This window comes from Molothrus ater, chromosome 1, assembly GCF_012460135.2.
Source record: "Molothrus ater isolate BHLD 08-10-18 breed brown headed cowbird chromosome 1, BPBGC_Mater_1.1, whole genome shotgun sequence".
Taxonomy (NCBI): domain Eukaryota; kingdom Metazoa; phylum Chordata; class Aves; order Passeriformes; family Icteridae; genus Molothrus; species Molothrus ater.
The window spans coordinates 122016747-122088835 of record NC_050478.2 but is presented as its reverse complement, the minus strand read 5'-3'; positions in this window follow the sequence as shown (position 1 = coordinate 122088835).

The following is a 72089-nucleotide window of genomic DNA, read 5'->3' as shown; positions in this document are numbered from 1 at the left end:
TCCTGTAAATAATTTTTTCACTGACACTGGAAGTAGGCAGTGGAATGACACTCACATATATAGCCAGACAGGAAGTATGCACTGATTTTTTCAATTTCAGATGTGCTCTACTGATTGCTGAAAAGAAAGAAGGCTTTAAAAATATTGTGAGTCCATTCTTTTTATTGCATTAATCCTTGTGGCTCATATGAAGCAATCTCCTGAGTCCCCTAGGATCTAAGATCAGTCTTTCTGTTAATAGCTGCCAGAGCTACCAGGATCAACAGGAGAGCAGCAGCAGCCTTGTCAGCTTCTCACAAAAAAATGAAGAAAATTATCCATCCTAGCTGCAAAGAATTATGGAAGATTGGATACATTTTCTGTCATAGCTTGTTTTTTGAGGCATTTGGTTTGGTTTGGTTTAGTTTGGTTTGGTTTGGTTTGGTTTGGTTTGGTTTGGTTTTTTCCATGGGAATGAAACAACATCTTTATTTGGATACTTCTACATTTGGGTACTTCCTCATGAGGAGAAGTGGAGGGGCAGGCCCTAATGTCCTCTCTGGTGACCAGTGACAGGGTCTGAGGGAAGGGCCTGAAGCTGTGTCAGGAGGGGTTTAGATTAGATATTAGATAAAAGTTCTTCCCCCGGAGCGTGGTCGGGCACTGGAACAGGGTCTCCAGGGAAGTGGCCACAGCACCAGCCTGACAGAGTTCGAGAAATGTTTGGGCAGTGCTCTTGGGCACATGGTATGACTCTTGGGAATGGTCCTGGGCAAGGCCAGGAATTGGACTCGATGATCTTTGTGGGTCCCCTTCAATACAGGATATTCTGTGATTCTACATATCAGGTTGACACAATGTACTACATAATCTTACCTTTTTTCATCACTGTTGTTTGTATTGGCTAGTGTCTTTCCCTGTCTGTTAGAATTTTTGACATCATGTTGCAGTCTTGGGTAGAAGGGCCAAATGTTCTAGCAGCCAGTTTAACGTTGTGTGTTATTGAGATACAGTGAGGGTTGGCAGGAATGCAGTTCCTAGATTCCCTTCTAATTTTTTCAGTGTAAATTCCCAGTGCAGATTGGAAAACAGGGCAGGCCTAACCAGCCAATAACATCATAAAAATTAATTTAAAGAGAAACTGTTTTTTCATACATGAAAATCAGTGAAACCTCTGAAAGATAAGGTAATTCATTAGTTTGACTTATGACTAAGCACTCAGTGCTGTAGTTTTCCTTTCTTACATGCCTCTATCCTTCAGTCTATTGCTAGCTATATGTATTGCACACCTCTTGACAGTGAAGACTGCTTTCATTACAAAGATATTTAATATTTTCCAGGGTTCTTGGAGACAATTTAAACTCCTCTTTAAATTTGTTTTCATAGGTATAGCGTTGCTTTAGAAAGTGACATCTCCTTAAATTTTATTAATTTAAACTTAGGATATAGAATTGACTGTTTCTAACAAAATCTCCATTAACAACAGAAAAAAAAATAAAATTAAAAAATTCTTTCTTTTAACAAGAGCCTCCATCTAAACGTGCAGGTTTACAGTTCTAGTCTTGCATTTTCCTTTAGGTATGAAAACTTTTGTGTGAGTAGTTTTTTCAGTCTCCTGTTCCCCTCCCAGAACAGGCACCTGGTGCTGGTCCTGCTGCTCCATATAAAAAGGCCATTACACCTCCATGACCTCATTCTAACTTCTTACTGTTTCTTCCTCTGTGCCTCATGGCTAGGCTATTGTCAAGAACTACAGCCAAGAACCTCTTAATATTCAGTTGCAACATCCGTCCTCTTAGCTTATAGATTTCCTTTCACTGCCAAAAGTTCTCCCAAATACACAATTGTTCAAAATTCCGTATGTTCCCTTAATTTTGAGCATATGAGTAAAGTCACTGGATTCAAGTTCTATTACTTGTGGCAGTTGAGAAGGGTGATTTAAAGAAAACCAGCACTGTGGACTCTTTGTACCCTTTTTGCCCAGTTCCAGCCATTCTGAGATCCCAAGGATCAAGTTTTTCCTCATTCAATATTTTCCAGAAAATAAGGAGAAAATTAATTTTTTCATAATTTTATGTGTTTGTGCATTCATTGTCAGCACAGATGTCAGTTTCTTAAAATACTGTACTACTTTTTGTATCAATTAAACTATAAAGCAAAAAGGTTTTAGTTACTTGATGGAGCTTGGAAGCATATGGAGAAAAAGTGAACCTCTTTTCAGTGAAGAAAAAATAGTAATTTATGCTGCAGTAACTTTTTTTTTCCAGTAATAACTTCGGGTAAATGCAGTAACTTGTTTTCTGTTATTCTTTACTTTGTGTTAATTTTCTATTTAAAAAAATTATTTGGAAACAAGTTAAATAAACACATTCATCAGCCAGGAAGGTTTCAGTGTTCCTGCTGACACTGGCACAGAGAAGAAAAATGGAAAAATGAAATAAGGTTTGACTCCTACCAAAGCAGCACAAAATAGTAAAAGTTTTCTCCAGTGCAGTGTTTGACATACACACAAATTACAGAATCACAGAACAGTCTGAGTCAGAAGGGACCCAGAAAGGTCCTAAGTGAATGGCCCATACAGGGATTGAACCTATGTCCTTGGTTATCAGCACCATGTTCTGACAAACTGAGCTGGGAAGAACAATAATGTCACCTGTACATGCTGTGGAGAACCATAATTTCAGCTGCAGACATTGTTTTTACGTAGAAAGAGGACAGCCAAGAGTTAGTGGAAATAAATATTTTATTCTCTAATGTTTTACTTCTTTTCATTTGTCTCAAAGTGGGAACAGGATTTGCTCTGTATATTGTTCTAGAAAACAAGTTATTACAATAGCACTTCAGTCTCACCCACTAGACCACATTTACAAGACAAAGCCAAAATCATGGTGGCTTCATTTGTGATAAAGTAAATGCCTTCACTGATGAACAGATTGTCACAAACAATCTTATTCCACTTTGGAACAAAGTGAATCACATCAGCAGTGCCCACAGCTGCTCTTACCTCCCTGAGGACTTTGGGCTCTGCACATTCCTTTCAACTCAGCCTTCATACCTTTCCATCTTCTGATCTGGTTTCACGTCTTTTCATTGCAAAATAGTTAGGTCTTGAGCTTGACATAGTTGTTAGTGAAAACATTTCCTCATTCAAAGTTGTTTACTTTAAGCTGTCAGACAATACTTAATACCATGGTTAGTCTGTAAGCTGTTTGGAACAGCGATTCCTCCGATTGCAGCATGCCAGAAGTTCATAATAGGATATTGTATCTTTGAAAACTGTGTCTCTGACTTTTTGAAATAGAGGGAAGCCACACACCTCCCCGAAAAAAAGCTTTTTTTCTCTTTCCAAGTTATTAATATGCTATATGAAAATTTCATGTCTTTCAGAAATATATTCATGTATTAGGGCATGTCCATTATCTCTTTTTGACCAAGGTTCCTGCACTTTGCCACAGACCCTAAGAGCTCTTTCTAAACAGCTCTCCATCACTGCAGGGTTTTCAGGTTCATGCCATGACAGTGTTACATAAATATACAAATATATTAGTACCCTTCTCCTGTACACTCCACAAAACAACCAAAAACTAATAAACATATATTACTATTGACTTTTGCAATCAAACTTTCCCCATGCTCTTTCCCTTTACCATCATCAGATTGCATGGGTGGATTGGTGTGTTTCGCCTTTCTTTGAAAGGATCTGTTCTTAAAAGTTGTTGTGCAGCAGACACACATGAGCTGAAAAGACTATTAACAACCTTGTTCTTGACGAATTATTATACAATTTCAAGAAACTCATTCTCCCATCAGGTATGCACTTATTTTTCAGCATGCTGAAAAATATCCTGAGGGATATCCTGGGGGATTCTCTGCCTGTAATTGTATGAGTTCTTGTTTATCTTGTTAGCCAAAATGTATTTTAAATCTGTACTAAGTCAATTTGTCAGAGTTGTAGAGATTTCAATGGTATCAAAGGGTTTGAGTGAGTTGTCAAGGCATAGACACCTAGTAACACTTACCAAAGTACTTGCATTATCTGCATGAGTTTGACAGATATGCATCAAGACCTAAAAAATCTTGCAGCCCTTTTATTTAATAAGGCAGCTGATGTCCATTTGATGTAGAAAATAACACTCAATACCTGTGTATGGGCAATTTATTCAAGTCCTGCATGCTCACAGATAAATGTGGAAGCTTGGGCACAGTGCACACATAGATATTTTTCTGTAAGCATCTGAGGTTTCTTAACCTTGAAGTGAATCCCCTACAAAATTTGTATAAGTTTTACAAAAGCATTTTGTTGCTGAGAGGTCAGGCTAAAGCTTCACCTCTACCCAGACTGGGGTGCAGAGAACAAATATAGCAAATCATCCACCGTCCTATGTGGATTATCTGCTAGATCATATAATAATAAAATCATAAATCATGGAATCATACAGTCACTTGGGTTGAAAAGTACCTTAGGGCATGAAAGGATCATCAAGTTCCAGCCCCCGTGCTGTGGGCAGGGACACCTTCCACTGGACCAGGTTGCTCACTGATGTTTGTCAGGAGTCTGAGCCATTGATCACTACCCTCTGGATGCAACCATCCAACCAATTCCTTACCCACCTAACAGTACACCCATTTAAACCATCACTCTCCACTTTAGAGAGAGGGATGTTATGGCAGAGGAGACTTCACAGCAGTCCAGAAAAACATCTATCGCCCTTTCATAAGTCACTAATGTTGTCACTCTGTTGTAGAAAGCCACTAGGTTTTTCAGGCAGAACTTGCCCTTGGTGAAACCATGCTGGCTGTCCCAAATCACCTCACTTTGTTCCTTGTGCCTTAGCACAGCCTCTGTGTGGATCTGTTCCATGATCTTGCCAGTCACAGAGGTGAGGCTGACAGGTTGGGTGTTCCCAGGGTCCTCCTTCCTACCCTTTCTAAAGATGGGTACAATATTTCCCCATTTCCAGTCACCTGGGACTCTACCTGACTACCATGATTTTTCAAATATCACGGAGAGTGACTTGGCAACTACATCAGCCAATCCCTAAGGACTCTGGGATGCATCTCTTTAGGTCTCATAGACTTGCATATGTTCATAAGTTCAAGTGGGAAGCATTTTGCTCCCACAGTCCCCAACCTGTTTTTCACCCATTTGAGAGGTGTGGGAAGAGAGTTTTCTAATACAACCTTAACTGTAAAACTCGAACTGTAACTATATAATACTATATATAACTCTAGACTATATATAGTATAAAACTAAAAGCTGTAACTATATAGTACTTAAGTAGGGATTTAAGTTACAGATACAGCCTTAATATGACACATTAAACAAACCAATTAATCATAACTTCTCTAGAGCCCTGTCCTCCTTAGCCTGTTTTTCATAACACTAGTAGCAACTCATTGATCCCAAATGAGAAAGTCCAAAATGTATTAAAAAATATATTTATGTCAATTCAGAGCCCAACTTGTTATTTCAGTCTGAGTACTTAATTTCTAGGCTTAAGTGTTTGCAGGGAGTATGGAATTAGTGACCTCACAAAGTCTTTTGTAGGTTAGATGTCTGTAGTTCTTCACTTTGGCTGCTATGATCATCAAACCCATTTTATTCCACTCTTCCTGAACGGAGGATATTACAAGAAAATATTTTGACGGTGTTTTCCTCTGCTGTCCTATCCTTATTTCCTTCCTTTTCCCCTTTCAGAACTGCTTTCAGACTACTGGAGTAATTGCAGATTTTTTTATTATTATCACCCAGCCTCCCTTCACAAAGATGGCTCATCTTCATTTTATGTCACAATTTGAAAAGTCTGCATCTTGGCAGTGAATATGTTTGTCTGTATGAAATTATTTCACTTCACACTTTAAGTCACTGTGACTTAAAAATGTGGAACACTAAGAATATGTATAATGACAGTTCTGCATGTGCTATTTGCTTTAGTCTTTCAAGACAGTTTGAATGATTTTAACATGCACACAGGTAGTGCATTTTCTAACAAATTTAAGACTTGTAAAATCCATTTATATTTCTAGCCATAATTCCAAAACTCTATCCAGGTTAAGTTTTGGCTCTCAAAGCATTCTGAGTAGCCAGAGGGTGGCTGGGGAACCATATTACAATATTTGAAGTTTGATACTGTGATCCAAGGGAGCAAAATCACATTTAAGTGCTAGTTGAGATAATCTAGCAAAACAACAGGACACTGTTTCACCAACTTCCTCTTTCAATTACTGAAGATAAATGGTTCATTATTATAAAGAAAAGTTGCCATTCAGAGCAAAAAGGGATTTTCAAGTTCTCCATCTCTGCCAGGTTTTTTATTGGGCAGTGAATCAAAAGTATAATTTAATCCTTACCCACTCAGCGTTACTGAGAAGAAGCTTGGGGATTTTTTTTGAAGCTTCAGGTTCAGATAACAGCCAAAAAATTTATGAATCTCCTTAACTATTTCCCCATCTATGTTCCTGAGTTTGTAATTCCCTCACTGAGAAACTGTAGGCAATGCAAATTAGATTCTTTTTATATGTGTTTACTGCTTGTTCTTTAAATGCTTATTAGTAGCTGTTTGTTACTCAAAGGTAAGGCTGATTTTACCCTGTTTTTATCTCTCTTCCTTTTCACAGCAGATTTTAATAATGATCCTCTTTAACTCTTTTCAATAATTTGTTTCCACAATTCCCCATATCAAAAGTGGTGACTTCACATTTTCATTCTTATGTTACACTTTCATAAATGCTCCTTGCACATTCAGGAACTGAAGGCACATATTTTGTTTGGATAAAATACTGGGACCTTGCAGAGCCCTCATCAAGCAACAGGGAAAGAAAGGAAAGGGGAGGGTGGGGCAGGGTGGGACAGAGTGGGACAGGAAAGTTTTTCTCTTGTATTCACAGGTTCATCCTTCACGATTTGCTGTTCATGATGTCTTTCAAGTTGAGCTGATCCTCAAAACTAAACTTCCTTTTTTTAACTTCTTACCCTTTGGTACTGTGTTATAAAAATATGTTTCAATTGGTTAAACGGTAAAAAAATTGGTTTTATTAAGTTAATTAAACAAATATATACAGTAAAGAAAAATTATCCTTGCCCACAACATCTACCAGAATTGCATGCATTTAAAGCAACGCTGTGTTCCTGACAGCTCAGCCAAGGCAACATAAAGTATACTAAGTCCACACTTCAGAAAAAAAGTTTCTTTCTTTCAAGTTTTTCTGTGGAAAATGGATTTATAAAATATTTTTGAATCCCTGTGTTGAGGCTGGGGACAGATGAATAGGTCGCTGACCAGACCCTGGCCTAAAGCTAAACCAGCTGAGCAGGATGTGAGAAGCTACTGGGCATGACATGAGAAAACTGCTGTGTGTAAAAATCAACAGTTGTGAGGCAATAAAAGAGTTACTTATCATAAAGAATAGATGGATTGTGCAGGTTGTTAAGGGGAGTTATGTGAGGTACAGAGAAACTTTATAGAGGTTTGAAGGCGAATATCAGGGACTTTTCAGGGAGGAGCTATGGGGAAAATACCAGAAATGCAGAATAGCTGTCCCAAAACAAGAACCAATGGAGAAAAAAAAATCAGTTGGGGTGGATGCTTCTTTAGGAAAGAATGAGTGTGTTAAAAAAGGAAACTCTCAATAATAAGAGAATATAAGAGGTGACAAATCAAATCATGGGGCTATTTGGGAGTCTGGGTTTGACAGCCCTGCATTTTGGAACAAAGAAATAAACGCACTGTTTCTACTATGCTCAAGTATGACTTGCTTTTGCAGACAGAAGGGAACTGGTGTCATTCCCACATCAACAAAAATCCACAGCAGCTTTCATCCTCCAGCTATTGGGGAAAAACTGGAGGTGCTATCTGACATCTTCCCCCTTCCACAGCCTTCTTTTTCATCACAGACTTCCTCTTAACACTTATGGTTCCTTGAAATTCCTTAAATCATAGCTTTTGAATTGTTTACACTTATCAGTAGATTCTTTGTAATTACTCTTCCTTCAATCCAGAGATTGCTTCTGCCTGTTCCTTGCTCAGCTTTGAAGCAAAAAGAGGGAGAGGTGAGCCAGTGGCTATGACTGTGTAAGGCAAAACTTGAGCATTAAGCCCAGTTGCTATTTAGCCTAGGGTATTCCAAGGTCTCTGTCGATTTTGAAATCAAACTGGAAGTCTCTCACTTGGGAGGAATGATATTACCATTTTTCATTGTGTGAAAACAAAACTATTTTTGATAGGAAATTTCATTATGCAACAAATAGCCACAAATGAGGTCAGAATAAGGAGATATACTCAAACCATTTATTTGCCTAGGAAATAACTCATTTTGGCTGTTTGTTTTGCTTGAGGACTTTATTAGATACCTACAGCTGTGGGGAGTTGTGCTCACAAAGTGAAGCCAGTTGATGGCTGTCCAGAGTAGAGCCATTTAAACTTCTGAGGAGCCATTTTTTACAAGTTAAGTTAAAGCATAACAGTTTTAATGTAGGATATTTCTGAAAGAACTGCAGATGTTGAAACTAAATTTAAACCTGTTAGAAAACAGCATGAAGTTTTTTCTCCATTCTGTTCTTCTTGTAGACTAATGGTTTAGAGGAAGGCTAAGAGGGCTAATGAACACATGGTGGGACTTTATATAGGCTATCAAAGCTGGTGGGACCTGCACACTTCTACCTCTAACACTGTAACTCAGATCAGAAAAAAAGTATTTGATACTATCTGGTTCGATTGCCATGACCTTAAAACTTGGAAGTGTCAATGAAAGTCAGTGTACCAATGAAAGTCACAATTCTGCTGTCTGAAAGAAGCTGTCTTTTAGAACAGCACCTGGAATTGTCAGACTATCAGTGGGAAATGCACATCCCACTAGTCAGTGGAAATATGGAATATCACTTGGTTCTTTGCACCATTAGATTGTAACAACCTGCCCCACAGCAGGCAGTAGTAAGCTTGGTGAAAGACTGAGGTGTTGTGAATGCTAAAACTGAAGTGGATTTGCAAACTTTCAGCAGTCAGTGGGGTATACCTACAGTTGTCATACAATGCTAGTGGCAGCATTCTTCTCTCATAGAGGAAAGTTGGTCCTTATCACATTTGCACTGTTTTCTAAACTAACAGGTTTGTACCTGCAGGATCTTAGAACAAGTTTTGGCAGTTGAATGGACCAAAGAAATGACATATTGAGAAATGTCATTCTGAGGTGTTCACAGGGGTATGGCTGAGGCTCTTGCTTGTGATATCAGCAGGTTAGTGTTACTCACAGCTATTACTGGCTCATCCAAAGTCCTGTACACAACCTTTCACAAAGCAATCATTTTAGTCACTGAATGAGATGGCTTTGCCTGAATGAGGGTCTGGTAACCTGAAGAGAAAAGAGTTGAGAAAGAGATCTCAATTTCTTTCAGGTGCACCTCCACAAAAGATTCACAGAATGGGCCAGGTTGGAAGGGACCACAGAGGGCCATCTGGTCCAACCTCCCTGATAAAGCAGGGTCATCCCAGAGCACATGGCACAAGATTGCATCAAGGTAGTTCTTGAATATCTCCAGTGAGGGAGACTCTACAGCTTCTCTGGGCAACCTGAGAGCAGTGCCTGGTCACCTGCACAGTATAGAAGTTCTTCCTCACATTCAGGTGGAACTCCCTGTGCAACAATTTCTGCCCATTACCTCTTCTCCCATTGCCTGGCACCACTGAGCCTGGATCCATCTTCTTGGCACCCTTCCTTCAGATATTCATAGAGATTGATGAGGGCCCCTCTCAGTCATCTCTTCTCAAGGCTGAACAGGCCCAGCTCTCGCAGCCTTTGCTCATCAGAAAGATGCTCCAGCCCCTTAATTGTATTTGTTGCTGTCCACCGGACCCACTCCATGAGCTCCATATCTCTCCTGAGTTGAGGAGCCTAGAACTGGACAAAATACTCCAGATGTGTCACTAATAAAGAGTTGTTCCTTCTCTGAAACTTCAGCATTCTTTCAAGGGATATGTTGTGTCCTCTCTCTACCAAACATATATTGCTATATAAACACTCTATCCATCATTTATTCTGAATATTGATGTGACTCAGGGATGGCTTCTTTGAGAAGGCTACAGGACTGAATCCTTGAACCTTGCAATTTTTCTTTCTTTCTTTTTTTTGAATACAATGAATAGATTTTTTTTTTTTTAGTTTAGACATTATTCTGTAATGTGTTTTCATGACCTCATATATAAACTTCCTGCTGCCAAAATATGAGTCTTTTTTTTTAAACCATCTTGTGGTCTCAGAAATTGCCAAAATACATCTCTGTTTTGCTGAGATCTGAGTATCTCTCCAACCCATGCTGCTCTGAAAGCTATAAAAAATTCATTATCAAAATCAGTTAAAATTCATGTTGTGTGCAAGAACAAAAATATTGTGCAAGTATTGGTGGCATATTGTGGAATTGTGTTCCTATCTAGTTCTGGATGGAGGAAATTTGTGTTGGACTCAATGATCTTGAAGGTCTCTTCCAACCTAGTGATTCTATAATACAATGTGGCTCAGACAGAGAAGCTTTATCAAGGTACAGGAGCTTTCATAAGAAGCTATTGCATCTGCACAATTCCAGAGCCAGCATTGGAGCTGTTACCATGAAAACGTTGTTATCTGGAATTGCAGTTGACTTCTAACTCCCAGGTGTGATGACCTATGGGCAAAGGACCACTTAACAGTGTCTTTCAGTAGATCATGGTCTTGCCTTGTATGTTGCCTTACGTAGGTGGCAAAAAACCTTTCAGTGTTTATGCCATAAGACTGGATTCAGAAACACCGAAAATTCCTGCCTTCACTGTAGGGACTCTGCAGGTTGCATTAGGTAGAGTGAGAATAGCGTTTCCTTACCTCTCTGGGGTCTTGACAGAGCAATAAAAATGGTTGTGAAATACCAAGAACAGATGGGTACAGATGAAGAACACACTGTTAAAGCAAGTTTTATAATTGACTTGACTGCTCTTAGTGGTGTTATAGTCACAAGCTTATTGGCTCCTCCATGATTTCAGCCTAACTTGGGAACTACTTTTCATCCATACTGAACCTTCAGTTACATATTTTAGGTTTTGACAACTCACCATGTAGCAATACTTGCACCTTGAATAGCTCACTCTCAAATCCTGAGTTTGTTGTATTATTTTATAAGAATCTATTTATAAAAAATAATTATTTCTATGTTCACGTGGTAAAATTGCTACAATTGTGTATGTTGCTTTGCATAAGCTTTGTAGAATTTAATTATGATTCCCACAGCAGCTTAAATTCTGGTTTTTATGTCTGTCCCCACAGGGTCAACTTCTGTTCCTCAGTTTCAGGTGCATGTGAAATGCTAAAACTGCCTGAAAATTAATAGTATTAAGCTTTCTGTCTTTTGTTTTGTCTTAAAACCCTGAGCCTCTCTTTTCTTCAGCTGTGTTCCGGATTTCATTTTCTTAGCAAGAAGGCAAAGGAAAAGTGTTTGATAATTGTGCAAACTTTGGTGCAGAGAATGGAAGTTGGTAAGTTATTATTATTTTAAGACAAAACTCTCATTCTGGCATGACCAGCAGTAGTGCTTGATTAATTTTGCTCAGGTATAATGTAGGGTATTCTGCTAAATACAAGTATTTGTAGAATGCTTGTGGGATATATGAAAATCCCCATGCTGTCATGTAAACAAACATTTATTTCTAGCACAGGCACTGTACATTAAGAAAGTGTGCTTTACACTGGGAACATTCATGTTTTTAACTCCAGCATTAATGAGGAAACAGTAACATGAGCTGCAAGCAGCAAGCCCAGCTGAAGGGACTCCTGAAACTGGCTGCTTTGCACAGATGAGGAAGGAACTAGATTTATGAGTCAAGATAAAAGGACCTTTTTCCCCTCCATTAACATCACTTAATTCAACTGTTCAGCTTCTTTCCCAATCTGTCAGATCAGGTCTGCACATTGTATGTACTCAGATCCCTGCTGATAGCAAGAGAAAGAGCATCTGCTTGCTCAGGAGAAACTTTCAGAACCAAAGGCTGAAATATTAGCCTCTTCCTCTCCCCACCTCAAACTCATTCTCCTCTTCCCACACAAACATACATATTATTTCCTGTCATTTATCTTTACTGATTCCTGTTTTCACTCTTCTACACCCTCCTACATTCCTTTTTACATACATATATATATTTACACACACATGAATTTATTTGAACATATATAAAACCTGCAGTGGATTGGCCCTTCTCCATATAGCTGACAGGACACTTTCAAAAAGTCCCACTTCCTAACAGATATATTTTCTTTCAGTGGTAATTGGGCTCAAGAGAAAAAAGAAAGCCTAGAATTGAATATATAACAATATAAGTGATATAAATGTGAATTCCTAAGGTGATGGTTGAATGGAAGAGTGTATACCAAAATTAAATTCCAATTTATAATAGAGAAGCCTCTATGGAGCAAAGTACTTACAAAGAGTAATATGAAGCCAAAAACATAAAGGGAAAAAAAGAAAATAACTCAGTTTTTAACAAGTTATTTAAAACTCTTCAAGGGAAAATCTTAATCTTTTTCTCTTGAATAAATAATGCAATATGGCAAGGACACCTGAAAGCTGAAATGGAAGTCTAGGTAAGCAGAAAACATATCCTTTACCACGAAAGGTACCCACCCACAGACAGAAGTAGTAACAACCAATAAAATAGAGCTGGGGCTTATAAAACACATAATTTCAGTCATAATTAATTATAAAAGTTGAAACAGAAGAGTTGCTTGCAGCCTAGTGAAAAGAATTTTCATTCCTTCTCAAACATATTTGCTGTAAAGACTTCCCACACACTAATTAAATGCAGTATTTTTTGCGGTTATTTTCCACACAGGAGTTAATTTTTCTGTAGTCTTGGAAAGAAACTTTGCTCAGCTTTTAGTTCAGCAATAAAAAGAATAAACCACTGCACTAGTTATACTTTCTCTTCCACAGTACTCTGTCACTTTGATGCAATTTTATATTTTCATGTCAGCTGGCTAACAACCAAAATGGCGTAGCAGAGCATAAAACATCTGCTTCAGCTTCCAGAAAAAAAAAAGGTACAAGAAACCTGGAGGTTTCTATTTTGTGTGAGAGAAGCACAGTCAAATAGCAGAGCAAGTCAAGAAGCTTAACTCTAGGAGAGCAGACTTGGGAAGAAAACAGAGCTTGTGAGTGTAGTGGTGAGGTTTCAACAGTGACAGTCAAATCCAAATGACAGTACAAGCCTCCCAAAGGATTAGTGATAGATTATTCTAAAAATATAGGTAATAGGCCAATTCCAAATGCCAGTGTTATTGAATAGGGCAGAATGTAGCTGCCAGTAAAGTCTGCTGCAGCTCCATTGTCTCAGTTCCAACAAGCAACAAGGCCACTCAAAGACAGCACACGTATACATCCCTTATATGCATTTACACAGCAAGGTACACGGAGAGAGCACTGAGAAACACAGAGCATTTATGGCCTCATTCTCCTCCCCTCTCTGCCCGAGTGGGATCAAGGTCTACTTTTGTCTATATGTTTGTGCATAAATCCCTCCATCAGCTTGGCTTAGATCCAGCCTACCCAGTCACTCCCACTACTCCTCTCTCCCTACTCATCTTGATGGGTTCCACGCCTGTACAATGGGGCTGAACCTCTTCCACGACACATCTGGGAGGGTCTCAGGTAGGATGTTACTTCCTATGAGGTCTTAATTTTGGTTCTCTGCCTGCTACAACAATGCCCCTGTTCTCATCTGGGTTTGTGGAGATGGGCCTGTGAAATGTTGGCTCATGCGACTCCACCATCCAGGGCAGGGGATTGTTTGAGCTCACAGATGTTATTGTGTGTCCATGCTTCTTTGTGGGTGTGCAGATGAGTTTTTATGACATAACTCAAAAATTGAGAATTAATAAATAATACAAACAAAAACCCCCCAGAACAAAAACAAAAAGCCAAACAAACAAAAAAAACCACAAAACAACAAGATTCCGGGGGCTAGGAATCCATTCCTAGGAACAGGAAGTGTAAAGGCCAGGAACTGAAAAAGCATGTGTTGTGTAATAAGATGTTTGTCAGTAAATTAAGGCTATCCCTTTATAACAATTGATTTCTGGAACCAAACCCCAAAATGTAATTAAGCACTGGACTCCTGGGAATGTGCAACAGTCCTGTAGTCCCAAGAAAGTCAGTCCAGTCAGCAGTTATAATATATGGACAGAGTCTGCTTAAGCAGGTCTGGATTTTTGCAGACTGGTCTTCTGAAGGTGTGTAAATACTCAGAGATTATTTTTTATTGAATCTTACTTGAAGAATTCCAGACCACCATAAAGATTAATTATGTGCTCTGTCTTAATCAGGGTAGTCTATCCTGTTCAGTGTCTTGCAGACTTTATCATCCCTCTATTTAATTCTTGATCATAGCCTTTAATGTCTAGAGTTACTATATTGTAAACTTTTACTTTCAGGACTTGTTTTGAGTGCTTTTGATGGATGAAAGCCTATATATATCTTGATATATGCATCCTACTATAATTCTTTCCTTGGGAATTAAAAATATGAAAATGCAGCTCACTATTATTTTAACCATTGGAAAAAAAATTTAACCAGTTAGCATTGATTTTCAGAAACATGTTTGATCTGTGCCTATCTGACTATTTTAAAGGCTCATTAGGATCAAAGATAGCAAGACATATAACAAACAAGGATTTTTTAATATTTATTTTAAATTCTGCTATTTCTTCTTTGGTGTTCCATTTCTAATTTGCATAAAATCTAGATTTTCATTGTATTTAAATGTTAGAATTTTCTTGCCTTTTCTAGAGCTAGCAGGATGAAGTGATAGATTCCCAGAAATTTGAGCCAGTTGTTATAATCTAAATACTTGTAGTAGAATAAAAAACTGCATCAAATTTGCTTTTAATTCCGTCTAAATGGTTCCTTAAAATTTTGATGTTGGGAGTACTGTCTAAGCTGATGCTAGTTCTCTGAATGTCAACAGATATTTGAGTTTTCTCATCAGTAAACAAGGAGTCACAATATACATTGTAAAACAATGGTGATATTTATTCAAATGGACAAAAAATATTTATTTGAAACTGCAGGAGTAGCCATGTGAAGACCTTCCTTTCTCAATGCATGGTGCACAGCAATTTAAGAAATGCCTAGTCCTGTATTTTGTCTCTGACGACATCTTTAGACAGATGATCAAGAGGAGGACACAAAGAAAACCTTCAGTGCAAAATTATAGAATGATTTGCTTATGGGAGGAATGTTTATTACACCCCATTAGGTCTTGTCTTATGTACTTTACCATAGAGATTTATATTTTATTTGATAAAACAGGGATTATCTGAAAGGACTGAGAAAGAGAGAGAGGTTGTGACCTCCTTGTGCTCCTGACTAATGCTGCAAAGCACAGACTTTGTATTCATATAGATGCAAAAGGTCATGAGGATGACATGTTTCAGCAAAAAGAAGGAATAAGTTGGTTCTGCAATTTAGAAGTTTACTGTAAAAATTGTGGTGCTTCACAGTCATAATTTTATTTGAAGAATTTCCCATTGCAATAAATGATGCTTACAATGCATATAGTATCACAATGCAGATGTATGCCTTTATTAAATACTACATGGAATTATAAACAAATGTGTAATCAGCCCATTGATATTCCAAAAAAGTTTTTTTCAGGATTATATTTTGCCCCTTCCCTATAGTCCTTATGTTAAAGACATCCAACAGAAACCTAAATTTCTCTAAAAGGAAGACCCTTCACTGAAGAAATTTAACATCAGCTCGTGTGCAAAGAACATGATCCTCTGAAAGAAATTTCAGTGGCATTTCTGCAGATATTACTGCTAAGAAGTATGCTTTCATAACATGTAAATACTGATCAAGCTGCTTGAAAAATTCAGCCAAATTAAAAAAAACCAACAAAATAAAAAAAACAAACCAGTTAGTTTCATTGACTAAAGAGAGTTTATTCCAAGATCATTTGCTGTGTAAAGTCATCTATCTTAAAAAAATTATAGAAGTGGTTCTTCTGTAATTTATAGCTCTCACGTGAACAATGCAAGGAGAAAAAAACCAAAGATTGACAGTATTCTTAAATTATAAAATGCTCATTTTGAAGCATTCAGGATTCCAAACTAAAGTGCCTTTAATTTGAGAAGACAGATGCTGTGCAAAGGAACATATGGCAGACTTTACTCAAGACAGTGGAGTTCTTTGTTTTCATTTTGTTTTTCTAAGAATCTAAACAATGCTTATGTCTGTGAATTTTTTTTCTTATATTTGATAAGAAAATGATATTAATGTTTTTCCACATGCTGAAGGTTAAGTAATGAAAAGAAATTTTAAAAAGATAAAACACTGGACTTCAATTTACCCAAATATCCCTTTTTTTAGTGTACAAAAATAACCCATTTTTTTCCAATTACTGGAAAACTCATAGATTTCTGATGTTCTGAATGGGCTTTATTTACCCAGTGTGTCAGACATTTTTATTCTGGATTAATGACCAAGTGTTGTTACAATCTGACAGGTGTTAAAACAATGAAATTAAAAAGCTTGTTTCATACCAGTATTGTATTCACAGCATGAAAATGGCAAAAAATTTGAAGTTCCAAGATTCAGTTCAAAAAGTTGTTTGAACTGAATCAGTTCCCTAATACCCCAATAAATATCTTTTTACTTGATCTTTCCTTAATATGCACAGAACCATATTATTTTGTCAGAAGGAAACCAAATGGAAGCCTAATTTCTAACAGTGTAAAACTGCCTATCTCTTTCTGTGTAGCCAATGCACATGTTTTGGTCTAAAGAATCCAATCTCATAAAAAATTTGAGAAGCAAATGAGAGATGAAGGAAATACTAGTTCACTGGAACCGCTTTCCAGCTGATATCTAATGTCTGTTAAGGGATTGTTTGTTTTTTTTTCTTTAAAGTTTCTATTTACACATGTGCTTTGGAACATTGCCTAAACAATATTTTATCCTTTGACAGGGATGAGCAGCTACATTAAATATTACATTGAGATAAAGTAATTAAAGGCTTGATTAATTTGCTTAAATGTCTTGCCAGTGCCACGTGAGATGTTGCAGGATGCCATGGCTTCTAGTTAGTGCTTCAGAATAGTATAGTATACCCTGCAAATGCCAAGATGGAAGTAAAAATTTCTTTGTTTGAATGGTTTTTAACTTCTGAGCAGTTTAAATGGAAAGAAAATACCCACCATGCCATAAAAGATAACAAAGAATCTTCAGTGCAATTTCAAATAAGGAAAAGCCTTATCTAGGGAGAATTTTAATGCTCAATTTTTTTAGAATTTATTGCAGCTTCTACAGAAGAAATTCTCATCAATTGTCTTCTGAAATCCTTCTGTTCTTATACCAGAAGCCATTTGAAAATAGTTCAGTGGAGTTTGAGAAGGGATACTGCAGCACATTACCCAGTCTGATGCTAGGGAGTCACAGTGTGCAAAGATACAAAGATATTCTCATTCACTGGCTGAAGTACGATTTAGTTATCCATGTGACAAAACGGCTGCATATGCAAAACTGCATAACACTAATGAAGGAATAAGTAATGCAATTTATCTGATGACCTGTGTCATTACAGGTTTTGATTATTAGTCATGAGTTTGAAGAGTCTTAGAGTCCTAAAATCATTGCACCATTAATGTTGGAAAAGACCTCAAAAGAAAAAAAAAAAGTGGACCCACTTTGCATTATTGAACCTCTTATCTTTGTCCTTAGCCTATCAATCCAGCCTGTCCAGATCCTTCTGCAGAGCCTTCCTACCCTCCAGCAGATCAACACTCCTGTCCAACTTTGTCATCTGCAAAGCTCGCTAAGAGTGCTCTCAATCTTGTGGTCCAGATAATTAAGAAAGATACTAAGCAGGACTGACTTAATAATTAACCACCACTCCCTGGGCCCAGCATCCTGCCAGTCCTGAACCCAGTGAAGAGTGCCCCTGTCCAAGCTGTGGGCTGCCAGTTTTGGACAATGCTGTGGGAGACTGTATCAAAGGCTTTACTGAAGGTAGACAGCATCCACAGCCTTTCCTTCATCCCCCAAGCAGGTCTCCTGGTCATAAATAAAGATCAGGTTAGTCAGACAGGACCTGCCTTTCCTAAATTCACTCTGGCTAGGTGTGATTCTGTGGCTTTTGCTCTTCATGATGTGTGATTGCATTCAAGATAATCTGTTACGTAACCTTCCCAGTATCGAGATCAGGCTGAGAGGTCTGCAATTCCCTGGATCATCCTTTTGACCCTGGGTGACACACTGGCCAACCTCCAGCTATCTGTGATCTCCATGGTTAATCAGGACTGATGATAAATGATTGAGAGTGGTTTGATGAGTTCTTCCGCCAGCTTCCTCCGTATGTTTTCGGACATACATCAATTGGAATTGATGAGATTGATTCAGGAAGTCTAAAGTTTCATAAGGGCTAGGTGAATCCAATGAATGTTCTATGTATGTGAGTCTGCATCTTGCCCTTTCTAGTACAGAGTGCTGAGTTTGCAATACTTTGTAAATCAGGAAATAAAAACACCTGGTTACAATTTAGCACCATTTTCTTTGGCTGGACTAAAGGGCTAGTCTTGTGATCTTTTATTGCTCTTGAATTCCCTCATTAACTCTTTCAAGCATACTTTTTATTGCATTTTTTAAAATCCATGACAATATAAGATGTCTGATACTATCACTGATTTATAAGAGCAGTCTTTATTGTAAAGGACCAGACACCTCAGCTTTCCCATGACACTATTTTAACTTGTAGTAATATTCCCAGTAAATTAGGCCCAAGCTGAGCAGTGTTCAGCACTGCATCTTAAGGCCACCAAGAGGTCACATACAACGAGGCTGTATACTTATCTTTGCTCCTGCATGCATTGCTGGGCTTGCAAATTCTTGATTGAAGAGGAAAATCTCCCCTACTATTGCTGTCCTGCTTAGCTGACCAGAAAGTCTAGTCATTGCAGTATCACTTACCAGCATACTATTTCAAACTTAACCTTCCAAACCTAACACTTGCAGTATTCTCATAAAAATGAATGGATATGCACTTCATTTAATTCCCACAGTGCAATATTATAGCTCTGATTCAGAGCAATGCTATGAGAGCTTTGCACTGTGTGGGCAGTTCATTTGAATGGAGCTTGGGCCATCTTGGAAGCTCTGATATTGTTAAAATTTCACAACAGTACATAGGCAGGGTCTGGTCCTCTTTATTATACAGAGAATGAAGTTAGCCCAATGTAATTTTTTTCTCACTTAGATTTTAATTGCTTTATACAAATAAAGTCTCTAAGCTTACATTCTTTGTGTGATAATTCCATTTCCTAAACCAATAAAGTACAAGGCTGGTGCTGTGTGTGGTGGCAGAAAAGGGTGGAGATTCTTAGACTTGCAAAGACTAGGTATGTTCTTGTGGTTACAACAGGGTCTTTAATAGAGTTGAGAAATATTGATATGATGTGGTCACAAACTGTTGTGGGGAAATTGTGTTAGGTCTGCTGCATGTTTATACATGTATAGTTAGAAATGAAGTCACAGTCTGTCTTTCAAACACACTTTTATGCACATTTTTTACTGATGTGCCTGACTTGATGGCACATCAGTGTCATATTTTCTGTTCTCTCATGTAATTCTTGAATAAATTAAGTACCATTTTATTCAACAATTTAATTTATTATCCTGTGTTTCCCTTTGTGCTTCTACTGTTTTTTAGATATCAATATCAGAAATGAAAACAATTTCATATGAAACCTTTGACATGGCATCATCTGTTGCTCTGTGCATTAACTTAGGAATTTTACTCCAGGATTATACGTAAAGACACAGAGGGAGTAAACTAATTAAAACAATAGGTTGTTACTGTGAATTATTCTACTGATCTAAAAGGATTCTAAATTACAGAAGGTATGCTTACGTGTCTCTTCACTCAGATTCTTAAATTGCAGTGAACAAATGCAATGTATTATTTTTATGATCTTGCTGTCTTTTCACTTCTACACTCGTTCATAATTTTTTCTCATGGGTGACAAAAGAATGTGCTTTCCAATGAAAAAACTGGCAACAGTTTATCAACATATACTTACAATTAAATATTCAGCAGGAATTGAAAGCACATTAAGGCCATCCTGCATTTGTTGACTCTCTGGGGAACTCTTCAATTCCATGTTAGTTTGGTGTATGTCTCCATGGAAGTTTTCACTCTCACTTTTGAGTCAATCTTATAATTACTTCAGTATCATTTCAAGGCCTGTGAGCTCCTCATTAAAGAGATGGAGAGTTCTACTACCAGTAATGATCCTCTGAGTGAGTTATCTGCAACATCATTAATGGAAAAAAATGGCTTTATTTTACAGAAATAATTGGAAACATTGGCCACATGTGATAAAGTTACATTTTATAATTATTTTGCCACATATGATGTATGTCCTTTATTTCTATTATGCTTGTGGAGACATACTTTCCTATATTTTATGAAGGTTGTTTCAGAGAGTCCCTAATTTCTATTTAACAAATGTTTTTTTCTGAGTCTAATTCATTTTTGTCAATAGGTCTCCTGTTTAATATTGCTTAACTCTCTGTAATGCTCACTTGATTTTAACAAGTTGAATTTACTCTGGATTTATAAAAAGGTCATAATTCACAGCTATAGTTCCCTTGACAGAACTCCATAAAAATCGCCCCTAATTGTAGAAGTCAGGTCTGTCCACTGCTTTTTCTCCATTGTTCTGCCCAAAACACTGCAATCCCAAACTGCTGAGTTTTTTTAACTCCTACATCCACTAAGAAAATTAGTTCCTTTGTTTTAAGTTCAGTCACTTGCACACAAGCAAACCTTGCCCTTTCTGGTATTAATGCCCACGAAAAAATTGCATCCATATTAAAAGGAGAGTGATTTTCTTTTTCTGTATGTACCTGAAATCAGGAATAGAATACATATATTCTCTTTTGTGTTGCTTAACTTTATTTGTTTCATTGCTGAATGGAGGTATAATCATATTTTAATAAAAGTAGCACAGAGGATGAGCAAATAGAGAGCTTGCTTACCAATATTCAAGAAATTTAACAAGAGGCACAAACCAAGACTTTCTGCTGAACTTCAGTAAGAAGGATCCTTCAGTAAGAAAATAATCCTGTGATCCCAAACCCACAAAGGCTAAACAGCTGAAGGAACAGGCCAATCACTTCACTCATTCTGATCCCTCCCAGTAGCTGGTTTTTGGGACACATCCCGTTCCCTCCCCAGTGGGTAGAGCTTTAAGACCCCACCCATTTCAGTCTCTGGTACTGAGACCTCCCCAGTCTCACTCCAGCAGCTGACACCACAGAGCAGGGGTGCCTACACCGCAGTGTCACTCCAGCTGTCACTCACACACACACACACGTATGGATCTCACACAGTTTCACAGAACATATATCTACAGGAGAGAAAGTAACACTCTGCAGAGAGGTAGTTAGGAAAGAATTTAATAAAAGATTGGATAGACTATGGCCATCAGACAAAGACCCCTTCTTTTACATGCAACTATCCCCTTTTATAAACCTTTCTGTCTCTTCTCCGTCTATGTCTCTCCATCCTTGTGCCCTGCACAATTCCTCTTCATTCTCCATATTTCTCATTCCAGCATCCTGGATGCTTAGGCTTACATCCTTATCAGTAACAGAATCCAGGTTTGCCTGCAGTTCTTGATAGTTCATCAGTTAGTGACTGACAAGGCTTATTTCTTGACTTTGTCTCCCTTATGTTTTTTTAAGTTTGTGTCTGTTTTCTCTATGACTTCCTGCCTTTCCTTATCACACCAATTGATAAGGTCCTTACACTCTATTTGATGAGGTTCTTGAACATATAACCTTAATGAAATAAACATTCCCACATTCCGACACTCATCAATTAAGTGTGACAGTTTTGCTCTCATAATTGCCCCCTTGATCTGATGACCAGGTTTGGGAGCCTTCTCTTCTCCAGGCTGAACACTACCAGCTCTCTCAGCCTTTCTTCATAGGAGAGATGCTTTTGTCCCTTAATGATATCAGGGGCCCTTCACAGAATTCTCTCTAGTATGTCTACATCTCTCTGGTACTCGGGAACAGAGTCCCAGACCCAGCAGTCCAGGTGTGTTCTCATCAGGGCTTAGTAAGTGTGAGAATCACCCCCTTGACCTGCTGGTAGCTCTCCTCCTGATGCAGCCCAGGACACCACTTGTGTTCAGTGTGGTCCACCAGGACCCTCAGGCTCCCTTTTGCAGAGCTGCTTTCCAGCTGAACAGTTCCCAGCATATCCTGCCCATTGTTTGCATCGCAGCAAAATGAACAAAATCAGTGTAAATGGTGAGAATATGTTTGGATGAAAGGGTTTTGAAGAAAATAATACAGTGAATTCAGGAAAATTAAACTATTGTATATGTGGAACTAAGGCCATTTATTAGATTTTAATCTACTACAAATAAGGATTGATATAATCCAGTGATGACTAATCATACTGATAATTCTCTTAGCATTAGAATTCAGATGTCTGAGAACTGATTCTTTTGAACAGAATTTTTTTCTTATCTTAGCAGCCTGGAGAAATTAACTGGAAATAGCCTCTCTGTGTAAAAAGCCCTTTGCAAAAAAAGAGAGTGACACCTTTTTTACCAGAATGTGTAGGCCTATTGTTTTAGGCTAGACAGACAAGCAGACTTACTGTTGCAAAAATTGATTTTGCAATTATTCTCTGGAATATGAGGACTATGACAGCAATTTGGTTTGTGTAGCATTGTGATTTCATGTTAGTTCTGGGAAAACTAACTTTCTTCATCAGTGAATGTCTATTCCAGCAATCACTTTCATGATCTGATTATAAGTATCCAGAGAAAGGTAAAAGGGTGATCAAATCTAGCTAGTTAAACTCCCATTAAAGGTATACAAAGGAGGTTATGAGTCTGGCAGTGGTTATATTAAGTGCATATGTTGCAACAAGAGTTATAACATTTTTAAAGTTAAAATGTATTTTTCCTTAGTTAAAAGGGTGATTGTATTTACCACTCACTATGCAACCACTTTGCAAAGAAATGAGCTGCAACAGCTGTGAGTAAAAGAGGAGCACATATAGCCCATATCCTCATTATGCACACCCTTAACTGCTTCAAACCTGGTTGAAAGATATGCTTCTGCAGCTCTTTCTTTCCCTTGTTAGCTCCTTCTCCACATTCTAGTTTCCAAGAGAAGGTCATCCAGGTGACTGTGCTGGAAATGAGACTGAATAAATTCCAACCCTGCTCCAAGCTGGGTTGCTCTGGTACTAGGACTATTACTGACTTTTACCCCATCAAGCAAACTTGGATCCATCAGTGAGCTTATTAGGACAATATCCATGGTGACACTGAGATCCAGGAATCTTAGATTTTATCTGGTTCTGAAATGTGTTTCTCATGGCATGCCCATTTGGATGTCCATGGCTAAGAGCTGTCTGCAAGGATAGTCTCTGTGAGACCAGGCTGGGGCTGCTCTGTGCTGAACTCAGGGGTTTTCAGCAGACTCACTGCAGGATGTAGTTGAGCCCATCGGTCAAACTGATGGCATATTTGGGACAAAAATTTAATTAAGACAGGAAAAAACCACCACATAACTTTATGAAGAGCAAGGAGAAAAACCTGTGAGAAACAAGCCCAACAACACCAAGGCTGCAGGATGGAAGGAAGGGCTCCAGGCATTAATACTGGTATTTCCCCACAGCCTGAGTAAGATACTACGGTAGAGCAGAGGTTCTCCTCCAGCCTGTAAAGAGGACCAGGCTGGAGCAAATATCCACCCCATGGGCAGTAGAGGACCCAGGACTGAAGGAGGTGAACATTCTTTGAAGGTACTGAAGTCTTTGGAAATCCCACAATGGAGCAGGTTTATCTGGAAGGACAGAAGCCCATGGAGAGGGCCTATGGAGAGGGCCCATGAGGAGGAGAGAAATGTGAGGAGAAATGAGTGCCAAGAAGGGACTGTTAGGGATAGACCAGTACACCCAATTTCTCACACACACTGCTGTGGAGAGCGGCAGGGAGGAGGTGGAGGAGGCATGAATGAAACAGTGAAGTTAATCCTGGTTAGAAAGGGTGAGGGAAAGGTGTTGCTTTAATTTTTATTTTCTTCTGATTATCTAATCATATTTTAATTTGCAATAAATTAAATTATTATTCCCCAGTTTGAGTCTGTTTTGCCTATTACATTCATTGGTTAGTCATTCCCTGGCACTATCTTGACCCACAAGCTTTTTCATCCTATTTTCTTCCCAAATCCTGTTGATGAGAGAGCAGCTGCGTGGGCATATGGAAGCCAGCTAAGGTCACTCCACCACAGAATACTTCTACCAATATCTTTCTGAAAGTATTTCTTTAGTACTTTTGTACTTCAGTACTGCTTTTAAATAAATATTTCTTTAGTATGATCTAGTGAAAGGTGACCCTGCTCATGGAATTGGGATTGGAACCAGTTGATCTTTAATATCCCTTCCAACTCAAGCCATTCTATGATTCTGATATGACATTGTAAGCAAAAATTTTCTTCTGTCCCAAATATGGCCTCCTTGACTAGCCAGCAATTCCATTTCTACTCTCTACGCTGTTTTTCTGGCAGGAGTCTTAGTTAGTCCTGGTTTAATTCTTTTCTTCCTTTCCGTGTCACACAAATAATTCTCCCTTTCTTCCCTCAGGACCTCTGAATCCCAATCCTTAGCATCTTTTCTACACCGTACAACAAATCTCTGTGCCTTGAGTCTGGCTCTTTTTTATACTGCAGTTATTTCAAACATCTCATCACTGCTGCACTGGTCTCTGCACAAACTTCCCAGTCAGCTACTCCCAGTCTCCTGTTCTCAGTTTTTCTCAGTAATGTCTAATCTGTCTGTGTACTTCCCTAACTTGAAGTCTCAGTTTTTGAGGTCTCCTCCACACTTGTGTTGACTCAGTGCAATCATGGCTGTTACCCTTGTGCTTTTGGGGTTTGAATTCTGCAGTGTCTTCTTCCTCCATATGACAACTGCAGTCTCAGAAGAGTTATCCAAAATCATTCTTGGCAGAACTTTGCAGAGCTCCTATTTTAGGGAGAACCTGGTTGATTCCCTAGTGAGGAGAACCTAGCAGGGTTTGAACTGCTTAAACAAACTATAAAATGAGCCTGCATGGACTGCAATTTTGCACATGCTCATAACATGTCACCATGTAGCTGGATTTTCAAGCCAATGGCAAACAGATTAAACATTCCCCTCATTGCCAGAATTATACAGGTTAAAGCCCAGAATCCTGATTAGCAATTCCAGACCAAATATTTAAAGTCTGGCAAAACTGTAAACAACTGAAAAAAGTTGTGCAATGCAACCAACAGGCAAACCAACAGTAGGTGGATTTACCAGCCCTGCTTGTATGAGAACATTTTAAAGGCAAAATTGTCAGCTGGTAGAAATCAAAAAAAACAACAATGAGTGACTTACAGTACCTCTGATTCATAGCAGGTGTATATTTAGCTGGTAAAATAAAAAAAAATTAATTCTATGTTTAGATCCTATGTGAGAAAGCATCCTTTATTGTTGTATTTTAAGTGTATCCACTCCCAAGCAGGGCTTATGGTCTTTGCTCTTCCCTCTAAAAATCTTTGTGCTCAACAGAGATAAGATGAAGCTGTGCATGTAAAATATGAAAATAAAAGATTAACTGGTTGAGGGAGAGTCTTTGTAAGGAGAATATCCATACTAATGCATTCTTTATTATTCACATTTCAAAGACATTTCTCAATAATTGTGGATGAATGCCATAAAACTACAGAGGGAAAAAAAGCATTTCGATTAGAGGTCAAAACCGGAACTTGGTATTTAATATCACAGAAAGACCTGTGTAGCTGAGAATTGCTTCCTGGAAATTAGTTTATCTTTGCCTTTCTTTTGTTTTGTCTGTTAAACACTGATTGCTTCCCTGTGAAATCCTCTGCTCATTGATTTTATCTTCCAAATTGTGAGCTGACATTCTGATAATCCCATATTTTAAGCCTTTCATTAGCAAATTTTCTTTTATTTGTATTTTTGTTGGCTACTATTCTCTCGTGTTAAGTATTAAAGTGCAACAAAAATGTCATGGTCACTGTTCAGAATTGTATTTCTAGAGAACACTTAACCTGGATTTGTACATAGAGAAAAAGATAAATTAAAATTATCCATTCTTGTCTCACAAAAAATAGGCATATTTGTATTGAAAAGAGATTTTTACAACTTCATTTTTGAAATATTGGAGTGCAAAACATTTTTCTCAGAAGTTCTTTGTTCTTCTAACAGCCACAAACCAATGTGTATGAGCTTCTTTCTTTCATTGTAAGTGCAGCCATATTACCCATATTACCCATATTTCCTGGCATAGCCAGGCTCCTGGAGTGCTTGAAAAGAATGCCAGAAAAAGTCTCACTCCAGTTCATGAAAAATTAAGCATGAGAACTTATGGAAGGGGAGGAGAAAATTATTTATAAGATTTACAAGATTTTTACTGATTCAAATCACCAAGATTTTTCCCACTTGCAGTCCTTTTTTCATATTATTCATGGCCTCTCATACACATATATGCTCACCAGGACCAGGGTGCCATGAGCTCAGTGATCTGGCCAGGATCATTTGTACAAGGAGGTGCCAAAGGACTCTGACTATCAAAGCCTCACCACAACCCTGGGGTCTTTCTGATGAACAATGGCAAACCAATTTTTTGCCTTAATGGGCTGGTCCTCAAAAGGTTGCAAATTTCAGCCTTTAAAAAGCCTTTAAAAATCTTGATTAATTTTGCTGCTTTGTTTTTCTTTGGAATCTGTTTGATGTTGCTGTCTCTTTTCTCTGGGGAGCTAAGAGGGAAAGAATTGCTGTGTGTGATATGTTGCACTCTTGCTGCCATGCTCCTGGTGTATGGAGGCAGAACTTCACCAATCAGTCATCCATTTCTTATTTGGATGCAGGCCTTTCGGTCTTCAGGTGAGCAACACATTCCTCAATTTTACTGCTGGGAAGATCACCCTGGAAGCAATGACCTGGGGATAGTGTTTTCTGTGACAAATGGCAGACATTTCTTTTAACCCTTTTCTCCTGCTCTGGTGTTAAAGCACACAGGCATTTCTGTTCTTATTTCATTCGTAACAATCTTGGTGTTCCCCTTTAAAATTTCTGCAAGAGAAGAACAGAGTTTCTCTTCCACAGGGAAAAGGCCCATTAGGTGTTAAGATATAAATCTAGTGGTCTATGTAGCACTCCCTGATATATTACTCTGGATGTCTCATAACTTGACATCCCTTTGTAATATTGTCAGTAAGAATGGACTTGCAAATATGCAACCCATCTCTCTTTTTTGTGCATCATACTAATTGTTACCATATTCCAATTAGTGCATTTACCTATTGGAAACCTTCAAACTCATCTGACTCTCTATAGATTGCTTTCAATTGTCAGATTGGAACTGGAGTAGCAGTTGTTTCCTTTCTGTAACTACTGCTCTTCATATGAATTATGAACACAGAAATAAAAGTCCATGAATTGATATCTTAGGTGCAATTTTCTTTCAAAATATATATTATAATAATAATTTTCAAAGACGCATCTATTTTTAATGCTGCCTTCTCTTTCTCTCCTCTTTTGTTAATTCCAATTTTCTATTCACTTTCTGGGAACTTTCATGCAAATCATGTTATTATGATATAAAATTAAAACTTTTCTTTCAAGAGTACCTCCATCAACAACCTAAATAGAAGAACAACAATCAGAAAACAATCAGAAAACAAATATCCATATCCTCACATATCTATTACTTAACCATAAGGCAATTTGAACAACTTTTGTTGGTACTTTTGCTCATGTTAAGACATTTAATGATAAGTGTCTACAGACTTTTGAGACAGATTTCTGCCAATAATTTGTGAGCACAATTTTATTTACTATACTGACTGAAATGAGTTTGAGGTATTCAAAACTTTTTCTCACAGTAGTTTTTATTTTGTTTATTTACTTGTACCCCAATATGAAAAGTGATGCAATCTAAGTCAAAACTACATTAAATTGAATTGTTTTTCCAAACGTTTATAAGTGAAAATTGAAATTTTATCCTAGAAGACTCTGTTGCCATGGAAAGTATGTCTATGTAAAAGCCAACTGCATCGGGAAGCTTCTAGGGATTCATTTATCCTTAGTGAGATTTTATTCCATCCCTTTTCCAGAACAGTTTCCACTGATAACTGATACACTGTAAGGAAATGTACAGAGGCATTGATTCCCCATGAGCTCCACCTAATGCTTAGAAAGAAAATTCCTCCTCCTCATCTTCAAACTGCTGCCTGGACTGTTTTCCTGATTCATCATTGCCCCTCCAAGGTGTAAACCACATCTGCAAAGGTGAAGGCAGACTGATTAAGTTTCTTTCACAGTTGTCACAAAATAATATAACTTGAATTTTAAAATCCAAAGATAAAATGTAATGCCTCAATGGAAAACAGCCTGTGCATCTTGAGAAAGACAACCTGGTTTTAAACATTATGGTTTGTGCTCATGGTTATTATGCAAGAGGTCAAAGGTCAAAATGTAGAAAAAATATAGACTGCTCATTGGCTCTAGAACATGAAGAATTTATGAATATAACATCTGATGTCTCACTTAAACTACATTTTCATCAGCTCCTGCACCAAAACTTTGGTTTTTAATAACATCAATTTTTATTCATTCTTGGTGAACTTATCCTTATATCTGGTGCTTTTTCTGTAAAATATGTGCTGCTAACCTCTTGGGTCTTTAGTGTTCTCCTGTAAGCCAAAACCTGCTGACCTTAAATATGCTTTCAACTGTCTTGAATTTTTTGTCAGTTTCTCTCCATTGTTCCCAAAGGTCTGAATGTTAGACCAAAATACGTTTCCATACAACAAAACTGAGATAATTTAAATATTGTACGATGGCTTCTATTTTTTGATACTCAGCATTTCCCTGTTTACAGACTACTAAACTTCCAAATTTCCGACTGGAAGCTGATGTTAAAACAATTTAACAAATGTACTTCCACTACTTTTCAAAACTAAAATACATTATATTCCCTACAGGACTTTACAAGAGACTTACTTTCTTCTTGCAAGTTCCATCTTATTTTTACAAATATGAATGTTGTCAGTACCACTTTAGTCTCTTTCTTTGTATGCAACTAGGAGCAAACCAGGTACCTTGGTGTACAAACCATTTCAGGATCCTGGGCACTGGTAACTACGCACTGAAAGTTTGTTTATATAAAAAGTGTTCTAACATATGAAGAATCAGAGAGAAAAAATAGCTTGGCGTCAACTTTTATGCAGCATACAGAGCAGAAATATGAGAAATGCAAGTGATATATCACACTAAAATGTCCTGATAGCCCTATACAGGGCTACATCCTTCCCTGCAGCTCTATTTTATCCTTCTTATTGTTGTAAATGTTCCTGAGTTTTTTTCAATTTTTTTCAAATTTTACATATATATGCCTGTATTGATGGAGCTCTCACCTAATTAAATAATGCATGTTTCTCTAACTCACTTGTAACAGCACATGATATAGCAAAAACTAGGATAAGATACATGAGGAAGTCCACTAGCAACAGTCCTCATATGATGGTGATTTATTATTGAAAATTATTTTTTGAAATTGACCAGCTAACCAGATTTAACCCATTTAATTTTTTGCTCAATTGATTTTGTATTGTAGATTTTATGTCTTGTACAAGTGTAAATATATTATCAGTTACATTATCAATCACATTCATTGTCTTGCATATGCTGTGTCCACAAGGTATTTTTCCTTTAGAGAACTCTGGTCAGAGTTCCACTGCAATCATTACACTTCTGTAAACGCTTCAGTAATCCATTTGAGTTGTTTGAATTGAGATTTTATGACTTTGTGAAACTTGATCATTTTGAATTTCTGAATTCCAAGTTCATTCATCTGCATGGATAAATCTCTATCAAGACAGATTGAAAGAGCTCTGATTTTAATTGGTTTGTCAGAATGGTGAGTGAGGCTTTTCAATGTTTTTTGCAGAATGACACTCCAAGAGGAGATGTAGGATCTTCTTGAGTCAATCAATCTTGCTGCTTACAGAATTGAATTGAGTTAGATCTTAGGAGATGTTGAAAGGACTAGGAATCTAGACAGTTGCTGTAGAGGCTGAGGAGTGTATGCTGACACTGGAGAACTGCTCGGAGATATCCAAGGTTTTGTGCTGAAAGCAGTATTGTCATGGTAGCACAGATTTCCACCTGAATTAATTTCCTAATAAAAGGAGATTCTTTACTCTCTTCTGCACTGTGAAATACACACTCTTAATCTTTTTTCACTTGTTTTCTTGTTGTTTGAAGAAGAAAATTCTTAGTGAGTTGTCAAGCTGGGAAAGGATAGAGTTCACCTTATTTTTTACAAGCCAGTAAAATAGACTCAGCTTAGTTAAATAATCATTTAACCTAAATAATTTTACTTGGTCATTTATTTAACATTTTCAACACATTCATTTTCAAATGATAATATTTTACAAAATAAGCTGCTCAGAGGATGAGACAAAAGTAAAGATTCACGAATGGTGCTCCACATATGACAGGACTTAATTTCTTTATTGTTCTTTAAATTTAGTACGTAAAATATTCTTCTTCATAGACTAAATACAAAAACTAAGTCTGTACTTCTAGAAAGTATAGTTTGCTATCAAGTCTTGTGCACCAGAAGACTTTTCTTTTCTAAATGCTCTATTTTCTAAACAATATTGAATACATTGAATAGTATATTTGAACAACATTTCTAATTCTTCCTCTGATTAAAATCTACTCTGTTTGAGATCCTTGAAACAGTAGAGCTGTCAGCACCTTTTAGAACTTCATAATGGAATTTGCATATATTAAATAAAAAAGAAATTAGTTCAACCAAGTTCTCAATTGTACCAGTACAAACCATTTGAAAAGTATATTTTAAGAAGATGAATACAAGGAAAAAATTGGTCATGGTATTTATCTGCCCACCTCTCTTTGAAAACTTACCTATAATTAACAGCCCAAATTGGAATGAGAAGTGTTGCCAGTATGAAAATATAACTTTTTCCAAAAAAGCAATGTGAAGTTTTAAATCTTCTCTAACACTTGAAAACTTTCTCCAGTTGTATCATAAATTAATGCAAAACATGAAAGATATGGAAAAATTGCACATGCTTGTCATATTGCATTGCCCTTCCTAGAAAAAAATCCCTGTTTATAAAGCCAATTCACTCTATTTAAAATGTTTAGAGCTATCAAAACCTTTCACTGAGTGACCACTACTTCTCTATTTTTCTTCTGAAAACTTGTTCCTTGCTTAATCAAGCATTTAACCATAGGTCCAGGAACTTGACTTCAGAGACAGCATTAAGAGATTGTTAAAATATTGTAGTTACTCTGCACATTATTATAACATTTATAAAAAATAAAATGTCACAGAATACTACAAGTATACTATTACAATACTTGTTAAAAGACCAGAAAATGTAATTTCTTGTTTACAAAAAAGCCTCCAAATCCAGTTGAAAACATAACACTGTATTTGTTTATTAAAGCTTTGTTTATTATTATTCTAAAAATGTTTTTATTGTCTACAATATTGTGTTATATCAACGTCAGCTCTATCCTGAACACTTGGATGTGGCCACAGGGAAGTTTCTGTTCTGAAGTAAGAGTAGCTTGACAGTTAAAATTAAAGAAAAACAAAACAAACAAACACCCAGAAAAAGCAAAACAACAACCCCTAAACAAACAAACAGAAAATAAACCCAAACAAAAAAAAAACAAACAACAAACCAACCAATTTGTGGGTATTTTTAAGTCTGTCTTTGAGATTTCACCTTTGGTCAGGTTTGGCAATAATGTGTTTTTCATTCTTCTAGCACTGTGCTATCTGGAGCCTATTTACATGAACTGAAATAATTTTCTGAAAGCCAAAAGTGGGCAAAACATTAATTTAATTTCATGCTGTTTTAACATCTGCTTTGCAGAAATGATGAAGTCAGGAAAAAAGATAGCCTCAAATCCATGAGAGAGGCCCCTTAAACTACATTTGTTTGCATACTTTGGCTTTGTGAGAGTAAGTTTTAAAACAAGATTTACGGAACAAAAGCAACCTGAGCTGCAGTTAAACAAGATACATGGGGCTGCAGATGATGTTTTCTTGTGCAAGGCATTTAATTCTCACATAGTAGGTGTTGTTGATGGATATGTCATAGATCAGCACTTCTTGGATATTTGAGTGGCTGGAGAAGTTTAGAAGTATTGAAATTGGAACATTCCTGTGTTTCTCATGCCAAATCTGGTGTTATATTTAGAGATGGCATCATGTGCAAGAAAAAAATTGCAAAAGCTTCTGGAATTAATGATCTTGCCTGTTAACCCCCTGCAATGTTATAGCTATCTGGAATAAATATAGGATACTTAGAATAAGCACTGATCATCTACTTCACATCAGATTTCTGCTTGTGAGGGCTGACCACAAGCCAAACAACATACAAGCAGTGGATTCTGGCACTCAGGAGCAGGAAGTGTAACTGGCATTAGGATTGACAGGTCATGCTGAAAGAATTAGAGAAGGTTATTTTCAAGAAGCACAAAAAACTATTTCTATATAGTGACATGTAATATTTTTAACATAAATTTTGTGGGTACACCAGTTTATGCTTTGTTGCTGAATACAAATGCTGAAAACCTCCAATCCTCCAGTGTTGCCTTTGGGCAGGGGTTAGAAACAACCCTGTGGATTTAGCAAATCACCTTCAATGCCTTCTAGAATATAGGGAATTCACAGAGTTCAGATTTATGGGCACATATTTACCTCCTCAGCATGTGTTGGAATCAAGTTCTAAGTGTAGCTAAGGCAGAGATTCTTCACATAACAATAATTTTTCAGAGAACTGGGAAAGAGGACACTAAACACTAAGGTAACCAGCAAACATTCTTGATTGCTCTGAGTCTGTACTACACAATCCATGCATTACAAAAACTGTCCCACCAAAAAGTGGGACTTCATTATATTTGGATGAGTTGCTTGGAAGGAAAAAATCTCTTCCCTCAATCTTCCAAAATTTTTGTGCTGCTTAACACCTTATAATGCCCTCAATGCTCAGCTGAGTGTTTCAAGGTCCTTGTGGGTAGATAATCTGTGTCTACTTTTCCAATTCAAAATGTTCTACTTTCTCAAAGGAATGCCAAAATGCACTGAAAATTACATTTCTCAAATAAAACATGCATATCTCACACATAATAAACATCATAATTAAGGTTCCTATGTACCTTGAAATCATGTCCCTTAACATGAGAGAAAAGAAATCATGTCTCTTAACATGCAAAATTCAGTACCAGAACATTTAGAATTTATTTCAAGACTTTAGATCCCCCTAAGGTTCATATGGCTGCGGTTCTGAGGAGTCTGGTGATAAGGGAACAGGATTCAGACAGCAGCACAGCACTGCTTTTTCATGGCTGGTAAGTAATGTTGGAATATGAGAAGTGGGGTCATCATTGCACAGGGTCACCTTAGGCCTTATGCATACTTACATCAGGCCCAAATGTTCCAACCAGTGCTCTTATTTTTATACAAATGAAAATTGAAGGAACTTCAATAAAGCAATTGTTTTTTCAAGACAGTGACCAGAATGAAAGAATTCCTATAACTTGGGCGTGTGCTAGGTCATATATTCTCTCCTGAAGTGCAGCAGTTGTTAATAAGTTGCTGTCAGTGTCTAGACTTAGCTTGTACAAATCAGTTTCTAGCTATGAGGTTTTATAGATTTTCAAAGTTCAGAGTCCTCAGGGCTCTAGTTTCCCACCTACCCTTTCTTTATGCATCTTTTTAACAGCTTTGAAATTCAGCTATTGCATCTCGCAGTGTCCTTGCACCCTGAAAAAGTGGAAAGATACAAGAGAATTTTTTCTTTTAAGTATTTATCTCTCCATTATTCATTCTGGATTGTAATTTCACCACCTGTAATTAGTTTTGCAAGAAAAGAATGTTTTGATAAAAGGAATATGTAGTGATTACATGACTTTAAATATAGTATCTGTCAGGTGGGGAGGTATCTGAGAGAACAAATATTTTCATGAGTTATGTGTCTTGGCTGTCTGGACTGTCTAAAAGATCTTTTCCATACTGGTAAACAACATTGCCCACTATGAATATATAAAACACCATGAAACAGACCTGCTTCCATAGTAATGTGCTTCTTATGGACAAAATCAGTCAAGAGCAGAGGCCTCACTTTATAAACAGTACTACAATCTCATAAGTTACATATAACACAGTTCTCCCCTAAAAAAAGCTGGTTTTGCTTCTCTGCAGTCTGTACGTCACAAGATAAAGCCAAAGGTTCATACAGAACCATAAAAATATATTAAAAGAACAATGTATTTATTATCAAAACATATATATACACACACATCTATGTTTCCTGTATTCATATTCGCTGTCTCTTTGTTGTCTTTATAAGACAATAAAACCAAGAATTCAGGATTTTAGACACCCACTATCCCATTACAAAATAGCACACTGTGCAAGACAGAACTTAAATTTCTCCTGTGGCCAAAAGAAACCTTCAAGTTCTCTAGATTTAAAGTGACCTTAGAGCTTTAATGAAATGGGTTTTGTTTCCTCTTGAGGAATTATCAGTATCCTAAAACCATTTTACAACTAAACACAATATAGCCTAGCTGGTGATCTCAGCTTTTTCTTTCTCTTTCTGCATCTCCTTTCTTCCACGTTTTCATTACTATAAATCCAGAGCATAGGAATAAACTGTGATTAATGTGTTTCCAGAGAGAGGACACAGCAGGATGAAAACAGCCACAAGCTTTTTTTCCCCACAGTCAATGTCCCACCTTCCTGGGTGATAGGAGGAAGTACATGTTCAGTGTATATGACTGCAATGTGCATTAGAGCTGTGTGGGTTTTTTGACTCTTCCTGAGATCTGATGTGGTTTTTTTCATGAAAAACTCTGCAGGCATCTTGCCTGCAATCTTAATCACCTCCTCTCCCCTTCTAAAGCAGATTTCTTGCACCTATGAATTTTCTCATAAGATGATTTATTGTGCATTAAATTCCACTTTACTCCTAGTGTAAATTATACTGCCAACTGTCTAAATGCCAGCTATCTTCCAAAACTTTGTCTTTTGGAGGCAGTCAGTTGTCTGGTCTGAATGCCTAAGTGATTTCTAAAGTATAATGAGTTTTGCTAAAGTTTCCTCAGGCAACTGTTTATTTCTATGATTTTAATTATTTAATTAATACTGCCTAAATTCAGGATCTATTAATGTATTTTTAGAAGATCTAAAGGCTTGCAGTTAAAATTTTTTATGTCTTGTGGATGACATTGAGAATTTTGTTAAAAATTACAGCTAGCAGCAATAGTTGGAATATCATTAATGCAAAGCAGAAAACAACTGCTCTTAGAAAAAGATTCCTTCTGGATATATGTGCTCTGTATCTCAGCTCTAGGTCCCTCTATAGAGGCAAATAAATAAAAAGTACCAGAAGCTATGCAAATGAAACAAACTGACTAAGAACTCAGTGCTGAACCAATACTATTATAAATATACACATCTATCACACTTTTGGAAAAAAACCCAACAAACTAATAGCATATCTGTAATTACAAAAGACAGGACAGAAATTGCAAATGAACCATCCAGTACTGCTGACAATTACTAGTCCTGCTGCTGTAAGCAGAGAAGAGAGGTCTTAGTGAGGCTGTCAAATAAAAATTATTCTTCTTCTTTGGAATAAATGTCTCTTTCTCAAATCAAGTCTTTTCATGCGAAAGGTGGCAAACAAAAGGACAACACCTATAGCCTCTATAGCCTGCAGCACACCAATATTCAGAATTCTATCGAGCCAAACTATGATGACCCACTCCTCAGCTGGTGAAGGCTCACTCTCATGCCATTTGACACCAATTCATCTGTCATTTCTGGGAACTGAGAAGGTATTTGAAAAAAAATCTTCAGTCATGTGCCTGGCCTGTCTTAACAGCCAGTGACTGGCTGAAGTCTGCAAACTATGCTCTACAGTCATTTGTTGGTGGCTAGAATGATGAGCTGATAGATGACATCACATGACAGGTTATCAAGGGCTATTCAAAGTCTTCTAATGAATCCTCCCTCAGCTCCTTAGACTATATACCCAATTAATAGTTAGGTTTCTTTTTCAAAAGCCACTTTCTACTTACTTTATACTTTAGTCATTTCACTGGATTTATTTGTCCTGGAATACATATTAAAGTGGATAGTTAAAAAGATAAATCAAAATACTCTATGAGAATTATTTATGGGTAGGTATTTATTTCCATGCTTCTGGCCTCAGCTTCCTATTGAGAATGGTGAACCTTGCTATGTCCTAGTCACAGTGATTATACTATCTACACAAACAAAAGGATAAACTTTATATAAAACTTCCAAACCTCAACTCAGAGGCAATACTAACTAATATGACTTTGGAAGGTGAAAAGTAATAAATAGCATGGTAGTAGACATTCTGGCATTTTAAAATTGTGCTACCATTGAATGATAACTGAATATACCATATTAAGCTTTAAAATAAAAAAGGCTTTCAGGGTTAAATATTTTACTTTAGAATGAAGAATCTTCGCTTGACAGAAGCACCAAAACAGCACAATCATGTGCCTGATAAGAAACCTTTGGGCACAGTAAGTTCTTGCTTCAAGGCCCAGAACTGACCATATCTGATTCATGTAAAGATGTGAGGTAAGGTCTGTGTTACAGAAGTTTTTCTTAGTGTTCTTCAGAGGTCTTTTCCAATAATGCCTCCAAGCATCATGTTGTTTTACTCTAAAATAAACTGATGCCCACAGATATCATAGCTAATATGCAGAACCTAGGAAGTTTCCATTTTTTTCTTCTTAATAACAAGTTTATTCAAGTCTCCCATAGTGGTAGGTAATATTCGATGGTTCATTGCATAAGGATCTTCTATAGCTAAGAAACATTTTGAATGGTAGATTAGGCATTCTGTTTAATAGCCTAATAAAAATATGCCATCCTGCAATAATCAGCATAAATGTCTGCTTTTCAGCTTCAGGGCAGTGATGGCAATAATTCAATGACAGGTATAGTTTAGTCTCACTGGAGCTAACAACTATTAGGAACAGAGAGCCTATTTATCTTTATTGCTTCAACTTGAGCCATACAAACTTGATGTATGATTCTGTCACTGGAAGCTCAGTGTTACCTACTGGTGCCACCAAATACTTCAGCTAAGGAGATAGTCTTGTTCCACATTCTGATGTACAAGGTATTTCTTTTGGTTATGGATCAGTAACCCAACAAGGTCTGACAGCAGGACAAAGTTTGCTGCAATGATCCAGGAACGCACTCATGCTATCATTTCCTTTAAAAACAAGATCTTTTTATGTGATTGTCCACATATTCTCTTTCCATTTACTATACCTGAATGGATATAAGTTGCTTTCTGTAATATTTTGTATCTACTTTCCTTCTTTTTCTGCTTCTTTCCTTCTTCAGGCCAAGGCATCACAAAATTCTGATTATGGATTTCCCCTCTGCACCTATTTAAACCCAGGCTCATCTTTCTGAATGTCAGTGATCAGAACTCTAGATCTCTGTCTCTTATGCTTGGCATACTGACATTCATATTGTCCCACTCTGCTGAAAATAGTTTGAAAATGTCTTAGTACAATGACAGAACTTTTTTCAAATGCACTTTATTGATGATTCAATGTAATTTTTACAGTTTTGTAATAATCCTCAATTTTTCAAATTTGATCAATTTCCTTTTAGTATTTCACACGAAGTCCGGAGAACTCAGGTGGCTTACATTGTTCTTTTACAAAAAGTGAAATTTTATCAAGGAGCTGAATTGGTATGACATCCTTCAGGTGTGGTGCGTGTACTTCCATTTCACATGTACTGCCACTTTTCTGATTAGATTCATTAAAAATACCTGATATTAAAACTGATTTTTATGTGCAAGTTTCTTTCTTTGTTTTAAAGAAAAGACTATCTGGTGTCTCATATTTTTGTACATTGTGGTCTTTTTGTTTTGATGCCCCTTGAGGAGGAAAACATTACATCTTCTTTAATCAGAGCTATTAGGGCTTTGCATTTGGTGAGTTTTGCCCTTAATCTGAGAAGGATCTCTGGGCAGTCAGAATTATTGGAACCACAGCTACTTTATAACATAACTGCCACAAGAAACAAAGAGGCTCTGATAGGAACAGAAATTTTAGTAAAGATTCCAGACATCATATTTTGCAGAGATAAGAGACAAGACTATATCATGAAAGGCCTTTCCAAAGCAAAGAAAGGAAAACTGACTAGGGAGATGGATTTACAGCAATCTTTTAAAGCAAGTAAAATGTGTTTTTATTTTTATATTAAAATCTTCTTCCAGAAACTCACTTGGCAAATCTGTCAGTTGGGAACATCAATCTTCAAGTAACTGAAAGTTTTTTTCACATTATGCTGGGCAGCAGGTACAGACACCATTTGTACTTCTTGAGAATGGACAAATATCATTCAAGCCAATTAATGGTTTCATTCAGAATAATTGTGCTGGTTTTGGCTGCACTAGAGTTAATTTTCTTCTCAGTAGCTAGATGTAGACGTGCTAGATGTAGATGAAAAGAGGTCGGGACCAACCTACTATTTTGTTTTTAGGATGCCAGAGTCTGAAGTAACTCTCTGTGTGAATCAGAGAAATTCCAAGCTTTTTTGTTAAAATTTACACCAAATATTTGTAGTTAAGAACATATATTTCAATTTTCATGGCATTTTTTCCATCTGTAGCACTGTTGTCCCCTATTCAAAATACCCACATGTTTTCATAACACTGAATCTAAAAAAAAATAATTCTTCCTCTCTGCAGCATAACATCTTTGTATTAGATATTGTCAAGACAAGAGCATCAAAAATATACTTTAGGAAAGAATAATTTCCTTTTTTCTCCATATGGGAAACATGAGAGATGTAAACTGGCTTTTAGTTCAACAACTCTTCCCCAGTCCTCCAGGCAAATTCACTGCATTCACAGAACTCCCCCTGCAGCCTTGGTCTATCTACCTCTGGAGTGTTGCCATGCTCTAACACAACCTCAAGTCTTAAAAGGAGCTCCACCTTGAATAGAAACTGAAATTATAATAACAGTGATCACCATAATTTCTAATTTTCAGTCACAATATGAAAAACGTTTGATTCTTTCTGCATTGCCTTTATGGTCCAGTTTCCATTCCCTCATTACTTTCTATAAAATTCTGGTTTTTTACTTCTGTCTGTCTATTATTAAAGTTCCAGGTTTTAACAAAAAAAGCATCTTATTGGCTCACCCGGATATCAGTGACACTTCAATGATTATGTTCAACATTAGGAAAAAACCACCACACTGTTGCTCTTTAACAAATCTACCTTCCAGTGGGATAACTTTTGTTTTTACAGTGCTTTTTAAACCACTAATGTCTGATGCTGCACTTCATCAGGTGATTTTTATATAAGTATTGCCTGTCAATGATGTTTTGTCAATGATGTTTTCCTTACTTATTGCAGGACCAGAATTTCAACGTTATAGTACTGTTTTCACTATTTATTACCTCTTAAATATTTTGATTTTAATGAATCCTCTGATGTATTTGTCTATTTGATACTATGAAATGTTTTAAAGATTTTGCTCCTCAACCAAGCAGTCTGTATTTTTTCTCTTTCCTCAGGCTCTTTCTCAACTAATGACACCAGATGAGCCAGAGTATAGTCCCTCAGGATCTCTCAAGATGCAAAAACTATCACAGCATGAGAATTTCTGTAATTTAAATTTTCAGTTGATGTATAATTCTTTGTTGTTGATTTTGAGTCCTCAGACATTAAACCTGTTGGTTATATTTGGACTTTGGATGATTATGGCATATTAATGCTTGACTTTTGACTCACCATTCAAAACTGAAATAAATTTTTCTTTTTATTTTCTTATTCATTATTATATTACTTTTTTATATCTTTTAGGAAGACTATATTAAATTCGTCACTCCAAATTCATTAGAAAACTAGTGAAACTACAAAACTAGTGAAACTACAAAATAAATACTGTCTATGAAATAGGCTCTGCAGTATGGGTCATTGTTTTAATTGTAATTGAATTTTTATTATAACCTGATACCTATGAAAAATATCAATTATTGTTTCAAAAAGGTTAATATTTACATATATAAACATATCACAATCTATTATAGAATGAATGTCCTATTATTTTTCCACCAATTTCTCACTCATTCACAGTCTAGAATTAAGAACATGCTGTGCCATTTTTTGAGTCTCTCACAGCCTCGTAGATCACTCCTTTACAAATCTATGTGTGCAGGCACAACTTAAAGTTGAATTCAGGGCTATCTATGCATCCTATATCTCACACAGGTGGATGTTCTCCATTTCTTTCATTGTTTTTTGCCTGAGTGTGCAGGAAACTTAAAACAAATTGATGCTTGTGCAGGAAAGAGAAGAAATGGCAAAGCCAGGCTCAAAGCCAGGGACCAAAGGCAGAATGCTCATGAGTCTGTGCTCAGGGTTTCCATCTCCTGAGCCTTCACTACCATTCAGTAGTATAGATATATAGATATGTAGATATATATAGATAAAGTTCATAGGGAACTGCTCTGGGTGGAGAATGTAAAGTGTTACACCCATCAGGGAATAGGTAACTCCCAGACTTACAGTTATTGCAGACTATTCCCAGCAAGGCAATACTCTGATGGTTCATTTCAGGTGAATGAATTTTTCAAGTAATCCTTATGTAGTCTCTCAAAAACAATTTTGCAGGGTATTTAGAAGCACACATCAAGGTTCCCAAAAATGTCCCTCAAAACCTTTTCCGGATAAATGCTCTTAACTCCCTGTTTGGAAGAATAATATTCTAAACATGACTTCCACAATCTGCCTCAAAATCAAGCTAGCTTTCTATAACTTAAGATAATCTGTTCATGAAAACCTGCTTTTTGAGATTTAATGTTTTCAGCTCTACAACCACACCCCCAATGAGATAACTAGAACTTCCAGAGTTTTAACACATATAACAGATTTATGCAATATTTGATGCCATTCCTTAGTAGATAGCAGGTTTTTGAAAGAGGGACATCCTTCATATTGGATGAGAATTACGTAACCATGGCAGAGCAGCTCTTACTACCCAGAACTTCCTAGACTCTGACTCTTCCAGTAAGCCATTAGCCATACCAGAAAAATACTACATTATTACCTTGGCCACTTTCTGTAAAATAAGTTTTCTTTCAAAGCTTTAATTTATTAAAAACTATCTGTTATTTAAATCAGTAATAGAAGTGGTCTTCACTGTAACAGAGAGTATTAGTCTCCTCCTGTTAATAGCTTTGCCAAAGAAATGAGAAACCTTCTTCTCAGGGCAGGTCCTATCCACATAAGTTAAATGCTTTTCTAGACACAGCCTGTCTGTACTTGCATACTTCTCAGCAGTTTTCTAGGAATATAGTAACGCAATGATCTGAATTCTCACAGAATTTGGGAAAAGTTATGCTGGATGACAGAAGGAAATCTGGTTGTGTGCTTAAACAAAGCAAAATATGCACAGCAAAGGTCAGAGCTTCTTGGAATAGTATTGATTTCTTCAGACAGCAGGGGATGCCAGTATTTCTAAAACTTAAAGAAAAACTATGTCAAAATCTCAGTTTCCTCTCTGTTTCCAGTGGGATTAACTTAGGTATCAGTTTTCCCATACTCCTCAAAGACAATATTTATTGCAAAGCCTTGCATCCTGTAAACTTAGTCCGAAATAACACCCCTGAATTATCAGCTCTGTAGTTCAAAACTCAGGTTTAGTTGATGTGATCTGATGTAAACTTAGAATAGACTGTTAAATCTAATGAGGAAATATCCCCTTTTGTCTGCAGAGGACTTTTGAAGACAGTGGAACATTAAGCAGTTTTGTGCCCCAGTGTGGTTGGTGAGCAACAACCACTCCTAGATGCTTGGGATTCTGCAGATATTTTTTTCTGCAACTTACAAAGGAAGAAGGAACATAAAAACACACATTCCTTTTTTGTGCCTCAGCTGCACATATATTCCACAGGCAGCCCAGTAAACTAGGAATGCAACACCCACAGAGACTGAAACAACTGCAGAAACAGCTGAAACAAAATCAAAACAAAATTTTGGTCCTAGTAGCTAAGGCTTTAAATGTCACTGTAAAATGACATGGAAAAAGGAAATCTGTCTGTACAGCCATTGGAAGGAAGTTGTTTGGGTTCTGTTTTGCCTCAAATGACTGTGTGACTGTGTCTTACCCGGAAAATGATAGAAAAACAAACTGCTCTTACCTTATCCTTTGAAAGTGTGGATCCAATTCCTTCCTGATTAAAACTTAGGGCAACTGCTTATTTCAGTTACAGCAAAATCAAAGCATATGAATCACTGAAAGCTTGATTAATCAAGTAGTTTAATGTGTGTCATTGATATGTTTGAGGGGAAAATGAGATTTCCAAAAGCAACTTAGGTGGCAAAATGTCTTGTTTACACTTAGAATACAAGACAATGCTGCAATGTTTTTCTTCCTTCTGTCTTTTCTGCTATAAAGGAAAAATAACTGAAAAAAATGCACAGAGCAAACACTTCTACGTCTTTATGTTGGCAAATTAGTTTAGATTACAGAGCATCACACAGGAATAGATCACAAAGTAACACAGGAATTTGTTGGAAGATATAGCTTCCCTTTGGAATGAAGGTATCATAAGTGAAATTAATTATAGTACTATATGGATATTTCAAGAAAAATATTTTATCCACGCTGAATTTCACTTTATATACAATTTTTGTCTTCAATACCTAGAACAGGAAATATCAGAATGCACTCACACACAAAGAAATCAAGTGCTACACTTACAGCAATGCCCAATGTGCAGTTTTAGATTCAACTGTGGTTTCCTCCAGGTTAAGCTAATTCAAATGTTAAACTCTCTGGGTTGCTATGAAAAAGCTTATGAAAACTTAACTGTAAACTTTAAAAAATGCCAGAAATACAGTGGCTGCAGCACAGACCTCTAAAATATGGTTTCCACTTTCAATATGTTTCAGTTCTATTTCACATGAACCAAATTTAAAGGTGAAATTCCCTGCTTTAAGCATCATATGCTGTCCACCTATTTCTCACATTTGCTGAGCATTTGACCCTTTCCCCTTTTTAACCTTTGATGAACCTCTTGTGAATCTAGGAGGTTATAAAGTGTATAATGTAGAAAGGTCAGTTGCCAGTACCTTAGAAGTTAATTTTGAGTTAATTTTGGGCAGGAACAATACCTGGCAATCTCTTGCAGCCAGTCAAATCTGTATGACAAGTCTCAAACTACAGTCACAGATCTCAGTAGCCTTGTGTTCTCCTGAGGTGACCCATAGGAATAGCTCAGCATTTTGTTTGTGGGGGTTTCATTATGGTTCATAAATATAGGTCATTCTTCACTGTCTGCCACGATGAGAATAGGAATGAACCTTCCTCTCTAGGATGGGAGTTAGACAAGTGTGCTTTCCCATCAGGTCATAACTGAAGTCATGTGTCACTGCACATCTTACAGCACATGCAGAAGGCTGACTGTGGACTGCGTTTCAGAAAATGTAAGAATCCCAAATTCAAATTTGATGATAAATATTGGATTATTTAAATCTTTTGGTTATTCAAGAGTAATTTTTTTCTACTCTCTGCATGCATTTTTGCATGATCATCTTTGGGTCTCTAGTGTGTACCTGAAGTGCCTTATAAACTATACTGGGTCCGCCTTCAGAAAACTGGGGGAAAATTATACATTGCAATTTCAGCAGCTATTTTGCTTTAATTTAGTATCTGCATCTCAGTCTACACTTTATATTCTTGACAGATTTTGTGTGTTGGAGTTAGTTCCAGATTTTCTGTCTTCCTGTGACAACTATTGAATCTTGATGGATATAATTGGATATACCCATAAGAATATCCAATTATATCTAGATATATCTATAAGAGTAAATTGAATGTTTCACACAGCACTCCTTGGCACTATATTTAACAAGTACAGGATGCTCTTTTTCTGTTCTATTAAAACCTTAATATCTCTAGGTCAGCCACATTCAACTATCTGTTTCTAATGGTCTTGACCCATGCAGGCCCTTACCTTTATTGCAAATTTCATAGGAGACTGCCTGTTGGCCCAGATCAAAAGGGGATCCAAGGACTACAAGTGTTGTAATCCTTTCACAACACAGGCATCTGGGATAAAGGGCTCTGCAAACCAACAGGAGACAGTTATTTCCATTAATGGCTTCAAATCCTCAAAGACAATATAAATATTAAGCAAATAAAAAAAAAATTTCAAAGTTCCTATCTTTGTGAAGATGTATGCCAGAAGAAGTCTATTTATTGCTTGTTGAATATCCAGAGCTCTTTGGAACCAAGACATGTAAGTGGGAGACCCACACCTGCAGATATAATTATGTTTGGTTTAATGTTCCATAAGAAATTTCTTCACTGTATTCACTAGTCTTTAGTGTCACCTTAATGTCTTCACTGAATCAGAACTGTCCCAGGATAAAAGAAAAGAATCTCCTCTTTTAGTAGGAAAGTACCAAGACTGTTGTTGTTTTTGCATCACACAATTATATCCATAATTGTTTCCAGTTCCTGAATCTACAGAACCGTATTCAGGCACTTTTTGGATATCTCCAAGGATACAGACTCCACAAGCTCTCTGGGAAACTTTTGACAGATTTCAACCACTTAAAAGTAAAATGTGTTTTCCTACACTTAAGTGGAATTTTCTGTTCCAGTGTGTACCCATTGTCTCTTCTCCAGGTCTACTGAGCACCACTGATAATAGACTTCACCTTCTTTTCTCCCTCCCTTCAGGTATTTATACAAGCTGATGAGATCCTTCCTGAGCCTTCAACTCTCCAGGCCCAGTTCTCTCAGTCTCTCCTTATACAAAAGAAACTCTAGTACATTGATCACATTTGTGGCTTGTCTCTGAACTTTCTCCAGTATTTCCAGATTCTCTCTGGTGCTGGAGAGGGGACACAGTACTCTGGGTGTGGCCTTAACAGTTCAAAGAAGAGGGGCAGAACAATTTTCCTCCACTTGCTTTCACTAGACTTCTTAATGCAGTTCAGGATACAGTAGACAAAATAAACACTATTCATAAATAAACTATAAAATAAACACTATATAATTTGAAGATATCAATTATTGGATTTGTTATTACAGTTAATCAAATCACTGTTATTTATAGGTTTTTTCAATTATGACCACAGATGATAGCTACACATACTGGGAAGGGATATTCTTTCCCAACAGCTGCTTTAACAGCTACTGTGCTGCTCCTGCCTGTGTAATTCAGCATGACTGTGACCAGTTTAGAGTCACTCTTTTTCTCCCCTTTTTTCCAAAGTTAAAACAGCAGTGATGTGTGACTTTTATGCCTATCACAGACAATAAAGAGGCAGGTCTTTGCAGATTTATGTCCCTTGTGACTGTGATACGAAATGCAAATCTTGTCTCAAATGCTGCAGTTTGGCCTGTGTGTGCCCAGAATTGGTCTCTGGATAAGAGATCAGGTTATGCTATTGCAGCACAGCCTGTAACTCTTTAGCAACTGAATCTTTTGGACAGTTCAAGCAGTCTTACTAAGCCTACTGTGTCTTTGATGGGATGGATGTGACGTCTTTGGCTTTTACAGTCACCCTTGAGAAAATAGTTCCACCAATTTGACAGAAGTAGAATCCAGTTTGTGACTTAGTTTGTGTAACCCACCAGTTTGCATGAAGACCCCACAATCCTTAAGATACTTTTTTGGAGGCATTTTGTTTTGCTAAAAACTAAACAGAAAACTAGAGAAATTCCATGCTGTACTAGCTGGTAGTGAAAACAAAAAATTAATTCAAAGTCAATTGTTTTGAAGAAAAACAGGCTCTGTGTGTTTTCAAGTCATGATGATCAGCCTGTAACTAATGTCCCAGCCAGTTTTGCAGGAGTTGGTTTGTTTTCATTTTGGAGTCAGCTATGTAAACAGTAATTCTTTATAACAGTATTTACTTTCTAGTGAGAAATACAGCCAGGTTAAACATTACATGTCTAACTTTTTTTTAATGATTTTTCTTTGTTTTAGAATTTAATTTTGCTAGGCAAAGCTAATTTGAAAACACAAGTCAGATGCCAGGGAAGAAAACATGTCAAAGGTTCTGTACTTGGAAAATGTATATTTCTTTATTATTAGCTCCCATAAAATTATCAGGCTGTGTTTTCCAGCTAGGTTTCTCAGAAAAACAAGTGTTTTTGATAGCTAAAAAATTAAGCTAAAATGGTTTATGGGAAATAAAATAAAAGGGCATACTGTTGTTTTCTGCAGAAGTGTTTTTACAAAACCCAAAAAGCTTGATTTAGGAGTTAAATGTTCAGAACTAGTGATGGAATCACATAGGTTTTGAGCATGTTCTTATTTTATATAAGCTGTGAAAAATCAAACTGGAATATAGTTTTAGACATTGTATTTAACTACTGCTTCCAAAAAATGAAATGGAAAACAAATTGTCTTAAATATCCATTTAAATAGGAAAACAAGTTATAAACATTCCTTTCCTGATGACCATTTTTAACTTTGTACCACAGCTAAAAAGTATTGCTTGAACGGGTTAAAAAAATAATAATTGGTATTTGTGTAGGCAGATTGCAGTTTTGTTCCTTGAGATAATTTCCAGGTTAACTTTCTTCAAAGACCATTTGCATTCCAAAGTCAATATTTTTGCTTGTACATTTCTTTAACAGTTTGCAAAAATGTCTAGACTTATGTTTCAAATACCCTTCTTATGTTCCAGCTACATGAATAAGCACATTTTTTGTTTAAATCTAGCATTTTCTAGCAGATTAAGCATTTAGGAATGTTAAATCTTCTACATTGTCAGTAATTCTCTCATAAGTTGGTGAAACTGTAACAAAACGAATAGGTATAGCTATAATGTCTCATTTATTATACAGCAAGCTGTTGCAGACAGGTGGAGGAGAAAGCCACGCTGGTCTGACAGTTTCACAGAGGAGCAGGGTGCTCCTGCCAGCAGGATATCTGCTGTTCAGCTACATGTCCCAGTTAGGGAGCCTGTTCTGCAGCCATAGCTCATGCAAGGAGCTCCTGAGAAAGTGCCAGCGCTGCTTTGTGGGCTCTGCAAGGGCCTGCCTTGAGCTACCTGGTGTGTGATGCGCATGGTGATGCTGGGGCAGCAATGCCAGCAGACAGCCCAGGGTGCACAGAGTGCTCTGGGTTACACAGAGCAGCTGAGGGCCCCACACGGACACAGCTCACCAAGCCCTTCTGTGGAGCCTCCAGAATGAGCACAAGGCATTTTTGGAGTAAGATGTCACCAGAATTGAGGCAAAGTGGGCCACTTGGAGAAGTAAGTTATTCTTGGCATCATGCATCCTTCAGGCTTGTTTTTATTCTGGACCCAAACGCAGGGACCGACTGACAGGAACAAGGATTAGAAGAGCTGCTAGCATGTATTTTTGGATTGAAGGGGGAAGGCCTGCACCCTGATTTTCTGGCTTCAACCTTCCTGAAGAGGAATTTCAACAACAGATTTTAAATGCAGAGCCAGCAATGATGGGAGGAAAACATATATTTGTGATTAGAGTGGCAACTCAGTTAAGTCACACTGATTGAAATAAATTGTCTAGTAAAGAAATAAGCAGTACTGACATTGTAAGGAACACTTTCCCCTGAGTTTCTGTGGACAAGATGGAAAATCCTTGTGAAAGAAGCTAACAGCGGGCCTGTTAGCTAATGGAGAGAGAAGAAGCTGAGAAGTAAGAAGAAGCTGATAAAGAGCTCTCTCCAAGGCTGTAACCAAAGTGACCGAGAGAAGAAAGATAAGGGAACCTTGCAGCTAGACGAAGTATTTTTAGAACATTAGTTGAAATCACTATAACTTTTCACCAATAGTATTATGTATTATGTTGACTTATTGTAGCCAATAGTTAAAATAAAAGAAGCATAAACAATTAAAAAGTGTATAAAAGTCAGCCATGTTCAATAATAAAGAGTTGCCAACTGAGAGTGCTTGTAATCTCTGCTCTGTGTCGTGACCGCCTCAACAGCAACAAATCCTCATGACACTAGCCTAGCTAATATTCAGAAAAAAACATCCCAAAAACCTTATGTGTTGTTATCATGGACACAAGGCAACATAAAATGACCCTGACCAAACCCCCAAGGTCCACCATTTTCACTCAGTGTCTCTGTTCTTTCCAGACCTTTTAATTTATGCTCCCGTCTCCTTCTCCTCTTTCCAGTTTTATTTTCCTTTTTACTCACATGAAGGTAAGTGTCACTGCTCAGATTTTGCACTGAATTGGTCTCCAAGTCCTTATCACCATCTGCATCTTCCATAATATTTGGCCTTCCACAAGGACCAGTTCTTTTGAGAAATTCCCCTTCATATCTACCTCATTTTTATTCCTCACATCACGCTGTCTAAATTGGTTTCCTCAGTCTGGTCTCCATTTATCTTTTTCCTATCTTAGAGACTATAAGCACTTCAGGGCAAGGAATGTATCTTATACCACACTTGTAAAATGATATATACATTTAGAGCTGTCTATAAATGACTTTTTAGTAAGAGAAGCAAAATAATTTAATCCAGAAACAGGCAAAAATCTTACCTTCCCACATGAATTTTACTTGGGGTAAGTCAGACAAAGGCAATGACCACTAGTGTAGTAGTATTAGTGGTAGTAGTAGTACAATGGCTTAGTGAATTGATAGTTTATTACCACAGAAATTCTGAACTCAGTTCTGCAAAGTTAAAAAAAAACTAGAGCACTGCCTGATTTACACAAAATATAGCCAAATAAGGAAATTCTCAACACACTGCTCTAGTAGGTCAAAGTAAAATATTTCTCATCTGGATTTTAAAGGTCTTGAATAAGATCAAGCTCTCAGAGGACTCACTCTGTAAGGGAAATATCAGCTTTCATGAAGATTGTCTTCCAATTAAAATTTTACATGCATACCTTTATGTTAAGGGGCGTAGGGTTTAGTAAAAAATCTGTCTTTTAAGATCAAAGTATCTTTTCAACATGACTATATACACACATGTATCTCCACAGTTTCGGGATTTTTTTCCAAATTTTATTTATAGAAATTCTAGACTTGCCATTTATTTTCTGAGGTTTCTGTGGTTTTTGTTTTCAGAGGTACCAATACAGAAATGAAGTGAAGGAACACATATTTCATGTTTTCTGTGTGCAGGCTTAAAAAATACAGACTTCCGTAGATTTTTCAAGTATTGGTTACTTTACAATTTCCTTCCTCCTCTTCCATTTTCAGCCTTTGTCTAGATTGTATGCATGCCAGACATAATTTTCAACAAAGAAATATTGATATAGGAAATACTTCACAATATTCTCTTGATGTTGAGTCTGCAAATTCTGTCATGCAAATCTTACACTTCAAAGATATGCTCAAACAGTAGGAGCCAGTAGGGAGGACAGAAATACTGCAGGCTGGAAGTTGAACCTACACCATTCACTTTTTGTATGAGAGCCATGCCAATGGTACATGAAAAAAAAATGTCAGCCTTGAGGAGCTACAAGATTCAGGAAATCAACCCAAATGAGAAGAGTTGTCTGATGTGTGAAACTGGAAGAGAGAGACATGGGAAAAGAATCAGTAGTTCATTGCCAGAAGGAATTGTCAAATCCATGAGAAAAGACTAATGTCTGAATCAAAAGAAAGAATAAGCGTCTAATTCCTTCTGACATAAAACTGTGGGCTGTCCTAGACAATGTCCCTGGGCTATGACACTTAGCCTCATTTCCATGGAAAGAGGAATGAGTTTTTTATAGTATTTGTAAAATCAGAGAGAAACATGTGAGAAGAAATACTCTAATGTCTCTACTGCTTATAAAAGGTCATGCTTATACCCATGTAGATTTACTGAGGATAAATGATTTTTCATTTGCTAATTTTATCTTTTCTTAAAGTATTTTTAGATAGGGTTCTACTGACTGTCACTTTAAAACACAATTATTATGAGGAATATAACAAACTTATTTTCAAATCTTGCTCTATGCCATCGTTGGCTCAGATTTGCCAGTGACCTTCCTTGCACTGGTGCAGAATGGGCTGTTCAATCTGAGCTCAGGAGAATTTCTGGAGGCTGAAAGGCTGCTTGTGGGGACATGTGTACAAAAACAGATCTGACCAACACTCACAGCTGTTTCTTGTGTAATTATGCAATGAATGAAAAACAGGATATTTTTCCATTTTTTTAAATGCCAATTCTACTATATAAATTATAAAGACTGCAAAGGAAGAATATGTTTGTGTTCCATATCAGAAATTTATATTAAAGTCCAATCACAAAGGATTGAGTTACTTGTAGTTTGCAGGACTAGGATTAAAGTCTGGAAACTGTCTTGCCTTCAAATTAGGTTTTGATGATTGTTGAGACCTTTATAGCGCTGAGAGGATAAATAATATTTGACTTTGGTGAGATCCTCCATTATTCTCACTGTTTCAGCTTTTAATTTTTATTTTTAAATTTCTTTGATAGAACAAAGGCAATTTTTTTTTGTATGAATCAATTATCTAGTCTTTTTTATCTGGAAATCAAAAATGCCCTGCTTGTATCTTTACAGCAGAAAATACCGTATAAACTACTCTGTTTAAAAGTAAACACTAAACTACTACAGACTGTTCTTCACCACTAATTAAAGAATGAGAGGAATAAAAAATGGCTTGTCAATTTTTTTTCTAGTACTGGTCTGTGGATTAATATATGAAATTATGGACATCAGACAAACTTACATTGCCAATTCCTGATTAATTTTTTTATTTCAATTATTCTATTTATTAATTTATTTTTTCCTGGTCTTACAGTGTTCTTGGACAATGTTTTATTGTGTGTTCAGGCAGATGTTAATTATAAAGCTCAACTTCAGAAGCATTATTGTGGAGGTGACAAAGGAGGAAAAAAAGAACATAAATGCATTTGCAAGGACTGTTGGAAGTTAGATGTCTACACTAAGCTCAGCATCCTGTCTCTGATACAGGCCAGTAACAGAAGCCCAGAGGAGAATATGAGCAGAACAAGGATATGCTGGTGTTACCAGAGAGTGTTACTGACCCTTAAACAAATATTTTTGAAGCAAGGAGGTACCTTAGAATATTGTAGACATCAACAGATTTCTCTTCAGTACATTTCTCTAGTTGCTTTACAATTTTTGCAAGCAAAGTGTTCTAGACATGTGAAAAAAAATTCCTCTTTTTTTTGTTGGAAAACTTCTATTTCCTGCTTTCATTTCATGCTTCTGAATCTATGCTACAAGGTAAGCCAAAGAACTGCCCTAAGACTAAGCCCTAAGACTTCTCTTTTCTAATAATAGCTCTGATTCATGAGAATTAGAAAAAGGCAATGGTAAAAACTGCATTTATTATTTTTTTGGAGCCAGATCCAAAGCCCACTGAAGGAATTTCAGTGGTGAACTTATCTTTCCTGGTGATACCCATATAATCCAAGATTTACCTTTTCATAGCTGTGTTACATCATTGGCTGTAAATATTTGGAAAAGATAAGTCTGAACTCCACTTCTTGATAATTGAGGGAAAGAGATGAGAACCAGAAACTGCTTCAGCCAGTGGTCTCTGTCCATGATAGGACACATTTACTCCACAAAAAAGAGAATAATAAATTAGCCTGCTCCTTGGCAAATTTTTCTACATTGATTTCATTGAATTTTACCCCTACACATCTCTGATATCAATATATTAATACACGTTTGGCAGTACAAAACAAACCTAAATTTCAGAAGGTCGAAAGCCTTTATGAGACATTTATAAGCAGAACTTATTCTTCTGAGGCATTTTCAATAGAATAATGCATTTAATCTGCAATGGGAAATTACTTCTATTCATTGTTGTGTTTACTGCACAAAAGTGTCCTAGACTCCACAAAGGTTTGATATTTTTTGGGCATTTTTTAACGAGAAGGGTAGAACTTCATCTACTAAAATCAAGTTTAATAATATATCCTAGAATTATATTTCCCTTCTACATGGCACTGATCTCTCATTGTCATAACATCTTATTCTTATATAAAGACCCATCATTATGGGTCTTTTCTTCTCACATATGGTTTCTAGTTTACAGCATAAATTCTTGTTTGGAAGTTTAAATGTATGCCCTTGAATTTGTGTTATTGAATTAAGAATAAGAATAAGAAAAGAATAAGAATAAGAATAAGAATAAGAATAAGAATAAGAATAAGAATAAGAATAAGAATAAGAATAAGAATAAGAATAAGAATAATATTGTCATTACAGCATTCAGCACACAAAGGAACTAAAAGAAAAATGAAACAAAGCAAAATTGTGAGTAATAGACTAAATGAAATTTGGCATCCAGAATTTCTCTTCTGTATGGATTCCCTGATGTCTTATTAGGTTCTTCTCAATGCTATCAATTGGTCCTGCCTTGTTCTATGTAGCTGCCTCTTTCCACAATGTCAATAGTAAGTCTTGAATATCTAACTCTGTAAAACCTTCCCTCAATAGAATTCGGTCTGATCACTTAATTCCAAGCAGATATGTACAAAAAATGCATCAGGCAGACTATGAGTTTTATTTCATTAGGAAAATTAACAGAAATGATATAAGCAGGCAGCAATAAGAGCTCTTTTGAACTATAAGAACCAGAGAGAGTTTGAATTTATTAAGTAATCCATTAAATAAGTTTCTCACTGCTTTACTGTCTAGTCCTTCTTCAAAGCTAGTTTAAAATGTCTGAATCTATAGATCTTCCATTACTTCCCTTGATATACTGATCCTTGACATAATATATCTCACTGATAGGCATTTACTCCATCTTAATTTCATCAAATTATTCATAGTTATATTCCCCTGTGCTGCCATAAATAATTTTTCTTCATCCTTGGGGTGAAATGTTAGCCCCTCAGAAACTATAAGAGTTTTGCTGTTGTGAGGCCAGAATTTCACCCTTGGTTTTGCATGCTTGAGATACTTTAGAACGTTATAATAAGTTATCATTTATGTAGGCCATAAATATATATCTGTTTTAATCAATCACTGGAGAGAGCTTACAAGAGATATGAAGATTGAAATATGAAGTCAGAGTACCTCATTGGAAAGGCAAAAGTATTCATCTAATAAACTGTCATACATGATTAAACAGGTTAGAAAAGAAAGACCACCTGGCAGGCAGAGGGTAAGAAAATGCTGAATATTGATTGAAAAATATGTGTATCAAAGAATTATCTCTTGGAGCATGAAATCTTTCCTTTTGTTTGAAATATCTTTGTCCTTCTATAGGAAGCTTGTAGAGTAGGAGGGAAAAAACAGAGAAGAAAATGCTTGGGAAGGAAGCAAGGGGGAAGGGAAGGGAAGGGAAGGGAAGGGAAGGGAAGGGAAGGGAAGGGAAGGGAAGGGAAGGGAAGGGAAGGGAAGGGAAGGGAAGGGAAGGGAAGGGAAGGGAAGGGAAGGGAAGGGAAGGGAAGGGAAGGGAAGGGAAGGGAAGGGAAGGGAAGGGAAGGGAAGGGAAGGGAAGGGAAGGGAAGGGAAGGGAAGGGAAGGGAAGGGAAGGGAAGGGAAGGGAAGGGAAGGGAAGGGAAGGGAAGGGTGAAAAACAGAATTCACTCTGTAGAATTTTTAAGAGTTTAATAAAGGACAAATATCCAGTGCTGGGGTGCTTTGAAGTAATTTCCCTGAATTCCTTTCCACATCTTTCTCCAAGTGTTAGCACACATGAGTATTATTTTGCCACCTTTTCCTTCTCTCTGCTCCCTATCACAACATTAATAATATTAACAATAATTATTGCTACAGCATGAAATAATACTGTGGTCCCACAAAGTGGAAAATATAATGTGAAAAACAAACAAAAAGCTGGCTGTTATAATTTCTTGTATATGATTTTCTCATTTTTATTTTTGAGATTTCTCTTCTGACATTTCTGTTATTGTTGACTTTTGTCACAGTGTTTGCTTCATTTTATTAGCCTTTTACTGTTGTACAGACAAGTAGGGTCTAGGTAGAGAAACAAAAATTAAAAAACCTAAGCCATGGCTTTTATGAAGCACCCTTTCACAGCACTTTCAATTTATTGATGAGAACATGATTAAGACCGCCAAGGAAGTCTTACAAAAAGTAAATACTTCTGCACTGAAGTCCCTATAATTACGGACTGAATGATCCATAATTTTTTTTATACTTTTTATTGTTTCCTTTCTCATTTCCTGCACTACAGAAACAACTATCACAGTGATAGCACAGATGAATATTATGTTCTCATCTGACACTGAAAGACTTTCCTACAGGATGATGATGACATGACATCAAAGAAAGAGTGTTTTAGCAGAATGATGGGGTGTTTTACCTCTAAAAGAGATGGAATTAAACTTCAGTATAAAAGATCCATGATGTCATTTTGTTTTCATTTTGCAGCAGAAACCTACACAGAATATTTATATAACATGCTGTTTTGATTATTTCACCTTATGTGAATATTTCCAAATTCTTCTGAAACTCATGTACACCAGATATATCTTTGGCTGAGTAAAAGCTGTCTGGAAGACAGAGCCCAAAGAGTGGTGGTGAAAGGAGTTACATTCAATTGGCAGCTGGTCACAGGTGGAGCTCCCTGGAGCTCAGTATTGGGGCCAGTTCTCTCTAATATCAGTGGACTGGAAGAGGGGTTTGAGGGCACCCTTGGTCAAATGAGCAGATGACATCAAGTTGGATGGGAGTGTCAATCTGCTGGAGGGTAGGAAGGTTCTGCAGAAGAATCTGAATCAATGGGCCGAGGCCAATTGTGTGAGGTTCAACAAGGCCAGAGGCCAAGTCCTGCACTTGGGTCACAACAACCCCCTGCAGCACTACAGGCTTGGAACAGAGTGGCTGGAAAGCTGCCCAGTGGAAAAGCACTGGGGGTGCTGGTCAACAGCAGCTGAACATGAGCCAGCTGTGCCCAGGTGGCCAAGTAGGCCAAGGGCATCCTGGCCTGTGTCAGAAATAACGTGGCAAGTAGGCAAGTGATTTTTGCTGTACTCAGCACTGGTGAGGACACAGCTTGAGTCCTGTGTTTTTAGGCCCCTCATTACCAAAAAAACCCCCAAAACATTGAAGTGCTGGAGTGTGTCTAGAAAAGAGCAATGAAACTGGTAAAGGGCTTGGAGCATAACTCTTATGAGGAGCAGCTGAGGAAACTGGGGTTGTTTAGCCTGGAGAAAAGGAGGCTCAGGAGAGACCTCACCACACTCTACAACTACCTGAGAGGAGGTCATAGTGAGGTGGAAGTTGACCTTTTCTCATAAGGAACAAACAATCAAACATGAGGAAACAGCTTTAAGTCATTCCAAGGTAGGTAGTAACTGTGTGAAGTCCTAGGTCCATGATCCTCACTGTCATAATTTTACAAGAGATACATATTTTTGCAGCTAAATCCTTGCAAATTTACCTTGAGATCTTAAATTCAGGCCATTTATACTCCATATCCTTTTATCATACTGCAACTTATGCTTACTGTGTAAATATTATTTTGGGTACTGGCTGAGAATGCCAGCCTGAGATCAGTGCTCATCTCCCTGCTCAGCCACACTCTGGGAGACTTGGCACCAGTGGGCAAGGACATCTAGAAACATCCACTCTGAAAAGAATGGTGAAGGTCATAGAATCAAATAGTTATAGAATGGCTTGGGTTGGACGAGACCTTAAAGATCATCCAATTCCAATCCCCCTGTTATGTGCAGGGACATCTTCTACTGGAGCAGGTTGCTCAGAGCCCTATCTGGGGTGGCCTTGAACAGTTCCAGCGAGAGGGCATCAAAAGTTCTCTGGGCAACATGTTTCAGTGCTTCACCAACCTCACACCAAAGAACTTTTTCCTAATATCTAATCTAAATCTACTCTCAGTTTGAAGTCATTCCCCCTTGCCCAGTCTCTTGTAAAATGTCCCTCTCCAACTTTCTTGCAGGCCCCCATTAGGTTACTGAAAAGCCAAAGTTAGATCATCCCAAAGACTTCTGTTTTCCATACTTAACAAACCAAATTCTCTCAGCCTTTCCTTACTGGAATGGTGTTCCATCCCTCCAGCCAACTTGGTGTCCCTCCTATGGACTTGCTCCAACAGATCATGTCAATGTCCTTCCTGTGCTGGGAAGCCAGGACCTGGATGCAGCACTGCAGGTGGTGTCTCACCAGAGCAGAGTAGAGGGAAAATCTTCTTCCAGGCCGTGCTGCTTTTGATGCAGCCAGGATACATTTGGCTTTCTGATCTGTGAGTGCACATGGCTGGGTCATGTTCAGCCTCTCACCCACCAGTACCCCCAAGTCCTTCTCAGCAGAGCTGCTCTCAATCTCTTCATCCTCCAGCCTGTGTTGATACCAGGAGTTTCCCTGACCCACGTGCAGCACTGTGCACTTGGTCTTGTTAAATCTCATGAGATTCCCATGGGCCTGTTTCTCAAGATTGTCCAGGTCCCTCTGGATGGCATCCCATCCCTCCCCACTCAGCTTGGTGTCATGTGCAAATTTGCTGAGGGTGACTTGATCCTTTTATCTACATCATTAATGAAGATATTAAATAACACTGGTAGCAACACAGACCCCTGAGGGACACCACTAGTCTCTGATGTCCAGTGAGACTCTGAGTGACTGATCGCTACCCTCTGGATGTGACCCTGCAACCAATTCCTCATCCACCCTACAGACCATCAATGGAATCCATCTGTCTCCAATCCAGAGAGCAGGATGTTGCTGGGTACTGTTTCAAGGGCTCTACAGAAGTCCAGATAAATTACATCTGTCTCTTTCCCTGTTCAGCAGTGTAGTCTCTCCACCATGGAAGGCCTCCAGGTTGGTCAGGCAGGACTTGCCCTTGTTGAAACTGTACGGCTGTCCCAAATCACCTTTGTGTCCACCCTGTACCTAGCACAGTTTCTAGGAGGATCTGTTCCATGATCTTCCCAGGCACAGAGGTGAGGCTGACAGGTCTGCTTTTCCCAGGGTCCTCCTTTCTACCCTTTTTAAAGATGGATACAATGCTTCCCTTTTTCCAGTCACCTTGGACTTCACTTGACTGACATGACTTTTCAAATATCATGGAGAGTGTCTTGGCAACTACATCAACCAACTCCCTCAGGAGTCTGGGATGCAACTCATCAGTTGTTCTAGACTTATTCATGCTCCTTATGGGGTCATGGGCCTGTTATTTACTTGGAGTGGGAAGGATTTTTCTCCCTCAGTCCCCAGCCTGCTCTCTGTCCATTTTTATTGGAAGAGAGGATCATTCCTCACTTTGCCCAGTGGCCTAACTAGGGCCCAAAAATGAGACTTATCCAGCCTGATGGCCCTGAATCATTTGTGTGTCCTTTGGAAACTATTACATTCAGGATTAAGGCTGAGTTCCTTGCCTGGTGAACCACTTCCACTTAGTTTAAAACACAAGTAGAAGAAATATCATCCATCTTGTTGGCTTCTTTCCCATAAGGTCTGTGTCAGGATGTGTGTGAAAGAATAACTTTCATTTCTTCTGAGGAACATGCTGTTGACATCAGCAAGGCTCAGTGAAGCACTCCTATCACTGTCTACCTGTTCAAAGCCAGCCTGATGCTCCACTCTTCTAGCCAAAATTAAGTGAGAGAGAAGTCAAATGAATAGTGAGTGGGGCATTCATTTGAAAAGCAATACTATGGACTTCATTTCTTACTCCCAGAAATGACTCTAAATTTTTAACCAATAACCAGAATTTCAGGGAACCTTTTTTAAGGTTTACATTTATAGACGTAGTTAAAATACTCAGCACTTCAGGTTAGTCAATATTTTACATGTATCCTAAAAAAAAGTATTAAAAAAATTTAAAATAAATCTTATTTTGTTTCATTGGTATTTCAATTTCTCTGCACTCCAGTACTCTACATAAGGTTTTGCTGTCCCAATATTACATGTCCAACCTAATGTTCCTGTTGTAAATTTCATTATTCTTCTAGCCATAAAAATTTAATCTCAGATACATCAATAGGAAATGAAAGAGAATTTAAAAGAGATTAAAAAATTATCATTAATCTTCAAAGTATTAAAATTTTTCTCAGGTAGAAAATAGAATTTTTTTTTATCTCCTGATCACTGATCACCTGGAGACACACTGAATATTGGTTAGCATTCCAAAGAATTTTTTTTTACTTCACTATTCTATAGCAGCAGCCATTAGGCATGCTGTAAAGAATTAAATCTGAAGCTGCAAGATATATTTCCAAAGACTAAGCAGAAGCTTTCTCAATGCCATTCTATCTAAGTTTCTTATTAGAAATTATGAAATGCAGTTCAAAATAATGTTTTCCAAAAGATGAGATTTTCATAACTGAGATGTTTTGCAAAAATTTATTTTAAAGGTAAAATATAGACAAATAAATGCATCATAAAATTTCATTGCATTTCCCTACAATTTTTTTCATAAATGTAATTGAATAGATGACTAAAAAATGAGGAGGGATGAATAAGATTAAAATAAAAATACACCAAAGAACTAACATTTGTTCCAGGTTCTATTAAACCAGGCCCCTTTCAAATACCATTCAAAATGAAAAAAGGCAAAAAGGCAGTCAAAAGTGACTTAATATTTCATGGTGTTAAGACTTATATTAACATTAGGAATTTGAATCAAAACTATGTATCAGAGATGTAGGACAAAATATTTTGTGATGGAAGAAAAAAGCATGAGGAAATAATTCTGCAAAATGTAGAATATTTTTACATAAAAAAATCAATTAGTCAATTTAAATGAAGTAAAAAAGAAAACTCTTCAAGATCTCAGACCCATTCCTTATGCTGTCTTCCCAGGATATGTGATGTGTCATTAATTTTCTTAGCCATGGCCATTGCCAAACATACCTGCAAGCTGGCTTGGTAAACACTGTTTGTCACCAAGCTATGTCATTGTTTATTATCCTATCAAAAGGGTTTGGAAGGGAGAGTTATCATTTCCACAGTAAAATGTGTGGTTAAATAAACTTGTATTTCTTTCTGCAATCAAAGATTAGAAAATCAAACTTCCAAAATTTGTACCATATAAATTTATATTTCTATTTAATTTTGAAAGTTAGCTATTTAAGTTTTAATAAAAATTATTGACGAAAATTTTTTACTGTTGTCTTGATTTATCATTTTTTATCAGAGATTTTGCCAGAACTTTTTCTCAGCCTAATTTTCAGGTTGCATATAAATATATTGGATTTTTTCTTCCCCTTTCCTCTTGTAAAAAGCAACATTATTAGATGATGTTACTGAACAGAAGGAAACCAAAAATATTTATAGCTCAAAAATGCTGCAGAGTCCTTAGTTCTACATAAGGGAAGCCAAACTTCTTTTGAACAAAATCTTCCTAAAGGACCTTTCAATGAAATGAAAGCAATTTTTAATTGAGCCCTTTTTGCCAGCCTTTCTCTATTCTGTTGAAACACATATTATTGTTCTCATCTATCTCACATCAACAACAGATAAGGATGGAGTTTGCCTACAGGACCTTGCTGTAGTTCTTAGCCACCACAGTGAAACTATCAAATGACAATGTGCAGCAATGTGCACTTAGTTTCATAAAATTAGGCCAACAAATGCCTGTTGTACTGCCCTTTGATAGGCAAAAAAAGCCTGAAACCACTTCTTTGAATCTTTACATAGTCAATCAGCATCATGATAGTAGCATGTAGGGAAAAATTCACTTAAATTTTCATGAGATTTGGAGCTACTCCTCTTCATCAGCACTCTCTCCATGGCAGTACAATTTCAGATACAGCTTGTCTAAATGAGTCGTGTGGTTTTATGTTTTGTAGTGTTTTACCAGGTATGCAACTGATTACCTGAATTTACTCATTTTTCAGTATATTTCTCAAGGAACAGTGGGATCAGAGGTCATTTGTTCTGTGGCTACTGGTGACAAGGTACAATGCAAGAGGCTTTCTTATGCAAGGATGAAACTGAATATAATTACAGAGGATAAGGTTTTGCAACCCAGAGATAATGTGAGTCAGAAGCACATGGAAAATATGCCACCTTGAGCTACACTTGAGAGTAAGAGGGGGCTGCAGGAAGTGGTTTAAGTGATTGCAGGCAGTATTGTGTTCTTTGAATCATTTAAGAATTGTTGTGTTTTTATGGTATTGAACACATATGACCTGCACTTGTGTTTCTGCATCTGAGAGTACTTTTTGTCGTAGCCAGGGGAAAACAATTATGAAGGATCAATACAGAAGTGTCTAATCTTTCAGATACATGTGTTAATCACTAAGAAGACTAAGAAGGAGTTCTTTGTGTTACCCTTTCACTGGATTTGCTGCCATGGCCATATTTCACTATCCCTGCGAGGATGCTTCTTCCAGTATCAGGAACAGCTTCTCTTCCTAAACCTTACCTTCCCTCTGTGGTGTGTGCAGGGCTGCAAATGCTTGCATGGCAGCAACAATCTGTCTCCTTATTCTTAGATCCTACTTACACTGTCATGCACCCAGCAGAGATTTCTGCCACTGTACCTTATAGTCGTGAAAAATTTGCATTTGGCCTGGCAGCAACTATGTCTGTTATTCTTCTTTCCCTCTGTCTTGGTTTGAAAAGACAGGTGTCTGTTTGCTAAGGAGGGCAGAAGCCTCGCTTGAAATGGAAAATGTAAATCCCCTCCCTCCAAATCATTATAATTTTGAAATTAAGGGGCTCTCAGGCAAAGATATGGGAGTAGGAATAACAGTTCTTTATTAGGGAAAATAAAAATAAAAATGCATTAATACAAAATAACACTGACAGAATCAGAATACCACCTGACACCTGGTCAGGGTGTTGGGAGTGGTCCAATTGAAATGGTGGCTGCAGTCCTCCTGGAGTGACAGAGGCAATTCTCTTGAAGCACTGATCCTGTCTCTGAAGTGGTGGTGTAGATAGGCCTGTTCTCCCTCTGGAAATCCAGTGGAAAAGGAAGCTGCTCCTCTGGGAATCCAGAGGCAAAAGGCTGCTTGTGGTGTTCCAAATCTCAGATTACATCCAGACAGGAATGCTTGGCTCTTCCCTCTGGATGGCACAACTTACAATGGGATGATGTCATTTTATCAGTCATGCAGTGAGACTCAATGGCCCCTTAACAGAAGATATTTCTTGGAGGTAGGATTGGTTGTGGAGGAGACAGAGAAGACTGCCCCACCTGATTTTAACAGGTGGCCCAATTAACAGAAGATAACTGTCCCACCTCTAACAGATGGCAATAGAATATGCACCCCAATTTGCAACCTAAGACACCCTCCTCTGCCTTTTGGGCTGCAAAAGGGCAAGGATGGCAACGAGCAGGTCCACAGGTGAGGAGTCAGTGCTAGCAGAAGTCATCCTTACCAACTTTAGAGAAAAGCCTGCACACTGAAGGGTTTTCCTCCATCATCCCAGGTCTCAGCCCCTCAATCCTAGTGTAACCCCGTGCACTACTCCTTGTGCCAGCTGTCACAGCTCATTGCCTGCTGACACCATGATCCTGTCCACAAGGTGTCTTTCTGCAAACACCAGAGACCACATACTGAAACAGTATTTACTATTTCTTTGATTTTGAAGACAGTTCCCATAGGCACTAAGAAGACCTTCTGCTATTTAGGATGTGGTGGAAGGTGTGGACACAAGCTGAAGTTCACCATTGTTTTTGTTGAAAAGATAAAATAGTTATGATAGAACTGAGGCAAAACCACAACAAAATATGGGAGTTGTGCACACCTATGCTAGAGATGTGACATTATTTTCCATGTGTTATTGTCCTAGGTTACAACATAAAGATGCATTCTATTCCCATCCTCAAGAGCTGTTGAAACCAGGAGGGGCATTGTTTTTTCCTTATCTCCTGTTAATAGGCCCATCAATGTCTTGCCACATGACTCAGAGCTAACTCCCTCCAGGAGCCATTTCTGTTTAATGGACCCACCATATGACTCATAGAATGATATCAGCCCATTGTGAGATGCTCTGCCTGGGGGAAGGAGCTAAACATCCCCACCTGGATATAATCTGGGCTTTGGGACAGAACAAGCAGTCTTTCCACTGGATTTCCAGTGGAATGGCCACCTTTTCCACTGGATCTTCAGAGGAAGACTACACCCTTCTGCAGGATCACTGCTCCAACAGAACCACATTGCCACTCAAGGAGGACTGCAGCCACCAATCCAAGTGGACTGCTATCAACACCCTGACCAACAGGGTGTCAGGTTGTATTCTGACTCTGTCAGTGATTTCTCTTTTGTATTATTGCATGTATTTTGGTTTGGGCTTTTTTTTCCCTTTTCCTAATAAATTGTATTTCTGACTTGGAATCTCTCACTGGTTTTGCTTTCAAACTAGAATAGTTATGCAACTTTATACATCAGAGACTGTTATTTGTAGCTGCCAATTAAGACAGACTTTACAGTGAAAAAGATGGTACTCTATTTTTTACACCAGCTCCCTCAAATTATTATTCTAATTCTATATTTATTTTTCATAAGTGAGGCAAGACTGAGATCTGCTATGATAACATATCTCTCTTATAAGGAATTGAATGCTTTCTGGAAATTCTAATTCTTGCTGGCTCAAGGGGAGAGTAAGGAGGCAGGAACCAGCCCTACATACAACAAGCTACAGAGACCTGACTGGGTAAAGCTGAAAGAAACAGTCCTAGGAAAAGGAAAGTCAAAAAATGCCTAAATGCTGAATAGTAAAAGGAGGAAACCAACAGGAATGAAGGTCTCAGGGAAGGACTCTGAGATATGAACCTGAATTACTTTGTGACTGTTGATATCACAGCACTTGCCCTTTATTCATAATGCTGTAGATCTAGCTTCTCCCTAGGATACAGTATTTTTCCATGCAACTCATTTGTTTTAAGATTTCATAGTCCCCTCTCCAGTGTGAGAGGCAATGAGTGAAATTATTGTACAGGATTACCATGCCCAGTTAAACAGTTCTTGGTTTTCAATTTACTGGCTGTTCTTCTGACAGGTGTAAAGCAGTACTTCTGTATTGGATCCTGAAAAGCCCTCGGGTTGATAGTATATAGATGCAAAATGCTATATTATTTTAAAGCATATTAATACTGGAACCCAGAAGAATGAATACATTATTGGTTTGTATTTTCAGTGGAAAAGAAACTGAAGCTGAAAATAAGATATGGTTCCTGGATAGCCAACATACTGTATACAGAGGATGGTGAAACTAAATGAAACCCTTTCACAGCAGGTTAAAGTTGGCCACAGGAGCAGCTGACATTGGAACTTCACTAGAGAGACCAGGTTTTTGTGAGTTTATTGACAGCTTCGTGAACAGCAGAAACAAACAGAGCACTGGGTTTTAATTTTAGGGTATGTTTGTACCCTGCTGAACTGACAGACACCAGTGACGTCTGTCTCCTGTAACTGGCACCTGGTCTGTTTTTTTAAACAAAAACTGATTAAAGCTGATTCAGCACTGAGGAGGTGCACCATACAGCGTGCATGTTGTCTTCATTTAAGCTATCAAAAAGCACTACATTCAAGGGTGGGTATAATCTTATTTATATCTATTTTCATTGCATTTCAAATAACTCAGCTTTGAAAGTAAGAGGTCCTCTCCTATGATTGCAGTCTAAAGATAGACTGGCTGAATTCTCCAGCTTCCTTAGCACTGTACCCCTACAAAGGGATAGGACAGCTCTGGTGAGAACATGGTGCATGGTTACAGCATTTTTAAACCATAATAAAGCAGAGAGTGAGTGTTGAGAGCTCACTGCTTGTGTCAGATGGATACCTGTAACTCAGTAAATGTTAATTATGTTTGTCTCCTGAAAGTGCTACCATTCCTTGTTACTACAAGGAGTCGGGATGAGGACTTCCAAGCAAGAGTCTGGCAGCACTGAAGAGTCAAATTGAAGTAAATCTCCTTTTCAAGTGTTTACACAATTCAAATTGATTTGAATCTCCAATTTGAAAAGTATTTTTAAGTAGTCTCTTGTAGTTTCTCTTGCTATTTAATTCCAAACTAGCTGCTTTTGGCTGCTAGGCAGCTAAGTGATCCATACAAGGGTAGCCTGTCTCATGCAAGTTCTTTGTGGCTTTGTTTTCTTCTACAGACTAGTCACAGAACATGAAGATTTCACAGTGGGGTCTTCCCCCTGCCCTGAACACATGACCTAGAGTCAAGCTCGTTTTAGTGGTACTTGGATGCCTGGTAAATACATGCCTTAGTCGCTATGCTTCACTGGGGACAATAACTGATGATCCCCCCCGTTCATTCACCACCTCTGTTCTGCCACCAAACGTGGCCCCAGAGGACAGACCTTCATGGTTCGGACACGTGTCTGCCTGTCCCCAGAGTGGCTGTCCTTGTCTTGACCCATAGAATGCAACTACATCAGTTCTGATGCATTTCTTTCCCTGAGAAGAGATGAATCTCCCTTTTAAGCAAATCTTTTAGGTGGCAACTTAAGGCTATTTGGTTTAATTGGGTTTTGTAACTCCAAGCAATGATAAGAATGCTTATAAGCAGTTTATAAGCATAAATAAGCCATGCATAATTAGCAGGAGTCAGTACTAGCCATACTCAAAAACAGATGGCAATGACTCAAGCAAAATTACTTTTCCATAATGAATTTTTAGCATACAGAATTAAAATTCACAATTGCTAAACAAAAGAGTTATTTAGAGCCAGAAGAGTTACCCTAAAGTCAAAGTGACATGTTTTGAATAAGGGCAACCACATGAATTTCTGAGAGAAGCAGAGGTTCACTTTTTGTTGTGTGATCTCGATGGCAAAGCATTTACACAGACAGAAATGTAAGAAATTCAATATACCCAAAAGGATCAAGTGTTATTGTTGCATACAATCCCTTATTTTCCATAGATTGTCTAAAAATATGAACTTTCTTTTTCACAGTTTCCACCTTCTTCAAGCACAGGAGAAAACAATACGTTGTGTCTGGTCTACCAGATCTTCTAGCAGTCTCAATCAAATAGTAGTTTTTGTCTGTGTCAAAATTAAAATTTTCCACATGACGAATCTCCTCTCCACAATTCTTTCAAGAGATACCTCAATACAGGATATTATCAGACTAAATAAAAACAATAAAATTTATCAGCTAAAATAGAGCATAAATGTACTGAAAAATATTTTAAAGACAGGAATAAGGTAACTCTTTGCTTTAGACATGGGTTATTCCAACAAGGTCCAGGCAGGATAGAGTTTTGGTTTAGAAATATTCATCCTCAAACATCCATTTTCCCAAATGAACTATTTACTGTCTCACATACCAATCATATTATTCTGTTCATCTAGTGTTCATTAGTGAATTGTAATTTCCTTTTCTTATTCATTATTCATCTATTCTTCACTTTTATTTGATGAGAATTTCTCCACCAGAGACTGATCATTCATTTCAGTCTTAGATAATCCAAGTTAATGCTGTGTTGGTTAATTGTAATTATTCTGGTATGTCACATGCTATTTTTCCTGAATGAATGAATTTAGTGATTATAATCTGAACAAAGGTTTAAAGAGGTCAGCAGAGTTTGAGTTTCCCAGGAAAATGCATTCATTTAATGAGCAGTTAAAGATAAAACTGCATCCTGAGGATGGTGACATCACTGTCTTAATGGTCCACGTGGGAAGAGGCAGGTCTGTTTCATTCTGGCACCTTAAAGGAAGAAAATCACTTACACACCAGGCTGAATTTTAATGTCTATGGACCTTGAAACAGATGGACTACATTTTTTTCAAACAGGCTAAAATTTCTCACTGAAGCAAAGCAAAGGATGCCAGGCTGTACAAAGCTGCTTTGAATTACTATATCATAAATTCAAGGCTATAAAACAATTTAGTTTCCTAATTTCATATATTTTGATTATTTAATTGAGAAGCTTAACTACTGAACTGCATTAGATAACTTTTATATGACCTGTTTACAGTTTTAGGGTAAAAATCTTTACTCCTAGCTGTAAAACCCTGAGGAGTTTTCTTTTTGTATAAGTTATCTCTTTTTCTGAAAGCTAAACAGGTTGTTGAGAACCTTACTAGAATAACCAAAATTATAATGTGGTATCTGGTACCATATCCTATATGTGTTTTACCCATTTAGTAACCTATAAACCTCAGAACTGGAAAAAGATGCAAAAGTGACCACATGCTCAACCCCATAATTTTCTAGACACTTTTGGAATATAAACCATATTGGCAGGTGACCTTTGTTCAATGTTTAGCAGAGAAATAACATCTTTCCACTTCTTTTCTCTTTTACATCTAATAAGGGACCCATAGACTTCTGAATCTTTACCTTTTGCAGAGTGTTTTTTAGCTTATGGCCAAAGTCCCCTGTACATCTGAAACAATGTATTCCTTAGCACACTCTTAGCTTTCTCCAAATAACAATAATATAATTATTTTAATTAACAAAGGATCAAAAGTTTTCTTCAGTTAACCTGTGTTGCTGTCTTCCCAAAATCTACTGCTTAGCCTCTCCAGGAGTGAGAATGATCTCAAAAAAAGAGATATTAACAGGTTATGTTGGACTGCTTGCTTCTTTCTTTAGCTGTGTGTCAACACAGAAAGAAGGGTTATTGGCACAGATAAATAATTTTTGAGTTAAATTTTTCCAAGTTAATTTTTCTTAAATGGTCTGTGAACAGCTTCTGGAATCTCAATATAACACAAGGTTTCTGGAAAATGGCTATCACACCTTTATACTCAGGAAGCAAGGAAGTCAACAAACACAATGATGTAAAGAAAAAGCTACATGCACAAAATTTAACTTAATTTTTAGCTGTAAAAAGCAAAAATGTGACAGCTCTGCAAAAATATGTAACATGGGGTCTATGAAAAGGTTAGACTATTGCTTAAAATAATTTAAAAAAAACCCCTTCTTTAAGATGCACTGAAGAGTAGAATAATTTGCCACTCATTCAGACTTTTTTCTAGACTAACTCACAGAAGCTGCTGAAGACATTTAATTACCTTCCAAAAGTTCTTTTTTTCCCTGGCAAAGCTCTCATCTCTGAATTTTCACCAGGAAAAGCCATCCACCAGGTTCTCAGAATTTTACAGTAATACTTGTTTTCCAAAAGATCTGTGAGTAATCTATTTTTGTGCTCGAAAGTTTATTTTTAAAATCTCTTTACAGAGAACTTTGATGAAATGTTTTCATTAGGTAAAGAAAAACTAAGCTTTTCTGTTCTATGTTGTCCTTTAATTTCCCAATAGTTCTAATTATGCCCAGTAAAAACTGGATGAATGGTGAAAATGACAAGTCAAATTATTGGCCTTTAGATATTTGATTTTCTCAGATTTTTAATGCCTTTTTTTTCCAGGAACAGCAAGATTTAACATAATTTCCATGTTTTTCTGTATTTTCTGTATTTTGAGTTAGCTTTTTTTTTTCTGGTCAAAGGATTATTCTATTGGAAAAGCATAATACAAACAAAACTCTATAAATCATAATTGTTCAGGCCCAGTCATATAATAGAAGTTTAATGTTGATGTTCAATATCTCTGTGCATAACAAATATTTCCAGACAGTGCTGTCCTTCCTCATCTTTCTTCCTAAGGAAAGATATAATGTTCTTTGACCAGAAAACAAATGCCATCATATCAAAGTCTTCTTTTGAAATTATTGGCTGGCAAAGCCCCCCCCATTTCTAAAATAAGTGGTTTTCAAACTATAGCCTGGGGTCCCTGGACCACAAGTGACCCACAGAAGGTAACTAATAAAAATATGCTTACTGAAAGGTTACATTCACTAATCTGAGACCTGCTTCCTCAATGAAAAGATATCTAGGGTGTGCTCTTCTAAACAAAATCTGCATCTAGGCAGTGTAAATTGTTTGTAAGTAAACCTACAGGGCAAAACACATTCATTGTTTATTTGACAATATAGTCACATAAATTCCCTTATATAAAGTACATTAGCAAGAAAACACAGAACAAAAAAAAAGCACACTGTAAATGAAGACTACATTAAACTTTTGGTTAAAAGAGAATTCAGCCTTACTGGTCAATAATTCCAGCTTTGCAGAATACCTTGCCTAACTAAGTGCAAAGCTTAAGGTCATTTGACCAATATCTGGCTATGTGTAAATAAAAGTTTGGGTTTTGAAGAAAGAATTCATATCCAAGAACTAATCTGCATATGGGTTCATAAATTAAAGCTACATGACAAATAGTCTAAATCATAAAAATAAAATTAATTGCATTTTGTAGCCAGTACTACAAAGAATTTCAATGTGTTCCCTCCGTGTTTCAGTAGTTACGATGCTTTCAAAGTTCATCTGAATGCCTCCAGAAACTCAGTGTTAAAAACTGACTGAATTTTAGTCACAGATGACTTAACTTTTGTCATCCCTTGGCATGATTCTGTTACCACAGAGACAATCAATTTGTCTGAATCAATGCAGTCTGAACAATGGAGTAAATGGAAAACTCTTCACAGCAAGAAATATTCAATTTCATTCCTGAGCGAAGACAACTCAGATTGTCTATTCTGTCTGCCAAGCAAGACAATTCCATTGTTCAGGGCTTAACAGGCATTGTGGCAAAGGACATGAAAACTCTTTTTGTTTCCAGCAATGCTAGGGCACAGCATTCTGAATCATAAATCTCAAGAACTATTTTACATTAGGTCTTGTCAAACTTGGAACATAATATTTGCCATCATGGCTTGGTCACAGCTCTTCACTCCTATTGTCAGAAAGCATGTCTGTATTTTGATATTTCTGTGCAAAGCAGTTACAAGAACAGAGAATAAGGTATTGATAACATTGAATAAAAAAAACAATAATAATTATTTTTTCTTAGGGCCTGATCAATATCCTTTCTCCATTAAAAAAATAAAATCCCTGCTTTTATCTTCTTTCCCCTTCTATTTTTGTCCTTTTACCTATTTCCCAGAGAAATTGCAGTTAGATATGCTACTATTTGCTCCATCCTTAAACAAAATTACATAACAATATCATTGATGGGTAAAAACCCCACAAAACATATCAATAAGCAAGGATTGAATTTTTTTCTTAATAGGCATGAGTTTGCTATTTATAAAATTCGTGGCAGTCACCAACTATTTTCAATAATTCAAAGTTTTAAACTCTATAACTCAATCACTCTTCAACATCAAATGATTTTTTCAGTTACAGTCAATGGATGAAATAATATTGCTTTGGCGTATTAAAGAAAATTGGTGTGAAAATTCTATTGAGTTATGTTTCATATATCTTGCAAAAAATATTTGAATGCTTAAAACAGACCTTTTTTCTTTTTTGGAAAGCCCTAAATTTTTCTTAGGTATGTAGTGTACCAGTTAAACTCCATTCCACAGTTTTTGTTCAGTTTGCCTTATTTTTGAAGGCAGATTTTCCTATGTAAAGGCAACTACAAGGCTGAAATAATTAAATAGGTGTCTGAAATATATTCTGGTGGGTTTTATTTTTTGGAAGACACTATGGTGATCCTAATACAGTTTAACTAATGGGAGCTTTATAGTATAATATTCACCATAGTTATTAAAAGCATAAAGTATTGAAAGACATGAACTTAACCAGAGCAACATTTTTGTGGGGAGTAAATCTTTTACTTTTGAAAAATAAATATTTCTTTAATCACATATTACAGACATTTTAACCACAGATTTCTGAACAGCACATCTGTTTCTATATCCACAGTGACGCATCATGTGGTGACATTTCCTATCTATTTATGTCAATTAGGCCACTTTACCTCAGTAAACACCATGCTTAAGAGAATAGGGAATTCTTATAATAAAGAGGAATGTATACATAACTGGGAATAAGCACATTTCTGTGCATTTGCCAAAAAGAAAAAAGAAAGGTCTTGGATCCAGTTCTGATTTCAGGGGCAGTTTTGGCCTGTCAGGTGCAGGATGTGGACTCATGAAGGAAAAAAATATGTGTATGTGGTATGAATGCAAGAGACTTACTCTATTTTATAATGGAAGTGTAGCAAGTAAAATATCTACATATGGAAGAGTATTGATGTTTTCCTGTCTACATTTAATACTACTGTCCCATTATATGTCTGATTCTGATATCCAAACTTTTCTAGTTTTTCTAAGAGAATAGCAGTTTCTGAGATGATTTTAAATGTGATCTGCTGTTACTTGTTTCCAATTTGAGATACTGGGTTTTTAAGTGTCTGGTACTTCTGATTTCTTGGAATGCTTTCAAAAGGCTTCTGGCTCAAAACCAAAAACCTTAGCCTAAAAATATCAAATTCTTTTGAGTTCAGTCAGTAGTATTGACTGTTAGTATCGCTGAAAAGTTTTTTACAATGTAATGGCTTATTCATTGAAAGTCAGACAATACAGAAAAGAGAGATTAAAGTCAGCTAAACCTGTGTAATATTAACTATGCACTGCTCAAAAATCAATTACACGGATCTAAAGTAGGCAAGAATGAGTAAATATAAACGTACATTTACTCAGCATAAATGAGTGATCAAGTGAAGAGAAAAAGAGGCTTATAGTCCCTTACAAATTCATGATTCAGTGTGTCATATAACAACTTGAAATGCTGTTTAAATGCTTTATGCTTAAATAACAACTTGAAATGCTGTTTTTCAGATAGACATGACAGAGTAGCCCAAAAGTGAAGTAGAAAGAGGGTTTGCTAATACATGCTGTAATCTTCCTTCCAAATTCAAATTACTTTCTCATACTTAAAAGACCATTTAAAGCTTTCTTATAATGTGATATACCTAGCAGAAAACAACCTAGCTATATAAAAACTTAATAAAACAAAACTTTTGCACATTTGAGATTAAGCTCAGGAGCATTGGCTTACATTTCTACTTGCTATGTTTATGCATGTTTACCTTCAAAATGACCTTACTGCAAACACACCTAGCTCTTGCAGAGTTCTTGAGCAAATTTTGAAAATATACATAAAGTAATTTAAGAACATAAATTCTGCCCTGTAAGAACCTAAAAGTAAACAAAAATATTTTGAGTTTACCTCAAAACTTGCCAGCATAAACAAAATTGGCACTGGTAAATTCTCTCTTTTCTATTCCATGGATTTCACAGTCAGAAGAATGGTTCCTTTTGACATTCATTTACTTCATTGCAAAGTGACTATAAATTGCTACTTTTCTGAGAGTAATATGCAGGTACTTTATGTAAAGCAGATACAGGATTACTTGGAGTACATTAGGAATACATTTCCAGATATGCAACCTTTTTCTTCCTAAAGTATAAGTTCATTTGCTACAGTAAAATACAAAATTTTATTATATTGTATTCTTGAGAGGTACCAATACATTAAGTTCAAATTCAAGATTAACTAAATTTTTCAGTTTATGATCTACCTGTACGTCAGCAACTAGTGTTGCATTTGTACCTTCTAAATTTTTCTCAATTTTTGTCACAAAAATTTGGCAGATTTCAAAAGAAAATGTTCTCATTTCATAACTTCTCAAGCTGCATTTTTAATGCTCTATTATTTTCAAAATTTTAACCAGGTGTAAAGTTGCCCTTTGTAATTATACAGGCACTAAGAAAGGATCCATTTCCAGCCATAATTACAAGGACCTGTAGCATATCATAAAAAAATGAAAGTTAAATTTTTCCTTCAGTATTTGAAGACTTGACATCTGTGCTACACCTGTGGCCCAGTTATTTCTGCTTTTACTAAAAAATCATAACGCTTAATTTAATATTCTTCACCTTTGGCTTCTTTCTTTTACAAGCTATGTTAAATGAAGTCAGGTGAGTTAGCAGTGGCCTATCTGAATATATCATCAATGGCTTTGAAAAATCTGTTTTCTAAAGAATAATCTAACCCATATCAAAATTTGCTGCATGTATTTTGGAAGGTATATGGGAATTATTTTCTTCTGTGAAGAAATGACATGGATCACAGGCACTTCAGAGGTGATAGATAGCCCACACCTGCTCATGGAATTGAGAAAACAAAATAAGCAAGAGCCATTTATGTACCACGGTCATTCAATGCACAGGCCTGTGTGACAATAATGAATGCAGCCAACTTGTCATCTACCAGGGAGACACTCTCCCATTTTGGGATATTCTGAA